We start from the raw sequence: 72,089 nt of genomic DNA on the forward strand, positions 1-72,089 counted from the left end.
TAGTATTTATATAATACAATACACCTAATATTTAATTATCTATCTCAATATATCAAACCATGAATTAAAAATAATAATCTAAGAAAGATAATTAAAGGTCGAGAATCTGTAAAAAAAAAAAACAACCAGTGGCGGCGTATCTGCATGTTCTCAATTCATAATCCTCCAATAATGATCCTAAATTGTTCCTGTAATTAGCCAAATCCCACCAAAATGTTATACCTTACTGTTTCCACGTTGCAGTTTACTTGAAAAGTCAAACTTTTCACTTCATCCTCTGTTAGCATCTTATCTTTTCTATCCCTAATAATTTAATAATTGGCATTTATATAATAAATAAAATACTCAACTCAACATTAAACTTTGGGCATTACCTCAAGGAACAGGCGGCTACTCTCGTCTGCTGTGTAGGTATTTTCTGTCTTTCTTTTTTTATTAATTAAGTATTAAAAGTTATAATCCCACTAACTTATTTTAATAAATATGGAATAAGTGGTATAAGATATTAAATATATTATCATTTTAGTCCATTAATTAAATAAGTTATTTAAATTCATCCCTCAATTAAAATAACCATAGTTATCAAATAGTTCAAAATATCCATTAAAAATCTACGGAATGAGTCTTTTATGAAATAAAAAACTCTAATACTCAAAACGACCTTAAGGGTCGTTACACTAAATTAGTTATCTTTGTGAATCTGTAAATAAATTTGATGCAACAAAAAGAAATACTTAACTAAAACAAAACAAAGTTTGTTTTTTAAGGACTAGACAAAAATTGGGAAGAAAATAAATATCATACATGTTCCTTTTCCTATAACCTAATTGAACACTCAGGCACTGACCCGGTATATACATATTATTTCATTTGTTAATTTTTATTTGTCCATTATTTCAAATTGAAACATAATATTCAGGCACTGAAGTACTTCTTTTGTTCACTTTTATTTGTCAATTATTTCAAAAATAAAATTTTATTTTTATTTGTCACTTTTAAGTTCTCACATATAAAAAAAGATAATTTTATTTTTCATATATTACCTTTAGAATTAATTACTTACTCCTCTAATCATTTTCCAAGAATTAATACTAAACATCAATTTATATGAATAATGTGGTAAAATAATCATGTCAATTATTGTTTTCTTAATAAGTGTGTCAAGGTCAAATATGATAGTGGATGATCATCATTTTATAATTTTTAACTATATTTATAAGAGTCTATTACATTACAGGTGTCAATTCAATTTTCACAAAGATAAAATCAATTTCGTCAAATAACTTTTAAGTTAGTCATCCTTTGAAAAAAGAGGAAAAGGAAATTAAACGGTAATGAGTGAAGATTTTGTTAGGTAAAACATATTTAATAAAGTTATATGCTTTTGACTAGTAAGTACCCCCACCCCCCTTCTTAACAATCTTTCCTCTTTTAGAAGAGGAAATGAGTATTAATTAGGAGAATTTTCAGATATGGAAAACCTTTTAAGCATAATTACTTTATATGGATATAGTTTTCTTAATTACTTATAATGAAAAACATAAAATTTGTTATTATATAAATGCTATAGTGAATTATACAAAAGCTGTAGCGAATTATACAAATGTTATATCCACGAATTATTTGTATACCGAAATATACAAACACTGATATACATATTTATTTGTATATCTGGCAAGGAGAATCCGAGAAAGGAGGAGAGAGGCGAGTGAGATCAAGAGAGGGAGGATAGAGGCGAGCGAGAGGCGAATTGTATATGTATATTTTTGTCAAAAAATTATATATATGTAATGGTATACATATGTATTTGTATATCTAGCAAGCGAGAGTGAGAGAAAAGGAGGAGAGAGGTGATCGAGATCGAGAGAGGGAGGAGAGAGGCAAGCGAGATCAAGAGAGGGAGGAGAGAGGCGAGCGAGAGACGAATTGTATATGTATATCTATCATATTGTATATGTATATTTGTCAAAAAAATTGTATAATGATAACTGATATACATATATATTTATATATCTAGCAAGCGAGATTTGTCATACCACATAAATAGATAATATATTTGCTGCGAGCCATAATTATTTTTAAACTATACCCTAAATGCGTAATATAATAGTAAAATTTGCCATAACGCATAATTTTTCCAATTCGCGTAAATAAGTCCTGAAAATATCAACAAGCTCTTAATAAAGGAAGATTATCATACAAAAATCCCTTCGAGTTGATTAACATTTATGGCAGGTGATTCAAAATATCTACGATATTAATTATGAATCTTCAAAAACATTAATTTTTCCTTAAGTATGGTTTTAGTCAAATAAAGAAGCTGCTCTTTTTTAACCAAAAAATATATATAAAGATAGGAGTGTGTTTGGTAGAAAAATATTTTTCAATTTTTCCACGTTCGATTGATAAAAAAATTGGAATTTTTCTAAGAAATCAAGTCATTAAATATTATAAAAATGACTTTTCCTAATAAAAATAGAAAAAACACGCTAATTAAACAAATAACATTCTACATTGATTGTGTGCTGCTCGTATATTCACATATCTGCTTTAGTTAGGAAATTCGAAGCTATTATTCTACTAAATTGATAAGGTTTTTCTAGGGAATAAATTGACTAAATGACATATCAAATATTAAATATTACTGGTCTTAACAGGAGTTTCTATCTTTCCATAAATAGCAGTAGAACTATAACCCTACATAACAAAATATTAAAATTAATCATTAAGGTGGAAAAAAAAGCGAATAATGTTAATTAATTAATAAATAAATAATGCCGAAATTAAGGTAGGATATATCCATTCCATAAATATAGATTTAGTGTAAATGGTAATAAAATCCCTTAATTAGCTCTCATTCTGTTTAATTGATTGTTTCCACTATTCTCATGATTCTCTATGTTTCTTTCTATGTTTTTTTTTTGTTGCTTTCTCCACCTTTTTTTCTTCTTCTATTGTTGAGCTAATCATGAAAAGTAGCAACGTGTGCTCAATATTGATTCAATACGGAGGTCGATGGGATGCTGCAGGTTTGTTTTTTGTTGTCGTTTGTATTATTTTTTTTATATCGTATAATCTTATGTTGGTTTAATAGTATTTTCTACGATTACTGAAATTATGTTGGTTTGAAAGTAATTTGTGCGAGTATTTTATTTTTAATGATCATTTTTTAAAATTTTATTTTAGATATTAATTTTGATTATAACTGATGTGCAGGCCAGTCTCCCGCTATCAAATTACTTTTTTTTCTATATAATAGACATTCTCCTTTTGTTGATTTTGAATCATTTTTTTAGTATGATATTAGTATGAGTTGTGTTATGTATTTACAAATCTTAAAATAAAGTTCTGGATAATAAATGCTTCTTAATGAATTTGTTTTTCTAAATATAAGAACTTGATGTTTGTATTGAAATGATATTGATTATGGTTAAAAAGTTTGTGTATTAACTGATTTGTTTTAATTATTTCAATAAAGTTTTATTTATTTTTTGTCCTTATTAATTTGTTTGTGTTGGCATTATTTTGTAGCGTTATGACATTAAATTTTTTGTTCATTTTTAGGTAGATATGTTGATTACAATTTGGAAGGAGTTATATATAATTCTGACACACAATACGATGAATAAAATGGATATATTGAAAACCTTATTTCATACCATTTATAATAAATATGAACTTTATGATTGTGGTATAAAATATGAATTAAACTATGTGATTTGTGCAGTTCACATGTAAATAATTGCTTTGATTGTATGATATTGATATGAAGTATACACTTAATAATTAACTGGAAATACCTTATAATATTAATAGAAATTATGATTTTAAAATGAATTATATAAATAAATATACTTGGCATATAATATTTGTATGGATTGTGGTTTCGAAATTAACTATATTGATTTATAGTAATAATGGTATGCATTAGGATTTTAAATAAGCAGAGTTATTCAAACCAAATTTATACCTAGTGATATAGAAATTAAATTTCAAAGATTAAATCAATTTATACCCATAAAAAAAAGTCAACGATTTAAAATTGTGATATAGAATTTTAGAAAAAATAAAATAAAAAGGTATCAGAAAAAACAAAATGAGCACTAATCTGAATGAAATAGATAATTATTTATAGGATATTGATATGAATCATGATTTTATAATTGAGTGCGGTATATTGGTATGAAATGTGATTTTGAAATCACTCTCAAATATATTATAAGGGTATGAAATATGGTTATAAGGATACTGAATAAAATGGATATATCGAAAACCTTATTACATATCATTAATAACAAATATGAATTGAATGATTGTGGTATAAAACATGAATTAAACTATATGATTTGTACAACTCACATATAAATACTTATTTTGATTGTATGATATTGATATGAAATATGTATTTAACAATTAACTGGAAATATCGTATACTATTGATATGAATTGTGGTTTCAAAATGAACTATATAATTGAACTCACTTGCCATGAAATATTGGTATGCACTGTGATTTCGAAATCACTCTCATTATATTATAGGATATGAAATATGATTGCAAGGATAAGAAATAAAATGAATATATTGAAAACCTTATTTCATACCATTAATATTAAACTGAGTTGTTCTATCCAAATTTAAATCGATACAGATAAACTAAATTCCAAAGGCAAAATTAAATTTATATCCAAAAAAAAAACATAACGAATCCAAAATTTTGATGTAGAGTTTTATAAAAACAAAATAAAATGTATTCAAAAAACAAACAATCAACTAAACTATTTTCTTGATCTTTGTTTCATCCTAGGTAGCTTTTGAACATCATAAACAGGTTCTCTCATTTGACGTGCACCACCAAATCTGCTTGCAATGTAGCATGTTACCTCATTCTCATGTATTGCTCTGTCATTCTGTTTCGCTTTTGCATACTCTTAAAGAAGTGCTCCATAACAATGATAATGAAATTTTGGATCGAAGTAAAGGCTGACAATCTCAAATACATACTTCATACAATAATTGAGTAGATGTACTAAACAAATGTATAGTATATATTCGGTATTAAAAAAATAATTCAATTCAATCATCATTTGCTTACTGGTTGTATTAATTTGATAAATAAATTGATAAGATGTGATGAACTATATTTAACCAAATAAAAGTTGATTCTATATAAATCATGAGAACCCAAGCTTTATTTCTAACTTGATCGAGACAGAATAAGAAATCTAATTTAATACATAAATACAAAAATCACATACAAAAAATAAGAATATCTATTTTAACATCATTTGGGGATGGTACTGCATTGTATAAAATTAGTATAAAATCAAATTTATTTACAAAATCATAAAGTAATTCCTATTCTCATACCTATTTCATGCTCAAATCCACCATCAATTTTAATTATCGAAAATTTATTGCTTCATCAAATTTCATGATTTTTTAAGTGAAATGTTTATATACAATCCAAAAAAATATACTTAAACTCCGCAATATAAAAATTAAAAAAATATAAAAAAATCAATTTTTTCATACCTTCAAAACCGTTTTTAGTTGTTTGTTCTTGGAATGCTTCAAATCTTTCTTGGGCTATTTCGATCTTGAAGTCGTTCCCTTGATATTTTTTTTGCCTTTTTTATATTGTGAATCATGAACAAAATCAGAGTCTGAATCAACAAATGGAGAAGAATCAATAGTGTTACACTTACTCTTTTCAGAGATTTGTTTTGTGGAGAAGAATCAATCGTTAGCTACAGTTTCGTAATATGCTTGACCCCATTTTTTGGTGTTTGTGTGAGCAAATCGAATGTTGGTAGGTCGGTAACACTATGCTTGTGGTTAAATTTGGGACTCTTACGAGGGGTAACATTAGGTTTGAAATTTTTGTTCATGATTAAGAATTTTAGTTGCAGAAGAAGAAAAACAAAGACACATGAACCTGAATTGAATAAAGAATTGAATAATTAAGTTGTTATAGTAATAATTACTAATTAATAGTTTCATCATGTAATATACATTCTTAAATACATATGTGGTGTAATAATTCCTTTCCTAGGATATATGTAGTACTGGACATACATTTAAATACTTAATATACAATTCGTTATACATTTCTAGCAAGAAAATAAACATAAGTATTATTTGACTCTCTTTCAAAGTTCCAAATTTGTGATTTAATTTTGTCAAGAATGGCAAATCCAAACAGAATTTTGAGTAGGACACGTTACCTATCTTTATTAAACTGTTTTAATTTTAATATTTTTTTCTCTTCAAAATTTTCAATTAGCCTTGAAACTTTAATAATCAATAAATTAAATTTGTCACTACATTAGTTAGTTTATTTACGTCTTACTAATTGTCACTACGTTTATTATACACTTTATAGCATTTTATAGTTTCTCCTTCATATTCCCTCTATATTACTCACTATGTTATTCTTTAAAATAAAATGAAAATAAGTTGACAAAATTACAATCTATATTAAAATGTAAGCACAAGAATATATGGAGATGTAAATGCTAATATACCAAAATATTATAATTGAGATTCTAATTATGATAATATTCGTCTAATTATTATTTTAAGTTGCTTGCTCAATCCTTTGAATCAACAGGAGAGATAACACACAAGTTGCTAAATTACAAACGCAATATGGATACCAATGTTGTCAAACACAAGCTCAAAGCCCTAAACCGAGGCACAAAACATGTAAGAACGTTTTGGCCTCGGTTTATAGGCTTTGTGCTTTCTAAAGAACCTTAGATCTATTTTCCGCAAATTTTGGTAACACTGATGGAAACAAGTTTATCTATTCCATTTCTTGTATGTTTAATAAACCACTTTGTCCATGATCAGACTTCAGTTAAGTTTATGCCATTTTAATCTAAAGATGTACATATAACCTGTATAGAAACATGGTTTTGGAGTATTGCTTTACAATAGAACTAGAGATCAGCTTCTGTCGAAAATTCAGGATATAGACAATTTGACAAAGCTCGAAAACTTCTGTCAATGCTGTTGCAGCCACTCCTGAATTGCAGAACGAAGAGCATGGTTAGGAACAAGGTTCTTATGGGACAGCGTAAGGTTTGTCATGGGCGACGTATCATGCCCGCTGTCCAACCATCCTCTTAATGCCTCTGCTTCGTATGTGAAGCCATCGGCTGCTACTACAGGATCTTGCATGATTTCCTGTTGTAGTGAAACAAATAAACATCAAGAAACGATTCAAAATGCAACTCCTTGTGCTTTCTGAAAGAAAGAACAAAAAAAACATAGACTATATTGTCTTCCCCAAAAACAAACATAGACTATATTGACTTCCCTTACTTCACTGAGTTTGGATGATAACAAACTCATCGATTGGAAACCAAACACACAAACTTGGATGGGTTATAATATTGCACAATTGAGAAACGACAGTAAGGGATGCTGGTTTCTAGTCAAAAGTGGTGGTTGGGGGTTTGGGAGGGTGAGGATGCTAATTTCCCAGAACTATCTGACAACTAGAGCATCTTAACAATTTAAATCACGTATGATGACTGCTCAGTTCAAACTGTATGGGACTTATAATGATGTATTATGACTGATTGACTGCTAGTTTTGAAACAAGCAATATACTAACCTGAAATATGGGACAAATAAAATAGGATGGAATGTCACAATGCTCTTCGGAATCCATTCTAAAAGATGATGCCCCACATGAAGCTCTCATTGGTCCAAGCACCTTCCACACCTCTGAAGAAAGTTCAGGCCTGCACCTCCTGTTCTTCTCACAACAACTCATAGCTAAGTGAGCCAACTGTTTGGCTTGCACAAATGGCCAGTCTCCAGCAGTTGGATCCAGCAGATTTTTCAGATTTCCTTTATCCAGTGCATATTGGATTTCATTTTTTATCCCCAATGCAGGCCTTCCAGTCAACAGCCTAAGTAATATAATCCCAAATGAATAGACATCGGACTTTGGAGTAAGCTCTCCAGTTTCGAGGAATTCAGGGTCTATGTATGCGAATGTGCCTTTTGGATCAGTTCTGTAACAAAGTGTTGTACTATTTTCTGAAAAGTCATCTTCTGAGAGAACTCGGCAAATTCCAAAGTCACTGAGCTTGCTCACAAAATTCGCATCAAGCAAAATATTAGCTGGTTTTAGATCACCATGAATTATGCCCCGAGCAGTGCAGGAATGGAGGAAGATGAGAGCACAGCAAAGCTCTGCTGCTACACGAATTCTAGTTTGCCACGACAGTGGAGGTGTGTTATCTTTGCAGGTAATACGATCTTCTAGGCTTCCGTTGGGAAGATATTCATATACAAGAGTCCATGCTTCCGGACATGCTCCTATAAGAGTGACAATATTTGGATGCCTCAACTTGCTTAAAATATTGACCTATATCATAACAACAAACGATATCATGAATTGTCAGAAAGATATCTGGGGTAAAGAATTAAAACTTTTATGTTTCATGTGATTAAGAGAGAAGCATAGTATACAAAGCAAATATACAAAGGTAAGTAGAACAGAAAACTGACTGAAAAAACACGCTAGTATGCATCAAATTGAATTGGTGTGTTTACCACTGAGCATGGAAGATATTAGGTGTACTGACACTACTTGAGGTTTATGTGTAAGCCAAGTCTTACAAGGTAATACATTCTTGCAAAACAGACAAGATAAGCAGAATTTATACATTTCTACATTCAGAATTATCTCAAGATGGGATCACTAGAAGTTTCCCTAACAAGATAAACCTACTGGCCCAACCAACATAAAACCATTTTTAGCAGATAATCTACCATCTTAGAGGAGATTTGTGGGAGAGAACTTCTTCAGACATTCTCGTCTAGTGAGTAGGAAATGACGATGATCTAGGTGTAGCTACAATATGTTGAATACAACACCCTTAAAGATCAAAAAATTCCATCGAATTGAGTATGGCTGTATGTGTGATAACATCAACTATACCAAATAAACACAAAAGTACGCTTACTTTCCACTATACCCATTTGTGGTACCACCATCAATAGATATCACACCAAACTAAGTATTTCTGTGCTTAGTTGTTTTACCTCCCAAAACAGGGATATTAAGTAGAATATGCACAAAACAAGGTATACAATTGAGAGGGCAAACACCAAGACCCCAAAGAAATAGAAATTACACCAACAATTCAGGAGATGACACACATTTTAGCTTCTATGGAGAGATACAGAAATTAGCAAAACATAACGAATCTGACCTCCTGTTGGAACTCTGAGGGCCCTTGCAAGCTATGAGGGTGCAGCATCTTTACTGCCACTTGAGTGTGGCGAAGGAGGCCTCTATAAATGCATCCATAACCACCTTCTCCAATCTTCAAGGCTGGGTTGAAAGTCTCAGTTGCTTCTTCAATTTCATGAAAATAAAATTCAGCAAATAGTGAAGATGTAGATGTAAATGAAGACCCATCTGAGTGCTGTTCCCTCAGTGCCTCTGCTGATTTGAGTGCATCATCACGCTCCACCTGCAATTCATCTCTCTCCTTCCTGTACTTCTGCAAAAGGTCGACAGCAGAGAACATTTTCTGTTCCAACTCTTGTACCTGAGTGTCAGAATTTAAGAGTTGACTCTCCAGCGAAGAGTTCTGTGCTTGAGCTGCTTGCACATCTCTCAGAAGTTTGTTTAGTTGTGCTTTCATCTGATCAGCTTTTTCTTTGTCTTTTGCAAGTGCTTCCTCTATTTCTCTCCTCCGTCTCAACTCATCAGCATAGACTGTTTCTGATGCTTTTGCCTGAAACAAAACTATCAGAATAAGAAACTCAGATCCTCCATCAATTTCGCTTCCCTAGGAGAGCACATACTTGAAAGAACAATCTCCTTTTCAAAAAATGACAGCCTAGGTCTTACCGTCTTATATCTCAATCAAATTTAAACTTCTCATAAATCAAGCAACGGATGGAAACTAGGCACAAATGGGTAATAGTTGCAAACAACCGAGAGAACCAAATTGTAGTACCATAACATTCAGTTAAAAGATTTGAAGTAGAGTAAAAATGAATAAATTACCCTTCGTCTAGCCTCAATTGCATCCTTTTCCGCTTTCCTACGCTTGATTGATTCTTCAAAAGCTTCCCGCCTTGCGGTTTCTGCCTCTGCAACATACTGCTCAAATCTATCATAGAGTTCATCGTTCATGCTTCCAGCTAGCTCATCATTCTCCCTCTCTGCCTGTATCCCCGGAATCATCCAAAATTTAAATAGCATATTAAATCTAATTCTTCAAACAGAAACAGCCAATTTCATTAAAAAGCAAGAAATGAAGGAACTTCTCGTGATTTAGCAATTTAAAGAGACAAAAGAAATAATATGATTACTTACTATACTTGGAGCAGATGGCTGATGAGGACCAAAATTGAAATAGTGCAGTCCAGATGAATCAAATGCAGTCTCGTTCCTTTCAGTCCTTGCAAGGGAATCATCAACCATTTCAACAGATGAACTTGATGAAAAACGTGAAGCCACTGAGGAACTTATTCGCGGTATGCCATCCCAGCTATCAGCACTTCTATCTGAACTCATGAATGGAAAATTAGCCTGTAAAGTCCCACCAGAGGGAAGTCCAGAGAAGATTATCCCGTTATTGTCAGAAGCAACTCTCCTATATTCTGCAAAAGCCCCCCTGAGCTTTATTTGTTCATTGTAACCTGCTGTTACAGATCCTGATCTCACAACAATATCATTAACTGGACTTGCTGGAATTGACGATGACACACTGTCTGTATTAAGTCTCTCCGACTTACTTTCTCTGCATGACATAATGTAGTTACGGTTTAGAGTTACCCATGTTTTCTAAGTGACATAAGAGAATGAACCCCACCCTACCCCTACGGTTCACGCATCCCAATCCCAAGGAAAGTCAATCTCAGGGGAGAAACGGCAGAAACAGAAATCCGTAGCAAAAGGATATTTATAAAACAACACTGAATATTGTAACAAAGTTATCCCTAGTTGTCCACCCAAATATCATCCAAAACAAAGTTTCAAGATAGATTCAAGAATGAAAGGTCGTGTACCTTGTATAAATGAGGTTCCCTTTGCATACAAACCAGATGCAACAGAATGTGGGTGCTTGTAACCGCACATAGATGGCTTTCTTCGACCTAAGGTCAGTCATTTTCCTGAAATTTCATATAAGAGCTCAATTCCCAGCTTGGTACGTTACGCAATAAATTGACTTAGATTTATCCGTCCCCCTCCTCCCCCCAAAAAGGAAAGAGGCAATAAATTCTCAGACTTGATTTATTGTTAAGGTAAAAAAAAATTGAGTTGTCCTGCCAGAAATTTCCTTTCCTTGACTACGTGGTTTTAAGTTTCCATTTTCCTTTGGGATTTTTGTCTTTGGGTGATATGAGAGGTGCGGGTGGAGTGGACAGGGCTGATGCACCTCTTGGTTGAAACGAATTACTATAGATCCAAAAAACAAAGTAAAGAGTCCTAATACAAATATTGTGAATAGCATAGTATTGTCCGATTCATATCAGGTATGTATTTAGATGCAAAGAGGAAGACTGAATTAAAATAGTGATGGGCCAAGAAGTGAATGATAGTCCATTCAATCATCCAGTGCTCAAAAATAGGATAGGAATTGGAAAAAGATAAAAGGGGAAAACCAAAAGATCAGGGGCAAACAAATTAAATGAACTAAGACACCATAGACCATAACACTCTTGCAGAAGCGGAGGGGGGGGGGGGGCATTAAGACACCTTTGGTAATGCATGAAAACAATATTTCATTTTTCGACTTGCATTAATCATTCGAACGGTCCACTAACTCCCATGCACTAACAAACTTAACCAAACAGAGCTACAAGAAACCTTAGGTTGACTTCCAAGTACGTTTCCTTCACGGCTCACAGATATTTCTTAGATAATCCATCCATCAAATGAAGTTTATCAAAAAGAAAGAGATCAGTATTTTTAACGTGAGCGACTTAAGTGGGGTTTTTCCAAATATTCTACTCACTTCCAGAGGCGGATCCAAATTTAAATTTAATGGGTTCAACTTTTAAGATTCTTAGCATTGAACTCATTGTACTGATAAAATTATGGGTTCGTGTCCGATAGTTGTTGAGATTTTAGTAAGGTACTCTGCGTCGACCTTTCTACCTTCCAAGGTAGGGGTAAGGTCTGCATACACACTACCCTCCCCATACCACACTTGTGTCTTGTGGGATTACACTGGGTTGTTGTATCTATACTCCGCGTCAAAAGTTATGGGTTCACATGAACCCATAGTCAAAAGGCTACATTCACCACTAATGACTTCAACTTTATAATGCTAGTATTTCTGTATTTGAAGTGAAAACTAGAACTTGGAAGGATGAAACTAAGAAGTCAGCTAATCAACTAGATACACATGATGGAGAAGGGGAGGAGGTGGGAAACGGGGACCTTTCAAATCATTTCTTTATTGTTCGGTTGCTTGAATTCTTAACCCAAACAAGAGTACCAAGATATTCACTCTATTTATAGTCAGTGACATTCAAGTAACAGAAAAAGAATATCTTATTTTTACTTAGAGTAGCACTTGTTTGCCGCAGCTCCCATAACAAGCTTCCCTATACCATGCTGCGATATAAGCTCGACTATGCCCTTCTCAATCGAGTCCATTTCAAGGACAAGTTTATCAGCACGAACCTAAAACAAGAAAGACAGATTAAGGAAGTACAAAACACCAGTTCAATCAAGAGTATAATAAAGGAATATGGAAGTGGACTTCCTTAGGACAATTAACGGTGTGCAGAGTGAAGCTCTGAACTGAATATCTGTTGCTTTTATCAAATATCTGAAAAAGGAATCTGGTTTATGACTTTACTGAATACATATCCACGCATAAATTGGAGATATGGGGTAAGGGAGAACCTCCATTACTGTTGCCAGCAAGAGATTAATATTCACTACTCTTCCAGTAACGCTCTCAAGTTACAAGCAAACAAAAAGTTTTCAGCTTGAAATATTCACCAACATCAATTTTCTGAATAAGGCCTAAATGAAAATGAAGCGAATTATTGATGCAAAAGGCAAAGACTATACCCCAGCTCGTCCACAGATCAGAATATATTTTTCCAGGATCTTGTGCATGTCTTGCCTTTCCTTCTCATGGTACGCCCTGACTTGGTGCACATCCAATTGATCTATGTTAAACTTTGTACCCACTGCAAAAAACCGTTCAAGAGAAACGTACACACTTGTAAACAAAATTTGCGATGATACTAACCTTACCAAGTAACTATCCATCTACTATCTAAAGGAAGTTAGATAAGTTACAGAGAAAAATGACATCTCAAGCAGCACAGTGAAGAACAGTTTTCCTTCTATTTCTTTTGTTCGGAAAATGGGGTGCCGGTACTTAGATTCTGGGAATCATTACGGAAGCAGAAAAAACATCTTGTAGTTAAGTAAAGAATTAATCATCATTCAGGAACAATTTGTCTTAAAACTCAACACTAAACATTTTCAAAATTCCAAATTAATGAGTGAGAGAAGTTCACGAAAATTTTAATTGCAAAAGTAAGTTTTGTGTTTGTTCTATTATAATTTCTTTGAGAGGTCGCGAGGGCTTTGGGTTTGACAGAGGCATAAGTGGAAGTGCATTGACTTCCGAGAGGAATGATTATTTTGATCCATTGAGGCCAAATATCCCTTTTCCTTTTTTTCCTCGTTAAATTAGCAAGCAAACAAGAAATTAACTTCCACACTCTCTATGCAAAACCCCACTCCCCCTCTCTGCCAAAAATAAAATGAAAAAGGAAGTCTGCCAATGAGATTATTCAACACCACATCATCAGTCTTGATCCTCTTATCAGGGAAATGGAAGGGATTGATAGGCTTAATTCCAGCAACAATTGCAAAAGAAATTGTAGCATCCTCAAGTTTGAAAGCTCGACAGAATTGTAAATTACTGACCTTCACTTAGCTTAATTTGGGCATAAAAAATGTTCAAAAGTAGTTGATTAGGTAGGAATGTTCATTAAAGAATGAAAAACTGATCCATTATAAAACTCAAGAGTTGAACCAGAGAATTACAACCAACTTTCTCTAAGCATATTTAGCAGCTGATGCTAATCAAGTAGACAAGTTCAATTAATTTATGCCTGAACTATCAGTAAAATACCAATTCCTCAAAAGTCCTAACTCTTAGCATCAAACAACAGATATACCATCATTTGACTTTACAGGTCTGAACAACAACAACAACAACATACCCAATGTAGTCTCACAAAGAGGGATCAGGGTGGGTGTGGAGAGGGCAGAGTGTAGGCAGACCTTACCCCTACCTAGAGGCAAAAAGGTTGTTTCCGAAAGACCCGGCTCAAGAATTTACAGGTCTAAACTAACATCAGAAATCAGTGGAAAAGGGTTATAGAATTCTAGCTAGAATAAAGGGGTTAGAAAAAGCAAGACAGTTCAACAAATCAAACTAACTCAACAAACCACCTTTTCCACAAAACCTTAGCAATCAACGAATTAAAAAAAATCAAAACTTGATCATCAAATATTTTGGAAAAAAACAAAAAGAAACAAACAACAAAAAAAGAGCTAATTACTCATGGGTATCTTCTGAGCAGGAGTATGAACATGAAGAATGCAAATTTTCCTTCCACCCGACTTGTGCAAAGCCCATGTCAGAGTTGGTTCAGTCTCCTTCAAGTCTTTCCCGACGGCAACATACATCACATCGTCGACCACTCTCACCGGCGTTACTGGACTTCCTTCTTGCACAATTTGTTCACTCAAATTCAGACGGGACAAATCAACGTCCGGGTACCTTACCGGACTCCGTCGGACTACTGGTGATGGAGTCTCCAAAGCCATTTACAATTGTATAACAACCTAAATTGTCTGCTTATACACGCAACTAGACTTACAACACAAAACGGTTTTAACTCCCCCTCCTGAATGAAAAAACCATTGATTTCTTTGGGGTAAAACAATCAAATTCTCTGTTTATACAACACAAAAGGGTTTTGAGTTCAGTTCATGACTGAAAACCACATTGATTTCTTTGGGATAAAACAATCAAAATCTCCGTTTATACGCACAACACAAAAGGGTTTTGAATTCACCTTATAAATGAAAAAACCATTGATTTCTTTGGGGGTAAAACAATCAAAATCCCTGTTTATACACACAACTAGACGTACAACACAAAAGGGGTTTTGAATTCAAACCCCATTGATTTCTTTTGGGTATAACAGTCAAATTCTCTTTGTATACACAGTACAAGAGAAAAAAGGGGTTTGGGTTAATGTAACGAATGAAAAAGCCCTTGTTTGATTGGTCATTTGCTAAAGAAGAGGCGATGAAATTGAGGGAGAACAGCAAATGCTGGAGGAAAGTGTACAGATATTTTATGAAAAAGAGATTGTTTGTCTGAAGTAAATTAGCAGTATATGGTGTTACAATCAATTCAATAATTAATTAATCATATGAATTTTACAACTAACTTAAGAACCAACTGGGGTATTACTTGTATATTAAAAAGAAGAAGTTTGATTGTGATAAAAATAAATTTAATACTAAGTTATTATATCATCATTGAAGGAATTTCTGAGAAGCTAAAGATGAGGAGGACATTTTAATTCCATTTTGGGTCAACTTTTCTCTCTGACCTTTCTTGTGCTGTTTTTGTTCTCATATTTTCGTCTTCCTTGACATCGAAGCTTTTGCAGCTGAGGAGGCAATTCCAACTAGATATGCACTTTTTTTTTCCAACTTCTTTTTATTAATTAACATATGCGAAGTATCATAACTTATTTCTCTTACTTTTTTTTAGCTTATTTTTAAGGGATAGTTAGTGTTATATCAAAAAAAAAAAACTATTTATCATTGGTACTCCATTATTTTCATACCCCTTATTTTTAATTATTTAGCGCATTTGATTCTATAAAAGTATATAATATACTCTGATGGTATTGTCACGACCCAACTAACCGGGCCATGCGGGCACATACTCTAACACCTAGATAGAAAAATCCTTACAAAAATACATGCGGAAGTTTGATAAAAAATCATTAATAGCCAAAAAGAGTAGTGAAAACATCGTAAATAAAATTTTGACTCCAAGTTTGATTACAAGAAATACACTTTAACACCCTCAAGGATACTAATCTAAAGGGGTACAAGAGCTTCTAAAGATATAGAGTATAAATAAAAATAAGACACAGTTTCCACCATAAGGAAGGAGGAGTAGAAGCTGTTGAAGACTTATCTTCGTCTTCGCCTATGAAATATCACTGACCCTGCAACAAGACTATGTCAAGTGGCATATCAAGAGTAGTATCAGTACAAACAACACGTACTGGTAGGCATCATCGATCAACCCAATACGCATCGCATGATATAAAGAAATCAACAAGAAGAAAACATGCTCTTAAGAGATTCACCCCAAACTATATGCATAACTCTTATCATTCTCATTAACCTCATTAGAGTCGTTCAAGTCTAGCTCTCATTCATTCTAGTTGGTCCGTTGCCAACTCTGATATAAATCAAGGCTTAGCCCTCCTAACACACAAAGGAGTTTCCAACTACGGGTCACCACTAACTCTGTCTAACCAGCCTACTTCCTTTATATTTGCACACCAACACATGACCCTAGAATAATTGACACCTTACTTGGAAGAGGAAAACATTTAGGGGGACTAAGACTTACTTTCTAGTCATGATGGACCGCCATGGCGGGATCTATCCCGCTCTGGCAGTCTCACCACAACGGGATTCCTCCCTCCAGGGCGGCCTGCCCGGAGATAGAAACTCTGAATAACCTCCTAATCCCCTTTTTAACTCATGTGCCCACCGAACATCAATAATACCTGACTATTGTGTCATTAATCTCACTTCACAATGCATTGACTATTTTTTACTTGCTTACCGACAACCTCATAACTATTATGCGGACACATCTAATACCCATAACATAATCCGAATAAGCATACATAGGAACACATTATCAAATTACCATTTCATGAGCAATATACAGTTTCACAAGGTAAATCTCAACTACAACAGTCAACATAGCTACACTTGGACCTTCTGTCCTTTCATATCAACTACTACACAGGATGGGCATGTTCAATTATATTTGGGTTAGTTTCTCTATCATCAATCATATAGTCAAGATAGTTATTCCTCTTTTCTGAGTTTCATACCTAAACTATTGGAAGTGTAAGTTTAGATATGAAACCCACACTCCAATAGTTTAGGTATGAAACTCAAAAAAAGGATAATTTAAGTGTGTTTTTGACACTTATCTCTTAATATATATATATTTGAAGGTTTGGAGGTTGGTTTTTCTTACTTGGTTCTCTCTAATCTTGTTTTTTCTAACTCACACAACTATCTCTTATATAGGTATAAGAGATGATAAACTAAAGGTTTTAAGATAAGCTATGTGGCCTAACTATTGATGGCCAACAAACTGATAAGATTCTTTTAATAATGCAAGTTGGGTGCTCAGTGGGCCCCATCGTCACATGCACTATTAATTCATCTTTTTGACCTACTGACAGACGTGTGCTTGTCAATAGTTTTTCCTCTTTTGGAGGATAATGATAAAGTGACAACACTCTTTACAAGACATTTGTGGGCATACCCGCATGACACACTACTATAAATTACTTTTTACATAAAGTCTGATGGCAATTCTTCTTCCACATATTTTTTATCTTATCAGCATCTTCTTCTTGATGATCTTATCTTCTTGTCTTCGTAGTCTTATACTCCTCGTTTGGTGTTATCTTTTGGTCTAAGTATCCAAATTATGCAAGGCTATAAAATCAAAACTTATTCCCGAGTCATCATCTTCATATGGATCTTGGACATTTTGATAATTATTACTTTCATATTCACTTTCGTCTGAACTTGGAGTTCTTACTGGACTGTTAACATCTTCATCTGAATTAGGGATTAGTCTATCATTACTTGGACTTGGACTTGGACAGTCTTTGCTAATAATATGTTTATCTTGTCCGTGATTCTTGAAGAATTGTTCTAGAGTCTGTTTAATTATGGATTCTATTTTGTTATTTTTTTCTTTTTAATTACATTTTTTTTGAATTGTCTTTTTGAAAAGATTTAGGTAGTCTTATTCGTGAAAGAACAACCCTTGTCTTCACTTTTGGGCAAAGTGACAGCCATTAACGGGTTTGATGAGTCTTTATCGGCCACAGTTTGCAATTTTTGATAAAAAATAATGGAAGTTGTCTATTTTTCAGAGATGGAATAATGATATCTAGAAATACAACTTATACTCCAGTACAAACTATACAATTTCATACAAAAGAAAGATCTGAGATTAAAGACATTAAAACCCCAGATCGGTAAAAAATCCAACGCCATGTTGTGACGATTGTGGAGAAAAAGGTAATTTCTCTTTAAAAAACAACCTATATGAAGAAAACAATGATTACTTAGAAGAATCATATCTAGATGACGTAGAAAAAGATTATACACTAATAAATATAGAAACTGATTTCTATAATTTTCAAAAAAGAATAAATAAAATAGGAATGATAAAAAATCCTAAAGATCTAAATAATATAATAGCAATATTAGATGAAATTGAAATAATTGGAGAAAAACCATTAATCCTTTGGGGTTGCAATAAAATCATGTGACATTATCAACCCTGAATACACTATAAAGACAGCAACCATAGAAGCTAGCAATGAAGATAGAGAAAAATTTAGTAAACAGATTAAAGAATTGTTAAAACTAAAAGTAATAAGAAGATTCGCCTCTAAACATAGATCAACCGTATTTATGGTGAGAAACCATAGTGAACAAGTAATAGGTAAAGTTAGAATGGTAATAAATTATAAAAGGCTAAATGACAATACTAGAACAAATGCATATAAATTATCAGATAAAAGTGAATTATATATATATATATATAATCCAGTTACAACTTAATTTAACGCTGCAAGCTCAATTATAATATTGTGATTAAAAAGTCAAATTTGCTCATAAATTATGTAAATAAGTTTTTTTTTTTTACCTTTCACTATTTATTCTCTTCATTTTAATACTCATCGCTACAAGCTTGAGCCTTGATGTATATATAATATGATTTAAAATTAATCAACCTTATTAGCATGCTTTACATACATGTGAATTGTGATTGCAATTTAATCAACCTTTTCTTTGCCTACCTTTTTTTGGCTCCCTATTACTTTTGTAGCGACACCCATTATTCTGTTATATTCCATATATGATAATAATAATAATTATTTTTATTATCATTTTTGTACAAATACACGTATATCACATTGCTATAATTTGAAGCTTGTTTAACATGGTCCATGACATAAGCCATGCATTACATATTTTCTTTCTTTAATTATTACTATTATAATCTCTAATTTAAAATTCGTGATAGCTAAACAAAATTTAGGGGGAAAAAAATATCAAATGCATTCTAAAGTTGTCCGGATAAATCGAATACACACTGTAACTAATTGGATGGCCTATTACCCCTACACATATCAAAAATGAATTTCCCAAAAAATTAACATGAAAATGACAAACATGCCTTTTGAATTACAACCTTGCATTTGTTACATTCAATATTTTCCATTATAACCTTGATTTTTGTTAAAAGGCATATTCTCTATCATTATGTTTAGCCCAAAAAATAATACTCTAGTATGAAAAATAATACTCTAGTATGAAAAATAATACTCTAGTATGCAAAATAATATAATTTGAAGAGTATAGGGACTTTAATGTAAATTGGACCAAAGTAGATTGTAAGTTAATGTAATTTGTCTTAACACAACAAATAAATGAACCCATCAACACACAATGTTCTCAATATAATTAATTAAGATTATATTGTTAATTTTCTCTTGGCCAAAATAAGCCTCATTGATGACAACATAAATACATAACGAGTAAATAAATACTAATTAATTCTTAACATACAATATAATTTTCGTTTTCGAGCTAGCAAGAAAATAAGAATTCATTAACACGACTTACTACAATTTACAATTTGAAATTTATTAAAGGTGTACACAGAAAAAGAAATTGGCCAAATATTAATTTGGGCTAAAAAAATTTATCACACTTTTCCATCTGCATAGTTGTGTCAATCTGAAAATGCCTACGAAAAAAGACAACATTTAAAACAAGAAGATATCATATCTAATAATAATAAAATAGGTATTCTTATAATCCGTTCCAATACTTTAAAATACTGAGTTTTTGAAATGGTAGCTTGCTCGATCTAGTGCTTGAGTACCTTCAATGAAGGTTCGAGTTATGTAGGCGGATAAGTAAGAATATTATATCCTTCTAATAAGTTGGGGTAGGAAAAAAAAAAACCGGGAGACAGAATATGACTTTCTATATTCTATATTTTAGAAATTAATGATTTAGTTAAAATGAAATTTTTTATACATATCATTTATTCATATAACTAAAATTATAGCCTCAAATCAGGAACCAACACTTTCCTTTTTTCTTTTCAAATCAATTTGAAAAAATGACTTAGTTTAATGTCAAATATACAGTGTAAAATAAGTTGTACGTACAAAATTATACCGCAATTTCAAAGCAATTAATTCTTCCTATCGAGCAATTATTTGACTTTTATGAGCTGAGGTGGCAATAACAATATAAAGGACAATATAAGAAAATTGGCTGAAAATGTGAAGGTAAACATGAAGTTTTTTTTGTTCAAAATAACAAGTATATATCAAATTAACTAAGAAGAATATATTACAAGTTGCTATTTTATACGCAATTTAATTATAGTCAATACTTCTCTTCTTCACGCTAGCATTTGGGTTATCAATATTATAGCCACTATAATTTTATGACGATAATATTCTATACGATAATATTTCAACCTATCGAGTTCGTTGCGTTGCTATTTAAATATATGTTAAAATAATTCCTTCAATGTCGATCTCAACTCTATATTATATGCCATAAAACACATAAAAAAATGTCATAAAAGTCGATATTGTAGGACCAAGTTTGGTGATATAAAAGGAATATTCCATGAGATACTCAATTCATCATATTTTTTTCCTCTCTGATGTAGTAGAACTTATTAATTACGTGTCTCATCAATGGTACTCTAACCTTATGATATAAATTGATTTGCCGCGTTCTTGAAATTGACAGGTAAATTACTACAGTACAAAAAAAATAAAATCATACACTGGACTACAAGACGTATATCTTTTATATACATTTATAATTGAATCATAGTTAAGTGATATATTGATATATATTTTCACTTTACTTTTAATTACTATGATTAAATTTATTGATTCAATGTAAATAGCGGGAACGTTCATGCATGTATTCTTTCTCTCCACAACTATATGTATTTTTTATCGCTTAACATTTTCATTAGACATTTAACCTTATATTGGGTAGAGTTCGTTTGGTTAGTTGAGATATTTTATGAAGTTATTATATTATATTTTTCGTATGAAATAACTTATCTCACTATTTATATTAAAATAATGAAATAAAATAATTATATAGAACAAAATAAATAATATTTATTATTAAATATAAAATAAAATAATTTTATATGATATCTCAAAATTATTATTTTTATCTGATTAATACGACCCAGTGTAAGTAAGGATGTACTATAGTACCATTAACTGATAATATGGTCATGGAATTGCTCAAACATCACATCATTTTAATTTGTTTTTCATCAAAGTCAAAGCTGATCAATCACCAGGCCCATTGATACTGTATGAGAAAATTATGGAAGGAAAATTATCAACTTATTTATGTATAATATTTATAGTTTAAAAATATTATAAAAAAAGACTATATATTATTTTTATAGTAAAATATTTAATTTTAATTATAATCTTAAAGTACATGTTTTTTTCTCTCAATCGAATACACACTCTCTCCCCAAATCCACACGCTCTCTTCTAATTCAATAGTGCCTCTACATATTCCTACACACACACACTATCTCTCTCCCTTTTAATTCTCCCCTTTCTCTCTATATTCCACCTGATTCTCTCTTATTATAAATTTTTGCTCCTATTTTTTTTTTTTCAAAATGAAAAATCCTTCGAAAGATCTTTCATCAGAATCTCGTTGGAACAAGTAACTATGTATTTTATTTTTATTTTTTTGCTATTTATATTATAAATACTCTTTGGCAGAAATGCAAGGTAAGGCTGCGTACAACAGACCCTTGTGATCGGGCCCTTCCCCGAATTCTGTACATAGTGGGAGCTTAAGTGCACCGGGCTGCCCTTTTTTATATTATAAATACCTTCTTTGTATCCAAAATTTATTTGTATCGCAGATTTACTTGTATTCTAAAATTATTTGAATCCAAGATTTATTTGTATTATAAATATATTTTTTTAGTTCAGTCTCAATTTGTATTTTATTCTTATTTTGTATTTCATTCTTAGTTAAACTACATAAGTGTATTTACCACCAAAAATCATCAAAGTTGTATCCAAATTCAATTACATAAAAATTCTTTTTTTTTTATAGTCCAAACTTAATTCACCATTAAAGTATCAAAATTGTATCCAAATTCAAATTTATATAATGTACAAATTTGTATTCAAATCCTTGAACATTTTTTATTCAATTGAAATGATATACCAAAATTGTGTCCACAGCTTTTCGACATATAAATCTCACAATTATGTATTACAAATTGAAATAATAAATGTTGAGCATCACAAATTCAACTATGATTTGGAATTTAAACTAGACTATATTTGGATGGGAATAGGGGGTCATTTACTTGAACAATTTTGGTTTGTATAATAACTGCGATGTCTCCAAAGGAGTTTTATTTTGTAAGAGTATGATGAAAGAATGATTATGAACTGCTCCAAATTTCCTTACAAGATGTATCAACGTTTTTGAAAAACAAACAAAGAAAGTTGATGAGTTTTTGAATTTCAGGAAGACGAGAGCTAATGAAGAGTAAAGAGTCCTGAAAATAATAGGAATAATGAGGGAGTAAATTAAGGGAGTTTACCAAATATAATCCTTAATTTATTACATTCAATTAGGCTGTATATATTGTATGCATCATGAAAAAAATACAGAATAGAGGTATAGCAAATAAAAGTATAGTTGTGTTTTGTAAATATTAAAAATGTAGCTATAGAGTCCTATTTAAAGCTTAGAATTTGCTATTTGTAAAAATTTCTCATAAAATAATCATATAAGACGAAATAAATAATATTCATTATCAAATACAAAATAAAATAATCTTATATGATATCACAAAATTATTATTCTTTTATCTGATTATTCAAACGTAAGGATGTACTATAGTGCCATTAACTGATAATATGGTCATGGAATTTGCTCAAACATCACATCATATTTGTTTGTTTTTCAATCAAAGTCAAAGCTGATCAATCACCAGTCCCATTAATACTGTATATTAGTTAGTACATGATAGTGTATACTGTATAACTTTGAATATGCAGACCCAACTCCTAATTACCAAATAATGCTTTATAATTACAAGCAATTAAAGTATGCATGTTTTTAAAATTTCAGGGTCAGTAGTTATGATCAAGTGACAAGTTCATTTTATTTTGCATAAGGCCTTCAAATATATATTTTTCCAGTATTTAAAAAGATATTTGACAGTGTTAATATTTTACATATATGTTTAAATTAACATATATTGGTGTGACTTGTTATTCACAATTGCTCCAAACTATATGGCTTCATTTAGTTCATTTTCTGATTTTGAGTTAGTTTTTGCGGATGAATTATATATTTTAAATAGGTTAATAATATTTTTAGTCTTTTAAATTTAATTAGTAAAATAGGATTGTATTACATGTGAGTGTGATATTTGAGTAAACATATTTAACCTTCAATTTATTAAAATGTACAATTTCAATCAATTTGTTAGTTAATATTCACAAATACGCTATAGTTAGTTCCATCTATGTGTTATTTCAAGTTTGTATTATTGTTACTCCACATTTGAAGGTAATATAGTTATAAGAATATTGTAGTTTTTGCTTTTGATATATAGCATCGTCAATTGTTTGCTATGTTTCGATTGTCGCCTTATTTTGTTATTCTTGTTCCCTTCTACATTGCTTTCTCCTTCTTTGTACTTGAGTTTGTTGCACTTGAGCCAAAGATCTTTTGAAAACAGTCTCTCTACCTTCACGAGATAGTTATAAATTTTATGTACACTCTGCCCCACATCCAACTCGTGGAAATTCACTGGGTATGTTGTTGTATAGTTCTAAGAATAATCCAAAAATATATTACATAAAGGGACTAAAACATAGATTTTAACTAATCAAAAATTGAATATGTTGAGTCATACATCACTAGGACTGAAATCAGAATTTATCAATAACCGAGTGACCAAAAGTACGAGTTCCCTCTTTTAAATGGCTTTTAAATTGTCTGGACTTAACGGGCCTAATAATCAGATGAATAACTGGGCCACGATTCTGGGCCCAAACTTATCAGTAGAGGTCCACCGCAACCCAGAAATCACAGGATAGGCCCATTTGTACCATTTTCCACAAAATATTTGAAATCTTCCCTATATATAAACCCCACCACTCTCCCGCTGGATTATCAACGCAGATCACACTTTCAACTTCAAGTTCCAACTGTTCGACGGAGCAAAATCACAGAAAAAGTAACTTCAAAGCTCTCTGGTAATCCAAATGTATATACATATTTGATTATATCTTCATCGGTTAGGGTTCCGTAATTGTCCAAATTGAAGTTTTAATTTCTCGAAGATTTCAATTTTTATAGTATCTGCAAATGAAGTTGAAGATGAATAAAGCATCGGATCTCAGCTCCATATCTGTTCTTCCTCCTCATGCAAGGTTGAAATCTATCTTAATTTAATGATTTCATCTATTTGCATTGTATAGCATGAAATTGCCTACCTCTCTGTGTTTCTGCGCTTTCTTCACATGCACTACAAATTACAATTTGATTATATGGATGGAACGAGGTAGAGAGAGTATTACTGTAAAGTTGCGCGCATCTCTCTGTTTGCGTTTTCTTCTAATATACATTGACTATATAGCCATGTTTTGTGTGCTGTGCTATACACACATATGCATATGTATACATGTTACATGTATGTTTTTATGAATAAGAGAGAGAGAGAGAGAGAGAGGTAGAAATTTTGCCGTAATATTGAGTTTTTTTGTGTGTGATGATATGAGAAGAACGCTAAGTGCGGAGCCCCTCTGTGTTTTGGCCTACTTCTCCGTGTTTGTGCGATTTTCCTCATACATTACAGATATTTTTGATGTTTTCGTGTCCGATATACACAAACACACACAAATATATACATATACCTGTCTATGCATGCATGAAGAGAGATAGAGAGATTTTAAAACATTATTGAATCTATTTTGATTATATGAGAAGGAGGCCAAGTGTGGTACCAAGTGCAGCGGAGTCTTCGCTCTACGGGAAAAGCCAAGTGTCACAGGTTCGGTCACAGCAGCAATCGCAACAATCCTTCTCACAGGGATTTTCATCTCAGCAAGCGATCTACTCTCAGCTATCACAGAGCTCTCTGGATGATTTTGTCCCTAATGAGCAAGTAATTCCTCTATCTCGCTCCTATCTCTTAGTTATTCGAAGAGAAGGTCTTAACGAAATGTCATTTTGGTATACTATGACTTCTAAATTAACAATTATATACAAAGGAACTGATTCATTTGGTGAGGAAATGATAATGATCGACTTCTAAAACTCATTTTTGTTAGCAACTTCTGAAGAATGCTTTAGATTGTCTAAAATGTATTTTGATGCTTAGCAAGACTTGAATCTGTTATACCGTAGATAATTGTTGCCTATGTTCCTTTTGAGTGTAATTTTGTTTTAGTATGCTTTATGCTGCTTGAAATAGATGATTAGCTTCTGACTATGATTTACTTTGTTAAATGTTGTGTCAATACACGACACTCACTTTATATGATGTATTTGATTTACATATTATATTAGTGATGGTTGAAAAAATATTGAAGTTTAAGTACATTTGAACAGCTTTGAAAGTTCTGAAAGTTGCATAAAAGATGAATGATGCCAATATTTTGCAAGGTCCTTAAATGGAAAGAGTGTCAAACAAATTGGGATGGAGGGAAAAGTAGATATTATTTACCATCTTTACTGTATTGGACAGTGAATCATAAATTCTATTGCCGTGTCTGTCAGAATGTTTCTTATTGCTATATGATATAACAGGAGATTGTCAGAGTGCACTTCGAAGTGGTTGTCGGCAGCTAGGTCGTAGATCTTCTCGGTGTTCATATACAATTAGTTAACTGATGGACTCTTGACTTTCAAATTGATCATATGACTTCTTGTTTTCAACTCTGCCCAGTGCTAGGACACAGAGTTCCATAAAACTTTCCACTTTATACATTGGAACTTTTTCTCATCTCATAGGAAACAATATGTGTTATGGGAATTTTACATCTTAAAGCATACAAATGCTGTAACTGTTAATAATTTTAATGCAGAGATTGGGTTCTCAAGAAAGAGAAAATTCAGCAAAAAGGATGAGCTGTTTGCCTCATATCAACTACACACGAGAAGAGACTCAAATGCAGTTATCAAAACCCTCGACCAATTATTTGCGCAAATGGTCAGTTTCTGAAAACAAATGTAAGCCATAATCCGCCACCAGAAAATACATGCTCTCAACTTCTGTTTAAGAGTTATGGAAAATGTACTCCAGTTCGGCACTAATTTGTGTCTGGAATCATTGGACTAAACATGTTTATGAATTCTACTTTTTCTGGACAGACCAGATTGAAGAACTTGAACACAAAATTGGAATGGTAGAGACTTCATTAAGCAGGCAAGGAATGATCTTAGATTCTATTCAGAGTGATATTATGCAAGTTAACCGGGGAACAAAAGAGATATTGATGGAGAGTGAGTATTCACTGCCGTTTTAATTTACATGATGTTGCTAAATAAGTAGGAACTCCAAAGAGACCATATCATCAGTTGACGAGTGTGGAATTTCATCTTGAGAAGCCTGCTGGTCCAATTAAAAATTTTACTTGCAAATATTTCCGGTGGATGTAAAAATAATGGCCAACAAAATCTAACTTATTTGTTTTTCTTCTGAATTTTCTTTCAGTGGAAAGCTTACGACCGAAGTTAGTTTCTCATGATGAACTGTTGCAATTGATGGTAACTATAGCTTAGCTGCTCTGCGTACATCCAGAAATTAAGTGCCTGTTTGTTTAATCACATTTCCTAATCCATGTGACATACAATATCCAGAACAAGGAGAGGGAAGATCTGAAAGCTAGCCTGGAGGGGACCTTCAAATCCATGTTTGAAGAGCTTAGGGAGAACAAAGATCAAGAGAACATCAGAGATCTTTCATCACTGCTTAGAGCTATGCCCAACAAACTCGAGATGTGCATTTTGCAACTTCAAACTGATTTGAGCAAGACCTTGGCTAAAGAGATTCAGGCATGTTGCACACTGAAACTTTTTAAATTCATATTTAGGCTACCCTCTGTGTTTGGGTTAATGCTGCTTCATCTATATTCCTATTGCTTGCAGATAATTGCCCTCCGCCCAGATTGTCATGGACAAAAACATGAAACCGCTCCAGTCGATCCACCAAAAGTACGTTTTCAAAAACTTTTTTCTCCAAATTCCATATGATTTTTATGAGTATTGAGTGTAATGAAGAACGCAATCAGAAATCTTAGTGCATTTGAACATTTGTAGGGCATCAATGATTGTAGCCCTCCCCGTGAAGTGAAGTTTCTAAAGAAGTAAGTTCTCAAACTTCCTTCTCATCGCCATCACTGCAGCCTTAGTTTTGAAATCTTTAAGTAGCAATTATTAATCAGTAGCTCTCCAGTATGCAAAGTTCATAATCACTTGATGGATTCTCTTATTATTTGCATCATTTGTGTGCAATATGCATAAGCGGTAGTCATTTCACAATGCCTCTTGACATGTGTGTATTGACACTTGAGAACACTTGCGGCTAGGATACATTCTCTGTCATCAGGAACTACTTAGGTGGCAAATAGATGTGAAGATTCACGGCATAGTGTCTTTTGATCCATATCATAACCAGAAAGTGAGTATCCCATTTCTCACATTAGCTATAAGAAGGAAGAAAGGGAAAGCAAAGGAAAGCACTCCCCTTATTCCTCGAAAGCTAGCCTTCATGATAAACCGAATGAAATAAGAAAAATTCTAAGAACTTTGCTATAGCTTCAATAGAAATCTTAAAGATCTTTTGTTTACAAAGTTTTGCTGATTTTTCTAACATTGAGCGACTTAATTCTTAATTGCGGTGCAATTGCAAGTCACCAAACATTTCTTTTCATTTCTCTGGTTCAACTATGAATCTCAGAGATCAGAAAATAACTATGCCGCCGAAGATTGAAATGGGAAGCTGGACTACAGTAAAAAATAACCAAACTTGTATGAAGCGGAAAATTCCAATGAGAAGTCACAGACAGAATGAAGCATTTCAACAGGTAACTCTCTCATTGTCCTTATGCAAATAAATGTTTGTTGAGTTATGAGCAACAGTTGCTTCCTTTGTATGAAATGGGAAGATGGACTACAGTAAAAAACTAACCAAACTTGTATGAAGCAGAAAATTCCCATCAGAAGTCACAAACAGAATGAAGCATTTCAACAGGTAACTCCCTCATTGTCCTTAATTGTTGAGTTATGAACAACAGTTGCTTCCTTTGTGGCATGAAACATCCAAAAAAGAAAAAAATGGGGTTTTTGATGTTGCATTTATGATATGTCATAGTCCACCATCTCTGAGGCCTTCACATTGAAGTAACAAAAACTACTTTGTTCAGCACACCACATTTTTTGATAACTTGAAACTGCATCACCCTTATTCTCAGAGCTGACAACTGGCTACCCATTTCAGGGAAGGGAATGTAGAGCTACCATTGAATCTGATGAGGATATTGATGCAGACTTTTCCTGCCTGCTTGAAGAAAATGGAGCAGGTAATTTGCACTTCTTACCCTGCATCATTCATTTTTGAGGATTTCACGATGAGCAAAGTGATTTCTACATCCTGTAATTGATCAATGTGCTTACTAACCCATGTATGTTGAACTTGTTTAATGGATTCAAGATATATTTAGATGTATATGAAATTATATCCTATATCTCATGAGTTACCTCTGACAAGAATGACCTTTCCATACTCCTAGTCAAGCAGAACGCCTAAGATTTATATTATGAAATCAAATACATAAGTTATTTGGTCAGAACATGTTTAAAAGCCTGAAGCATCTTTGTTACACTTCATACTATTAAGTTTTTCTCAAACCAAAGAGAAACTGATAGCCCTCTCTTCCCTTTGTCAGTTGGAGTACGGTAGGGAATTTGAACCCGCTCAGTTTTAGTGTCCCGAGGAATCTTTTTCTAAACTCTGAAATAGTCATATTTCGAGTCTGTCCTAAAATTAGAAATTTTGAGCATCATAACTGCAGCAACAAGTGTTCTTTTAAGCAGACTGAAACAATCATTCATATTTTTTTGTCATTTGCTAAGATTTGAGTGCTTAAACTGTCTTTCCCTTAAAAGGCACGGGGATTTGTATACTAGATGATGCAAAGGAAGAGAGTGCACGCATATTAAGGAAAGCAAGGAGGCGAAAGAGAAAGCATTTTCACACTATCATTATAGATTGAAGGTACACAGTGAATTTATAGTCCGCTGAATCAAGGTCCTGTGATTTGATAAGCAGTAAAAAATGTATTATTGATTCTTCTGTCTTTCCTTAGTTGATATAGGACATGTTTGCAATTCAACTTTTCATTATTATTAGAAAATCCATGACTGATCATGACGTAGCAACCAAAATCTGTATTGTTGCTGCAATACTCAGTCTTAGTTGATTGTGTACTGAGATGTCAACGGACTCAGCATATAAGAATATGTAATGCACTGGGATTACGTAAGAAAAATCATTACGAACGTTTTAAATTTTGAATTGCATAAAGTTGACTGGTTAGGTCATTGCATCTTCTGTATTTGCTGTTTTATTAGCTAATGAGACTATGAGAGTAAATATTATGCTAGTAAATTTTCAGCGTGTGATACTATACCATGATAGAAGTATATAATATGGAAAACAAAATTCTTTGGTGAATGATAACTTAGAAACAACACCAAGTAGAGAATGAAAGCATATCAAGCAGGGGGGGGGGGGGGGAAGGGGTAGAAGGTCGAAGAGGTTTTACTTATTCCTGGTCTTGGATGGTCCGTGTTTTTATTTATTTTTGGTTACTTCCTGTACTACTCTTTTGTCAAGATCCTGAAGCCTAAATAAGAGAACCATTCGCCCCTGGCGAATCTATTCACATTAGAGCATAAATATTGTTGGGAAAAAATGGCTTATAGTCTGTTTGAATTTGATTTATTTTTAAGCAGTTTTGAAAAATTACTTATAAGTTAAAAAAAAAAGTAGTTGCACAAAATAATTTTAAGTTGGTCAGTCAAACACTTAAAAAAAATAAAAAATAGCTTATAAGTCAATTCAAACGACCTCTTAGTACTCAGTAGAAGCAGGCCCTAGCCACATCGCATTGTACTTGTGTTTTTTTAAAATTTATTTATTTATTTTTGTTTTTATATGTGATAATTAAGAAGCATGCTCAATAGTCAATACAAATCCTCTAATGCGTGGGTTGGCGGGTTGCGTCTCCTTTTTGAATACCATCCAAAAGTCCAAACAAGGCTATCGCAGGAAATTTCCCTTCCTTCAGTCACCTGGCTGCTATGCCTCCATACATGGCTGTGGAACTCCTTAAGTTCAAAACCGTCACTTTGCAAGTTGAACTATTTTTTCAGGACCCACATTTTAATTGAGACAAATGAAGCTTTCAGCATCACTAATTGTAGTTATATACTAAAATAACAATTAGCTAGTATAATAATATAGTGAGGTTACTTCTTACTCCTTAATTTTGTTCATTTATATGACATAATTTGGATAAGTACAGAATTTAAGAAACAAATGTTGATTTTTAAAACGAGTTCTAAAAGGCAAAAACTTTTCTCTGTGTCACCAACAGTAACTACGGTATGGTTAGGGCTTTAAAAGATCCTTTAAAATTTAAACAATTCATAATATTTGTATGATTATAAAAACTTCTCAGGTAAACTGAAAAGCGTAAAGTTAATTATATTTAAAATTGTGTTATTCTTCTCTAAGCATTCTATTAACATTAGGAGTATATTGTTATTAATTCATTTAATTTTACTTTCTCAAATCTCATTTATCTAACTTATGATGTGACTTAGGCAAACGGCGGACTTTTAAGTTAAGATTATTTCCCTTTTTGAATAAAATTACCTTATTCATGAAAGGCTTAGGCTTTGAAAGTCTTTATGTTGACTGTTCAATCATCTTTATGTAGTCATGGTTCCTGCTTACTTTTCATTTTTCCCAATCTAATTTGTTTTTACTTGAATAATTGTTGGTTGAAATACTGTTTTTTTCCAATTGCTCACTACTGAACATCCGTCTTCTCATTGCTGTCTTATGATAAACGACTAGGATTTGCTAGTCTTTTACATCTGTTACACATTAAAACCAAACGAATTGATCTTTTAAAAAAGAAAACAATGGTTTCATTGTGGCCTGCAGAAAGGAAAGTAGAAGGGATGACAATTTCTGATGATATCAGAACGCACTATATAAACTTGTCGAAACAATTCACGGCAAAAACTTTTCATTTTCCAAGATGCATGCTTAAATATTTTTTACATTGTTACACAAACTTATTTAAGGACCAGTAAAAACTTGAATAATTGAGAGAGGAAAAGTAGAAGAAATGAGATATTTTGATGGTAGTAGAACTCAATATGGACCTCCATGCCATCCAGTTTTAGTAATAACATAGGAAGAAAAAGTAAGAAAAGAATCACCTTTACAAAAGAAAGGTTTAGGTCCAGAAGGATTGATCCTTTAATTTCACTTTTCTAAAGAATTGAATGCTTTTGATCTGTTCTATTGCATTATGCACTTGGGCATACACACAAATTTGCACATGCTTTGCTCCCCATGTGTAACTTTTTTTAGCTTGGTGAAATGATCAGTTTGTCTAAACTAGTCACATTTTAATCTTCATTTTTCTTATCTAAAAGCCTAACCTTTTTGACAATTACATTGATTTTACCCCTTTTTATTAGATCTGTAAAACTCATTTTTAGGTCTAAGAAAGTGTGAAGAAAAGAATAAAACTTTGCTGGCTTTGGGATATATATATGGCCATTATATGTGGGGTTGGTGGTGACGAATAACAGGGTTCCTGTGTTTGTCATATTTTGGCTTCAAAATGGTGAGTTACGCAATGTCTCATTTCAAGTTTCGTCCCTTTCGTCCAAGCATCATAAATAGAGTTATTTGATATTTCTTCTTACTTCGAAAAATTATATTATATATACACAAGGTTAATATTTATTATGTAGATCTTGAATCTTTTTAGTTGTTTCGGGCACTTTTTTAAAAATTTTATTTTAAATTCTCTCAATGAAAATCATGGCTCCGTCATTACCTGTATTAGTAGGAGGTAATAGTTATTTTGTGAAATTAGTCGAGGTGTGCGTTGATCACAATTATAAAAAAAAAAAAAAAAGGGCAGCCCGGTGCACTAAAGCTCCCGCTATGCGCGGGGTCCGGGGAAGGACCTGACCACAAGGGTCCATTGTACGCAGCCTTGCCTTGCATTTTTGCCAGAGGCTGTTTCCAAGGCTTGAACCTGTGACCTCCTGGTCACATGGCAGCAACTTTACCAGTTACTCCAAGGCTCCCCTTCATCACAATTATAAAAAAGAAATAGAAAAAATTATTCCATCTCGTTTCAAACATTGATAGTTTTAGTTAACTAAATTTATCTCAAAATATTTGACATTTTAAATATAATAAATTATTTACTTGTTTTTTTAAAAATATTTTTTTTGTGTTAATTAAGTGAGGTAGTTTAGACACATACTTCCAAGGTTACTAAATATCTTTTCTATCGAGTGTACACGAATATTAAAAGACAAATTTTGTGCCGAAGGTAGCGTATTTAGCCATGTAAAGATTAAATTCTTGAACTACTTTATCTGTGGACTCCATGTTTTGGATGCGCTTGATTTATTTTTTCTTTCAAAAAATGCTATAGTCGTGTATTTATTAATCCAAATAGATACTGAAATCATTAATCAATGAAAAATACAAGCGAATGATTGATGTTCGGTATACATGGATCTCAATTAATTTTGCATGATATCTATCATTTCTCATCAGCAATCGATATCAAATAATTTTTTCCATCAAAATTAGAATATATTAAGATAAATATTCATGAATCATGATTTTTAGTTTACTTTATTGACGGTTGATGAATGGTTGATTATGTTATAAGAATTTGATTCTGATATTTTCTTTAATTCCATCGAATCACAACCACCCTGTCCTACTAAGCACACACTTGGTGATGAACTTGTATTTTTTTAATATCATTTAACAAGTTGATTTGACGATATTATCATTAAATCATATATATACATATTGTTGATTGTTTAATTATGCTCCTTCGTCTTGTGTCCTTCTCATATGTCACTTTGATCACTACCTTAGCCTTGAATTCTTTGCTAAGGAATATGTATTGTAAGCTAATTTATTTTAAAATATAAACATACCTGACAGTAAAAGATTTTTTTAAAATTTAAACAGACCCATTGATCTAATTTTGATAGTAAAAATCAAATTCCGAGTCAAAAAAAATAATACAAATTCATCTGTGATATGTATTTAATGAAACTAATCGAAATACATGTAAATTAGTTCAAACATGATAATTTTTAATTAAAAGAACGACATGAGGGCACACTTAATTTGTGGGTGGCAGTTGTTAGGCAAAGTTGATTTATTTAGAAAGAAATCATCATTACATTGCATCTTTATACTTCCAACTCATAATATCTAATAAACTATTTTGATCAAGATTACAATTTAAATTCTAGGCACATGTTCCCTCTTTTAGTTTTCATTAAAGTTAAGACGTCTAAATTTAAATATATATTTAAATATTAATATATACATTAAAATTAAAGTATCTAAACTTGAATAAACATCTGAAATTGTTGTTGAATTGGATTTATTTTAAATATTGATTTTTAAGAACTTTACTCTCTTGTAACTAAACGATTCAATTAAAATTAATCAGTCACTTAATTATGCTACTATATTTTATTTTATCCCTCTTTATTCAGATATTTTTTTCCTTGGATGTCTGACATTTGATTTGGAGCTCGATAAATTCAAATTTAAGATACTTCATTTTAATATTAAATATATAATTCATCCTTCAATGTTCTAAATCTCATACTTATTCACATATATTAAGCTATCAAAAATAGGGATAATCCTTCCGATCTTTAAATAAAATAAAAATAATGACAAATACTGGTATGTTGTAATTTGTAAATAGTTTGGAATTACTTGTGTTGTCCATGGCATGGAAACAACCCCACCTCAAAATTATTTTAAGAAAAAGTCCCAAATACGATGATATCATCAGATAATGCCAATACCTTAAGAAAATAGACTAAATGAGAATATCCGACAAAATTTAAAAGAAATGAAGAATTCCAAAAAATATTTCTTTTGGAAGAATTAGCCATCCACCCACCCACCTACCTACAAGTCAAGACAAGTTAATTAATACTTAATTGGTTTAATTTTGTCATAATGTTATTTATGATAGTTCCCCACAACATAAACTATGATCTCTTTTCTTGGAAAACCATATAATAAAAAAAATATTGGTTGGGAAATAACAGTACCAACCAATTCTTGATAACTTCATTTGAACAGCTTCCCAACGAAGAATCTGATGCAGAATTATATTAAATATTTTTTTCCTTCTCACAATAAAATAATTAGGCTACATAATTAAATTATTATAATAAGGTAATATATATATATATGATGTTGCAGATTTGACAATGCACTCTCTTTGATTTCTGTATTAAGTTAACTATGTCACCTAATCTGGTAAGCCACGGGACAATTTAGCCATCAATTAGTGTTTATCTATTTTGATTGCGTTTATTTATTATGCAAATTCAAAACGTAATAAGTAAAATTAAACGAGAGGCGCCTTATTTGTTATGAGATATCATATATAAGAAATTCAACGAATGAATAGATTAAAATCAACTTAAAATAAAAATTTATGACCAATAAATTCCTATGCAAGTCATTTTTAAAATATCAAACTCTTTAAAATTGCTACTCCAAAAATTATAAAAAGAAGAACTTATTTAACTGATTTTTTTTCTGGCTAATAGATAAAGTATTACAGTGTCGTTGACCTATGGCTTGTATTTTAATGTAATTTAGTATTGGAAGATTAATAAAGAAGGAATATATTAAACAAATTTGAACCTAGATTAATACCAATCTTGAACTAAACCATTTAACCAATTGAAAGTGGCTTGTTAGATGCCGATTTGTTAAACTTAATGAAGTGGCACCAAATTAATCATTTGTTTTAACAAAACAATTATTTGGTTGGATATGAATTAAAGTGAATGTCTCAGAGTACGTAGTTCAAACTTGAAAGTCATAGTGACACGTTTTTGTATTAATTAACAAGTTATATATGGATTAACATAAACTCTCTCAATCTCAATTTATATGAAGAAATTTAAAGTACATGGATCTAAATATTTAATTTATACTATAAACTCTGATATATCTCCAATTTTTTAAAAATAAAATTCACATATTTGTAAATTGCACAAAAAAGTACTGCGCACTGTAACTCAAAATAACTAGTACTCATTCAAAATATTAGTACCATTAAACTCATACTTTGAAAAGTATTTCCTCCATTTTAAAATAAGTGTTATTTTAGAAATTTAAAAATAAAATTAGTACGTATGTTTTTTTATTTATATCTGTATATCCCATCTTCTTAGTAGTGTTTGATTTTCGAGAGACATTATTAAGAAATAATTTATTTGACATTATTATATAGAGATAGTTTAATAAATTATATATTATATATATTAATTTTTTAATAAACATATTTTTTCATTATTAAAATGACACTCATTTTAAAACCAAAAAAATAGCACCAAAATGCTCCAACATGTGTGCTTGTTACTTGTAGATGAAAAAGTTGGTGTGGAATGATTGAATTGGAGAAAAGGTACGTGAATAAGAATGAGTGGCTTTTGTTGTGGTCCTTTATGTTTTCTTTTTAGTTTTTAGTTTCGTGTCTAATATTTATATTGGAGTTTGATTAAATTTGAATTCGTATTGAAAAATCTCACATTAGGAAGTAATTACTTTCTAATAAATGCGACTCTATATCCAGGGATACTCAAAATCGTAATCTCTAATTAAGGATAAAAAAAATACTTATCACCCCACCATAATCTTTGTTGGTTGTTGTGGTTCTTTCAATGTGTGCATGACCACCGTCACTATTTGCATATTAATTATGTTGAGTCTCTTCTAGGCCAAGCAACACACATAATCTCATTCTTATCTTGGAATATATGGCAGGCAATGCAAAATATTATTCACCCCCCCCCCCCCTCCTTAAGTGTGGTAAAAATTTATTCAGATCTGATATTTATATTAAACCAACGTATTTGATCTATAACTGAGAAAATGATAATTTTTGATTTAGCATTTCCAATGAAATCAGTTTAAAACATTATAGGTGCTGATATATTTCTAACCAAATGTCCGTTGAAAATTACCATTTTAGTCATATAAATTAAGTAAAAATGTATATTAGTCATCATAGTTTGGTGATAAGATATACTGAAGACGCAATACATACTATCATTTATTTAATGTTAATATCAAGTGCGGATAAATTTTTATCCTCCACACACACCCCTATGCTCCTCCAATTGCACCTTTTTAATGTGTCAAATGAAAAAGATGGATTAATAGTAGGATCTAAAAAAAGTTTACTAAACGCAAGAATTGCGATTCAATCTATAGAAATTTATTTCACTTATTAAAAGCTAGATCATATATGTATTCAATTGTCGTTCAAATAATTTGATTTTTTTGTTACAATTTGGGTCAAAAATAATTTTTTTTTCTCCAATCTCATTTTAGTCCAAAATTTGATTAAGAATCAAATGTCTGTAATTCTTCAGCTCAAATTTAAAGGATAAGTAAACATGGACTAATATATATTAACCCCTTTGTGCTCCTTTTAGCATCAATACTGTATATGCATAAATTAATAATCTCAAAATTAACTGTATTTAAGTATGATCATGAATTAGCAAGACTTAAGTTAATGAATACCTTTATTACGTTCATATTCGGGCTTAATTAATTAATTCCACTTTATATATTTCTATTTAATAAATTTAACTTAAAGTTTAAATAGATTAACAAGCAAGTATTGTAAATTTCTTAGCTATATAGAGATGTGACAATTAAGTCAAAAACATTGGCCCTACAACTACAACTTTGCTAATTGATACTCCATTTATTGTATGTAAAATTAACCTAAGATGTCCACATATGTTGGACTTTTTGTCCATGGTCCCTCTTTGATGTCCGACAAGGACTTATTAGCTAATTTCGAGTTTAAATTACTAATCCACAGCTTAATTAAGACAAGAAAACCATATTCATTTTTTCCTTAACATATACTTAGGAGGGAAATTAACTAAAATTAGTAGTTGTGATGTGGATGTTATTGATAATATGAATACGTAAATTAATTGAAATATATTCTTTTCTTTTTTCAATGGTTTCTCTAACTTTAACTGTTGTGATAAAATGAATAGATTTTCGTCGTTAATCAAAAGTGGAATTCGATCTCTTAACCTACCTTATCGATGCGAATTTGAACTAATCGAGAATCTTAATACGAAGATCAAACACATAAACATAAAAACCCAAAAAATGTAATTTAGAATGCATCAATGTGTGACCTAAACGAAAGGCATACAATTTTCATTAATTAGAATGCCCATTTTTATTTTCCAATATTTTGATAGGGATAATGTACTCAAAATACGAAAAAATTTCCGCGAACACTCAACTTCAAGAATTTTCCTTGCATATTACCCTTTGTTTATAGTGATTTGTTTGTTTACATTTCCAGCTAATATTCTAGTGCACGAATCTTACACTTTTAAAACCTACAATTGCAATTCTATTGACAAAGAGAAAGCTGTTCGACTAGTAAACACCTCTCACTTTCAATTTGAAGGTTGTAAATTCAAGTCACAAAAGATCCAAAAAAGCAAGAGTTCCGAGGAAAAGATTAAACAAACCTAATTTTTTTTTTTGCAATTTTACTACGATAATAGTTTTTTTTTTGTTTTCCATCCAGTGTTCGGAGCCCGTGAAGCCCCGATTAAATTCAAATCGCGCATCGCAGGATTCATTCGAGGTAGCACTTCCAACAAAAAAAAATTCATAGCTCAAACTCGAAACCTGTAGTTAAGGGTGAACAGTCTCACCAATGCACCACAACCATATTGGTACTTAATGAGTTGTCATACGATTTTATACGTTAAGAAATTTCAAATCAAAATATAATAGCAACGAAGTATTAGTTAAGCCTCTAGATTCAAATCTCAATATCCTATTATTTTTAATAATCAGCATGAGGGGAACAATCATAATTATTACCACCAATATAAGTTATGAACTTCTAATTAATTTATCCAAAATTGTACAAAGCAAATATCCAGTGCAAAAATAATAATAATAGTGAATTAGGAAAAGGATAGTGGTGGGGGTGGGGATTAGATATAAGTTGTTTGTCTCATATGGGCCTTCAAGATTAGACAATACAATTTACATCACCATTGAAATTGGAAGTAGGGAAAATAATAGGGGTTCAACTGTTCTATTTAATGTTTTGTGGGGGCACTTTTGCAATATTCAATCCTTACACGGTTACACGTAGACATATGTTAATTCTTAATTAGTAATATGATGGGATTCGATTATTTTTTTTCTCTTGTGATTTGTGAGTTTATCACACAAAAATTTCAATTAATCCCGCTAAGAAAAATTTGAATATGTATGCTTACAAAATTATAATTTATCTGTTTCAATTTATGTGACACAATTTAAATTTCGAAAGTTAATTAAGTTTTTTTTGTTCAATTTTTTTTATATGTCTTTTATATTTCTTACTACTTTTCAACTCAAATTAATGAAATTGACTGTATGAACTTCAAATAGATGTGTTTCATGAAAAATCGCTAATTGATCACATTCTTTTTTTCTAATTTATAGTTTAAAAATGTGATAGATGTGTTTTAAAATGTTTTTATTTTACTTATTTACCAAAAAAAAGGTACATTCTAAACATTTAGGATTTATTTGGTACGAAGGATAAAGAATAACTAATCTCGATATTAATTTAGTATGAGATTATCTCATATTTGATTGGAATAAAATCATGGAATAACTTATCTCAAGATTAATTATTTTGAGATTGTAATATTATTGTTATAACATATTAAGGATGAAATAATAATCCTAAAATACTTAATCTCATGATAATTAATTAACGAGCCCTTAGAATATGTTCATTACCTCCACTTAAGTGAGGTAAATCAGTTTGAATTCCAAGTTACTCATTCAACGTAATTATCATTATCATCATGGCCATCTCATAAATCAACTTAATATAACTACTTTTTCTTCACTTTTCCTAACAAAATGATAAGAAAAGTTGAAAATTAAATACTACTCTATTCTTAATTATCTTTGTTCAATGAAGATTTCTTTTCCTAATTACGTTTCCTGCCTCCCTTCTTTTTAATGCAAAGTGAAATCATTAAATTCTTTTTATTAGTTTCTTTAAAAAAAATATCAATCAATACATTTCTACCAACTTGTTATATAGGTCTTTTATGAATTTGGTAGATCCTCCCCTACTAAATTGAATGACATATATTGAGCTAGTAACAACTCTAGACAAATAAGTAATTATTAAGAGACAATATTAATTAGATTCCAAAAACTTTAATTGCTGAGGGTATTCAAGTTAAACTGTAAAATCAAATCAAGACCCCGTTTGGATGGGAGATCAAATAAAAATAAGTGACAAGAAGAGTATAAAAATGGTTGTCTAATTTTTTACTTAACCATGGTAAAGAAAATCGTAGCTTTAGTTTAGTTTAGGAAAATATATTAAATCCAAATTAATTAAAATTCGTAAAAAAATATTTAGTTAATTAATGTATAATACATACTCCCTCCGTTTTTATTTACTTGTCAAATATTTCCTAATTTGATTTTCTTTTTTACTTGTCATTTTTAACAAATCAAGGAAGAACAATTTTTTTTTCTTCCTATTATAACCTCAATTTATTAATATTGAATTAATGTCTTTGAAAAGTCTAGTGAGTAAATATATTTAAAACTATATCAATTAATAGGAGTAAAATGGTAAGCTTACTATACCAATCATTGTTTTCTTAATATGTGTGTCAAGTCAAAATTTGACAAATAAAAAAAATGGATGGCGTATTAACTAAGGATTAGGGGTTGCAAATCTTGCCAAAACCCGTTCAAGTTTGGACAAATCATGTATTAGTTCAATTCAATCGAGTTCATTAAAATTGAGTTGATATATAAGCTTAAATTGTCTCATGAGATATTTCTTTAAAATATTTTTTTACATATTTTTTATTTGATATGTTATATATAGCTATAACAAAAAGAATATTATTATGTACTATAATTTTATAAAAAAAAAAAAAAACTTACTAAAAATCTGTAGGTTAGGTGATGACACGCGTTTTAGCTTAAGTAGCTTTTGGGTAGATTAATAACCCATTTATTTATGGGAAATTTTCACATATAGCCAATCAAAAATATTTTAGTTATGTTTCATAATTATAGTTTGTTAATTACAAGTCGTAGCTATAGTTATAGCAGCGTTTATATAATTCACAATTTTTATATAACGTCTGTATATTTCACTATACAATTCATGCACAACGTTTGTACAATTTGTTATACAATTTGTAGTATTTATATATTTCGCTATACAATTCGATTTGCGCACAACGTTTGTATAAATCACGTGAATTATACAAAACTCAACTGTATAATCGCACTAATTATACAAAACTCAAACTATAATTACAGTTAGATGTTTGCCGCGAGCCATAATTAATTCAAACTATATTTATGTTAGCTACTTAACTAATATATATTTATTTATCTGCTTAATATTTTCTTTATTTATTAACTTAGCCCCAATTCAATCTAATCCGTCAATTTTACATCTCTACTAGCCATTATAAATATTTTTCGTTGATTGGCCAAATATATAGCTTCCCCTTAATTAAATTCATAATACTTGGATCAGATTTTCATTAAAAAAAAATGTCGGCTTAAAAATGAAAATGTAAATATTTGTTGCTCACATTATATTGCAGTCTTATCCTTGTAATTTTCTCATAATTCCACACATATCCCTTGTTTCAGCCTATCCCTATCATCTCCAGCTACTAGTAGTATTTTACATGAAAACAAATACAGAACAACAAGTCAATTTCTACCCAAAAAAAGACTAACTTTTTCTCTCCCTTTCTCTTTCTCAACGCCTATGAATCCAATGCTCATACGGTTTTGTCTGATTACCACTTAACTCAAAATCAAGAAAATTGAAGGGAAAAAATACCATTTTTTATACAGAGTGCTTGTGGGTGTGGGGTGTGGGGTGTGGGGTGTGGGGGGGTGTCATGGTGACAATGATGATGAAATCTATAAGTTGATGAACGTGGAGTAGAAAATCTGATTTGGGAAAAAGATGGAATTTTGAAAAAAGAAAAAGAGGAAAAATGCAAGAAGCAGAAAACTTTTCCCCTTAGTGGAAAAAGCTCCATTTGTGTTCTGGTTGATTGGTCCCACCATTAGAATCCCAGGTGTCAAGAACTCTTCTTCCTTTCTCTACATTATGCCATCATCACCTGAATTCTCCACCACCCTAATAAAAATGCCTAAATTAACCCCCCCCCTCTCTCCCCCCCCCCCCCGCCCCTCTCCACAGTAGCATCTTTCTTTACTTTCCAGTGTCAAGATTGCTTTTTTTTTTCTACCTTCTTTGGTCTTTAATGGCTACCCCACAAGCCACAGCTAATTTTCTTTGTGTAAATACGTGGGTCGGTGTTTTAGTCATCTGGGTTTCTCTCTTTTAGTCTTTTTGGTTGGTATTGGATACCCTTATAGCCCAAAGTGAAAAAAAAAAAAAAGACCCTTCTCTGGTTCATAAAATCCCCCTTGATATTGTTTTTTAAGCTATCTGATGTTATATGGAAAAAAAAAATTATTCTCTTCAAAACGTGCCAAAGGGGAAGAGTTTGTTGTTTCTGATTGTTACTTGTTTAGTTTTTTCTTAATTGCATGATTCATATGACAAGAAAGTTTCAATCTTGGTGAAGGTCCCTTAATTGATGAAAAAAGGTGACTTTTTTATATCATTGAAAAAAAGGAGTGATTTTGGGTTTTCCAAGTTTCTGCCGACAAAACAAAAAATTACAAGGATGATGATCATATCTTTGAGGTCTTTATGACTTGCTGATGCCACATTCTGTATCAAATAGTTTTCTCAATAGTTGAAGGGTCATTTTGCTGGCAAATTGTTGAAAGTTTTTGCTCTTTGTATAGAAGAAAGTATTGATCCCCTTGAAGATATCTTTGTTGTATTGGAGCCAAATTGCTTTCCATGTAGTATGTTTTTGGGGGAATTGCCTTATTGGAAGTAGTGGTAAAGATTGTTCTTGAAAAGGGGAAAAAAACATTTTTTGATTCTTTACCAACTAGGCAAGTCTACAGTTCCTTTAACTTTACTCTGTTGGGAAACTTGTGGAGTTGAAGAGGGAAATTGATTTTCTTGTAAGTACACTTTGCGCATATTTTATGTCTTCTTCTTTGTTTGCTTCTGTGGGGTTCCAAAATTTTGGTAAAAAATTTCCATTGTTTCCCTGATCAACCTTTACTGTTATGATCTTGGAAGCATCTCGGTTAGCCCTAGTGAAATTCCACATTATGTATGTTAATTGAATTTCATGATCCTTCCCCTCTGTTTGTTACAAACTTTCTAGTGCTTTCACCTTAAGAGATCTCAGTCCATTGGAAATAATTATTTGATGTTTCTAGCTAGGGTCCTTTAGTGGCTCTTTAGCTGCATTCATTTGCTTGGGAGTTTATGGTGTTTTAATTTTCTTTCTTGGATTCAGAAGCTTAGGGAGTTTCCGATTATATGTTCTTAATCTAAGTTCTTTTTTCTTCTTGATAGGCTATTGTAGTATCAATAGAGTGCACTGAAGTTAATAAGTTAACGAATATGGCAAAGAAATCACATCGTCATGCTCTGAGATATGAGAAGGATCGAGCGGGTTGCATTTGGGGTTTGATTAGCATCTTTGACTTCCGTCATGGCCGAGCCACTAGAAAATTACTCTCAGATAGAACGCGAGGAAGCAAACCAGCTCTTGGTAAGAAATCTAGTTGTTCTTTACTCTTTAGAGATGAATCCATCTCTGTTCTTTGCTAGCAGCTTTCTACTTTCCCGATATCAATTCTCCAATCCACTCTCCGTGTCCAACAAAATCACATTATTTTGTCTTCAACAGGTTCTGCTTCTTCAAGCTCTATGCAGGAATTACCAAATCCCAGTGATAATAGACTGACTATTGAGGTATGTTATCAGGATATTGAAATATGGTTCTTTTGGAACAAAAAGCTTTAAAGAGAAAAAAACACGAGATGCTTAAGCATTTCGGCTGATGTGTATCATATGTTGGCATGATAAAATGTATGACATTTATGAATTTAGGATGATGAAGAAAGTGAGGTAGCTGTACCTGATCCTAGAACAAGTGTAAAGGAGCTCATGGAAGAAGAAATGGTCAATGAGCAAAGCCTGGAAGATCAGTGCAATGGTTCTGAATTAGACGCAGAAGATTTTGATTCACAAAAATCATGGCGTTCAAGAAAGAACAGCAGGCGAACACGCAGAGCTTTCCCCAGACCGAGTAATACACACTCTCATGATTTGGATGATGCAGGAAATTTGAGGTCTGAAGCAACTTGTCATCAAGATTCTGGAGGGACGGCCTTCGATGATCTGGACATTGTAATGGAAGAACTCCGCCAGATTCATCAGAAAAATCGTAAATTTGTGAAGCTCCGCCAAGGTCATAACAAGCAGTCAGATCAGACTCACCCAGTTGTTGAAGAAAAGGTAAATGCTGCGATTGAGGTGTTTATCAATCAGAGATCAAAAAACAATAAACAATTGGGAGAAGATAACAAGACCCTCCAATCAAAAGAGTTCATGGATGCTCTGCAGACACTAAGTTCAAATAAGGACTTAATCATGAAACTCCTACAAGATCCAAACTCAAAGCTGGTAAAGCAAATTGGAAGTTTGGAGGATGCTCAGTTTGAGGAAAACCAGAGACCTAACTTGATTTCAGAATCCAATATGTCAGAGGAAAACCATGTTCATGCAAAAACAGATGATGTCATACACCACAAACAACGTAAATTTTTCAGGAGGAGGAGCAAGTCTCAAGAAATTTACCCTCCAATGGGAAATGAGACACCCCGATCTTCAAGTAAAATTGTTATTTTGAAGCCTGGACCAGCAGGCTTGCAATCACCCAGTGCTCAAATCAATGTTAACACTCCAGCTCACTCGCAATGCACAGAGAAGCATACTATGCTGAATGAAAGAAACACATCCCAGTTCTCATTTACAGAAATTAAAAGAAAACTCAAGCATGCAATGGGAAAGGATCGTCATGGGATCTCTCCTGAAGGAACCATCCGCCGATTTCCCCCTGAGCAGCTGAAGCGAAGTAACAGTGACAGAGGGATCTTTGGAGAAAATTTAGGATGGAGTTCTCCTAATAGAGACCATTTTTATACTGAAAAATTTGCTAAATCTCCTCTGGGAATGAAGAGTGGGGATAAGATAGTCAAGTCAAAAGGTGTTGAAGCAGTCAATGTGACTGAGGCATCTGACTTTCCCAGGCCAGGAATCTCTAACATCTACATTGAGGCAAAGAAGCACCTTGTGGAGATGCTGGACAATGAAGATGAGTCAATAGAGGTGAGTAGTGTACAGTTGTCTAAATCCTTGGGGAGGATACTTTCATTTCCGGAGTACAATAGTTCACCTGGCTGCAGCCCGAGAAAAAACAGCAAGGATGGCATGCTACCTTCCCAAACGAGGGAGCCTCTTACTGACCCTATACAGGAAGAGAATGATGACAGACTTCAGTATGTACGAGAAGACCATGTTACGGGTCCAGGTCCATCCAGCCAAGATATAGAGATAGAATCTAGCTGTTCTGACGAGTATCCTAATGAGTGCAGCACCAAATCTGCCAGCACAAATCTAGAGGTTCCATGTGAAAATGGGAACACACTGGATGAAAATGCGGCTTCAACTGATCATACAAGTACTGAAGGTATTCTTCTCTTGATCATTTCTTGAATCTAGGGAACATTTCATTTGCAATTCACTGTTCGCCCATTTCAAAATATATTATCCTGTAAACGGTATCTAAATTATGGCAGGAGATCTAACTGAAGAAGCAATCAAAACCAGATGCCAAGAAGAAGGTGAAATCTTGAGTGTTCCAATTGACAGAGAAATCCAAGTTGATGGTGATGCTACCAATGCAGTGGATGATGGAAACTCTTCTCATGGATTTGAATTGTCATTTGACTGCTTAAAAGAAGTAAGTAGTTCTTGCTAGTACTTCTGTTGCCTACTTTTTGGTATTTCTAGTGTGCATGCAAATGCATTGCTCATTGTATTAACTGAAAGTGTAACAATATTTTTTTGTTCAATTTTAATGAAGTTAGTTATATCATATTCAAATAAGTTACTGGAAGAAAATGATTAATGAGAGCTTTCTTATTATACAGTTTTGTTTCCTTCAACCTCCTACTCTTCTAGTAAATTTCTCATCATTTTACAAAAATGATAGGGTTGTTACATCTAATTGTATTTATGATGTTGAACCTTTTTTTAAAACTTTCCGGTCAATATCCGCAGCATATTTCTTTATATGTTAACAATTTCTGGTCACAAATAAGATTCTAAAAAGAGAGGAAACTCTCATGTTGTACTCTATCTGTGATTTCTTACAGTAATTCCTTCCTATATATAGGTCAACAATTTTTATTTTGGTTGGTTACCTTGCAATATAATTAGTTTGTCTTAAGGTAAGATCTATGTCTTATGGTGGTATTCACTATTTAAAAGACTACAACAGTGTTATGCTAAAACAAAATTGACTTATTAAATTCCCACTAATATGAGATGTGAACTAAAGCACTATTACGGTTTTAATGCTAAATTAGTGGGACTTTAATAAGTAGCAAAAATAACATAAAGGAAGTTCGTGCAAAATCCCCTCGCCCTTGAAAAATGTTGAAGAAAGAATGTACCCTTTTCTAAGGTGCTACAATATCTAAATTTTGAGCTTCTTTATTTCAGCATCCATCTGGGAAGGATCAAACTACTCTATCTTCCCCAGTAGCCTCACCTGCAGATTCTTCAAGCCTCAGGAAAGTTGAAGATCCTGACAGTGCAGTTGATAGAAAAGAGCGACCTAGTCCCATATCAGTACTCGAGCCATTATTCTCAGAGGATGATGTCAGTCCTGCAAGCACCATCTGCCGACCAGGTTAAACATGTTTTACCAATAATTGCTTAAACAAAGATCTATCATTTTTTTATATGCTCACCAACCTGAAATATAGTTCTTCAATTGTATACAATAGATCCAGAAATTCAACCACGGAAAATCCATTTTGAAGAACCAGTGTCTTCCATCAGTGAACAAGATTGTCCAACTGTTTGTTTCGAAAATGAAGAATCCGCTTTTGAATATGTAGAAGCTGTTCTTCTTGGCTCAGGATTAAGTTGGGATGAGTTTCTCTTAAGGTGGCTTTCTTCTGACCAGATTCTTGACCCGTCATTATTTGACGAGGTAGAGTTATTTTCAAGTCGTTCTTGTCATGATCAAAAGCTCCTTTTTGATTGTGCAAATGAAGTTCTTAAGGCAGTATGTGAGCGCTATTTTGGCTGCAGCCATAGAGTGTCACTGGGTAAACATAACATTCGACCTGTTCCAAAAGGAATGGACCTGATAAATGAAGTATGGGAGGGAGTGGAATGGTATCTTCTTCAATATTCAGCTCCACATTCTTTGGACCAGCTTGTCAAAAAAGACATGGAAAGATCAGGGACATGGATGAATCTCCGAGTGGATCTTGGACATATCGGTGTTGAGATGGGGGAGATTATTCTGGAAGAGTTGGTAGATGACACAATTTTGAGCATTTCTGGTGGTACTTTGGAGTGTGCAGAAGATGTTCTCTTACCAATCACAAGTGAAACTGAGAGTAGCGTGGACCAGTAATCAGACCTGTCTCTGTAGAAACTAAGAGAAGGCTTCCATAGACTCTAGATAACGAAGTAGACCATGCTGCTCTTGTGAATCAAAAATGAATCTTGATATCTCAACTAATCATTTCACCTCTCATCTAGCTTCTTGCCTAGAGTGCTTCATATACACTTTCTTCTCCTAGCAACACTACTTACTTTTATGACAATAGCATAACAGACTTCCATGCAAAGCTATAAGCCAATAAAGTATGATGTGTGGCACCGGGGATCAGAGAACTTCCTCATTGATTCAATTGCTTTTTAAGAAATCAGAAGGTGCTAGTTCCTCCTGGGGAAAACCTCATGACATGTAGAACGTGTTTTGTGTGATTTGTTAATGTGTGTCTTACCTACATATATTTAGATCTTTTTCTTTTTCTTTTCGCGTGGCAGATTGGTTGTTGAGGCTACGGGGGTTTGACACAGGCCATCCTTTTTTGGTCTCTCTTTTTTTTTTTCTTAGATAGACTTTTCTCCTGTAAGTACAAAGTGATTGTAACTGAAAATTACGTCAAAGTACAAAAGAAAGAAATAATATGTTGACATGGTTGTTTGAATCACTCTATGATAGCTCATGTATCTCTTAAGCTATTGTTTTCAATTTAGGTAAGTCATATCTTGGTATTTTGAACAAAATTTGCAAAAAGCTTCTGATCGTAGAAGGGTGAAGGAGCTCTCGACTTGCCCACATAATTTTAGTGCCCCTTGAGGGTGCTAATTGCCACTTTGATAGTGCTTCTATTGTCAAAGTCTTTTAAAATCGAAAATAAATGAAATTAACTATGACATTGCTTAAGTTTATGGTAAAGTATCACTTGAAATGAGTATTAATTTCATTACCGGCATGAGTGGGTAAAACAAATGTTCCCTGAGTGGCATCCTCCTATTCCAACATTCACAAGCAAGTACTGCAACTAGAAGATAAAAGCAAGTTTGGATTGACTTACAAGTTCTTTATAAACTGTTTTCAATTTTTTTTAGTGTTTGACTAACCAACTTAAAGTCATTTTGTGCTTAAAATAAACCTCAATAAATAATTGAATTTGTTTGAATAAACTTATTTTAAGCAGCTTATAAATTGAAAACAAATAAGTTAAGCTTCACCTACTTATTTTTTAAAACTTATAAGCAGTTTTTAAACAGGCTCTAAAGCAGTAACTAGAATAATCATCACTAGGCCTGTTTTTATGCTCATCAGAATAAACTATGAAGGAAGATTCAAAATACCAAATATGATGTGTCCTCTGCATGTTTGATCATAGTTACAGAAAATATACCTTTTAACAATTGCCTCAATCAAGAGTGAGAACAAAGATGAGAGGATGAACATGTTCTCTTAAAGCATTTGTAATCAAAGGCACAGGCCGAATGAGGGGACTCGGGGGAGAACATTGTTAAGAAATAAACATGACTGGCAAAGTTTGTTACTCCTTACTTTTAAACTTCATAAAATTCTTTTTTCTTTCATTTTCAAACATTTCTAAGCTGGAGACTGAGACTTCTAACAGGGCCCTGCAAAACGGCGTTAAGAAATAAACATCCTGAAGCATTCATTGCTAGATGATGCGAAGTCACTTCTTCTTTTTTGCTTGCAGAGTCGAGAGCAAAGCTGCAGGCCTCTTCTTTGTAAAAGCTTTTGTTTTGCTGTCTGCTTCCTCTTCATCACTTTCTTCATCAACTTTCCCATCTTTGGCAGAAATTGTTGATGCTTCAGAGCTCTTCAATTTTCTTCTTTTCTCAGCATCCAATTTAGCACGTAGTCTTCTTTCAACGGGGTCATTTGAGAGTACAGTTTGTGATTGACGTGGAACTGCAGCACCAATTCCAAGCCTACGAGGACCTAAGAAATTAACCAAAGGAATTTCAACAAAATCAGTCTTGTTGAAGAAGATTTTTACCTAGGGGGTCGACTCTCTAGAACAACCTCGTTTGGTTTAGCATTATCTGGAGAGTGGCCCATAGTGTTAACCCATTGCTCAGCCTGCAAACGAATCAACATATTAAAAATAACAGTTTATATTCACTAGTTATGCATAACAGTAACAATCAGTCAAGGTACCTAGACAACTCAAGGATGTAGCTCTAGTATTTACCTACGGAAAATCAAGATATCTCGGAAAAGTACCCAAGTACAAGGATATGAATACCAATCATAAGCAAAGAAAAATGATGAGAAAATTTACTACTACTGATTTAAAGAGGAAAAGATCTGACATAGTGGAGTACCAAGTTAGCTCGAGTGTATGAAAGTATCAATGGTCAGTCAAAGAAATATAAGGGAAAAATTATGCCCAGCTCCCAGTTTTTTTGTTTTTTGGCTATACTAACACCCCCACCCCCACCCCACCCACCCTTTTGTTTAACGTTCCATTACTTCAGCACCCGATAGAAGTTATTGCATCTCCTGCTTTAGATCAGGTATAATTCAGGACCTTAGGGATGCTACAGAACAAAACTTGCTATGTTTAGTGCCCATGCATCTTACATTTGAAAGAGTTACCCTCCAAGAAGTTAAAACCGGACATATGGCCCAATCGTAGACAATTAAACACGTCTAACTTCCATCTAGATAGTCCAAGAAAGGAACTCTCACCAATTTGAATGCCCTGTTCAATACAACTAATTGAGGACGTGAAGTTTTCTTTGATGGCTCTTCCAAACTCGTCGTCATTTTAAACTACCTAATAATCAAATCAATCACAACTGCACCATATTAGAACAATTACTTTAAAACAGAGTAGTTAACAGGAAGACGAGAAGGAAACTATACCAGGTAAGATTCAACAGGAATGCCCTAAAAGTTACTCCGCGATGGGTTCTAGACCACAACCAAGAGAGGCTTTTTTTTTGCCCTGTAAAATATGCTGACATGCTCAGTGCGATCAATAATACTCAGAGCAAATTGGTCATCACCAAAACAAGTCGCGTACATCAAATGCAGAACGGCTGGCCCTTCCCTCTCCCCCCCCCCCCCCCACAAAATCTTCTCTTTCTTTTCTATGGTTTATAAAAGCAAAAAAAAAAGGGGGGGGGAACACTTTTCAGAGACCAATTAGCAGCTGTGCGGACACAAAGTTTGTCAGATATGGACACAAAGACACAACTTTTGAAGCAGAGGATGCCTAAAAATAAGGGAAACCTCACCACCCACTCTTTCTTTTTGAATTTATTAACAGCTTTTCAAATGGACTTTAAGGCATCAACATGTTTATGCGATATGGTTAAACATAACATATCAAATTAGACACATAGAAACACATAGCACTCATGTACAATAAATAACTAATAAGACATTGATATGTAGGAGAGAGCCAGCAGCAAGATATAGAAGAAGAAAAGGCTGATTCTGCAATATCTTAATCTCATTTTTTCTATTGGATCTTCAGAATCGACATGTTTTTCTGCAATATATCACATAATAAAAACCATTCACATAGCAAAGAGTAGCATGCATGTCTACAATAAAATTAAATAGCAGCACAGCAGCCAGAAGCAAGCCAGGGAAGGAGGCAAGGCTAATCAAACAGACAGCAGAGAATTAATGAAGAAAAGAGAACCTGAAAAACAGAAGAACAGAGAACTGAAGAAGCAAGCAGTGAACAGAAGCTGAGATCTCATGAGTGATGCAGGTTCTCTACTTCTTGTTCAAATTGGTCTTCAGATAGAGATTCTAGGATTTCAAGGATTTTTTCATCAAACTTTTCTTTTGTTGCTTTAAGCCCCTAATTTTCTTCTAAAAGTTTAACTTGGCCTAATAAGTGTCCATTCGTTGTCCACAAAATAGAGAAAGATAAGAATACATGTTCAGAGCATGTCTGATGCATGAACCTTGCCCACAACACTGCCCTAAGTCTGCTGTTCATGCTTCATAGGCGAACAAAGCACAATGTTTCCCTCGCATACCCAATTGCCCCAGGTCTGATATTACTGGAGCTGTCATAAATAATCTAGAGTACTTGTTGGTTGGAAGCACAGTGGTTAAATGCATTTTCATAGAGCTTCCATTTTTGCACATAACTATCGATGCAACCTAGTCCACTGCAGAAAGAAAGCATATGACCTGATGCTAATATCCTATGCCTAATCCTACATTTGACTCTATTTTATTTTTGAAACCCAATATATGGCACAACTCTGAAGCATTGTTTCTTTGTTAGATTGAAACCTATTTTAAGCTCACAAGATGTTCTGACCATGACTCCCAACACATACTTCTTTCTGCACCAAAGTATGACTCTCTTCCATACAAATTCTTTTTTCAGTAAGTCTCCATTTGGGGTTGTCGGTAAAAGATTTTATCTCCCCCGCCCCTCACCCCTCTTCCCTTAGTACCTATCACATTGATTCTCCCTGCAATATTATCAAATAGGTGATATGATCCGAAGACAGATCTCAAGCTTAAAAGATCAAATCTTTAATGTGTATCAAACAAAAAATACATATCTAGATACAAAAATAAGAAGAAAAAAGTGAAGACTATCAGACTTGAGAGGAAAATTCACAAAGTAGAACGATCTCAATCACCTAGGAAAAGCATCACTTGTATTCCCAGTGCTTGATAAAATACTATGAAGTAATGCTAGCCATTAAATCTGTGATATTCCAGAAGCCTTAGAATACAACAACAACAACAACCTAGTGAAATCCTACAACGTGGAGTCTGGGGAAGGTAAAGTGTACGCAGACCTTACTCCTACCAAGGTAGGACGGCTGTTTCCGAAATACCCTCGGCTCAATAAAAGGATAAAAAGAGGTCAGATAAGACTAAGAAATTCAAAGTGGTATGGGAAAACAAATAACGAAAGCGACACAGATAAAATAGAGTAATCAAAGAACAGAAAGTAATAAATAGTAATATATAAGAACAGAAATTAGAGCACAAAAAATTATAGTGCGCTAATGCGCCTACTAATAAGGAAGAATAACGAGACTATGTACTAGCCCATTACACTGTTTTAGGTCCAGGTGGCCACATTCTGACGAGAACGGTATTCAAAGAATTCATCATAGTTAGACTATTTTTAACAATGGCTGGGTGTACTGCTGCAGCCCTCTCTTATGAATTTGGGACCGACTATACTTAACGAAGCTCGCATAGGGGGTTGTGGTCAGGTAACTAATCATTTAAGGAAAAAAACAAGTAAAGAAGAAGAGCTAGAGCCAATATCCTAATTTACTCAAACAAAGTTTTTAAAAAGTCTTGGATTTTTTTTCCATCTCTAACGACCAAGAATCAGGACATTGTAAGGGAATACAAGAGAAAACATCAACTGCAGTCCATATATAACAATGATAGTGCAGCAACACTAAATCTTCCTAGTAAAAGGTAACTATAGTCTGCTTCTTTTAGAATCCTAGAACTCCCCGCATACAAAATAAAACACCCCCTCAAGAACTTTGATAATAATTTGCTTCTTTAGCTATCCCTAAAGCACAATTTTTCTGACACCTTTCTCATAAAAAAGAAAAAAAAATTGCTTATGAAACAATTCACAAATTGGTAAGAGGGGTTTGCCTTTTACAACTGTGGGGTTTGAATACAACATACCCAATGAAATCTCACTAAGTGGCGTCTGGAGGGGGCAAAGCGTACGCACACATTATCCTTAAACCTTTTACAAACAGAAATGACTGCAACCACAAATTGCAGACATGCCTCAATATAAGTTAGACCAGAAACAGGAATATTCACAAAAGCGACTCCAGAAATCGGAGAAAATTACATTCTGCAGAACATGAATTGATAAATCTAGCGACAGAAACAAGTGGTTCACTAACTTGTTCCTTTGCAACTGGGAATGACATGCATGCTTCCCTGTTAGTTAACAAACACAACCATATGAGTTATATACACTAGACAGAGTACAATAGACAACGCCCGCAGTATACCTGGTAGCCTGTTACACAAAATACTGATCTCTATTCTATTGATGGTTCAATTCTGCATATATTTTTTAAATAGATTATGTAATCAACCACTCAATTAATCAACTATGCCTCAATCCCGCATTTTTTGGGGTTGCCCATAACAATCCTCTTTATCAATTAGTGTATGAAATCTTTCTTTTCTTTTTCATAATCACCCTGGTGTCCGGCTAATTTGCGCGTACCTAGACTAATTTCATCGGATGCGTGATACCTCCCACCAATAGAGGTACCGGAAAACTCTGTCCTAGGGCAGATGGAACAAAACACCAGTGATTTTACCTCCACTGGAATTTTAACCCACGACGAATAGGCCCAAGGGCGGCTCAACCCTAAAGTCACTTTAGGCCCCAAAAAATAAGGGCCTCCAAAGAACCAAAAATCCCCCAAATTCAGTTCGCTCAAATACAAAAACATACCGAAGATGCGCAAAAGAGAAATAAATTCGACCGATTAAACGAAGAACCAAAAGAACTGAGCAGACAAAAGATGAAGGAGATACATACATACGTTAAAATGTTAATATTAGTTGTGAAGCACCACCAATACCACACTTGGAAGAAACCCTAAGTAGAATATAAAAAAAATTATGTATTTATTGTTATAGGTTGTTGCAGGTGGTACCGGAATTGGGACAACCTGACCGGTCTCTATCCGAATGGACCATGAAAATGGTGGTTCCATCCGGAATCGGATGGGTACTGATACTAATTGGTAATTCCTATAATAACCGTTTCGGTTCGGTATATGCCATGACATAACTGAAAATGACTAGATCGGTATTCCGGAATTTAACGTTTTTTTAATTAGTTAAATTAAAGTAATTAATGATTAAAAAATATCTAAAATACATTATTAATTTAATATTTCTTCTAAAATACATTTTTAAAAATTTTGAAGTTTAAATTTCAACTTTTAAACTTTGAAAATTTAAAAATTGAAATTTAAACTTTGAAAAATTTAAAATTTAAAAGTTTAAAATTCAAATTTCGGACTTTTAAAGTTTAAATTTTTAAAGTTCAAATTTCAAATTTGAAAATAGAAGTTTTAAACTTTTAAACTTTGAAATATTTGAAAATTAAAATCATGAAAAATATTTGAATTAAATTGAAGACAATAATTAAAAAAAATAAGGCGAATAGCCTATTATTTATTTATAAAAAAGTAATTAATACAATTTATATTATAATTTACAAATATTAGAAGAGTACCCAATCGTTGCAGCCACCTTCTATGAAGGGTTCTGTTTTAATTAAGCCTCGAATTATCTAATATTTGTACTCTCCAAAATACTCACATCTTAATTCTTCTAACATTTCTCTAGTTACTTGTTCCGGAAGTGGTTGTATAGCTTGTTCCTCCAATGCATCCATTCTGTTTTCACTTGAATCTATCAAAATATTATCAATATCATATTCAAATTGGGCATTTATCCAAAATTTCTACGCTCCGCATTAATTCATTCCCTAAATAATACTGATATCTCTAAGCTATCAGATGCTAAAGAATGCCTATGCTCTTCTATTTGAAATATGATTGCACTAAAAGCTCTCTCTGAAGCTACTAAAGATGCCTGAATAGCAAACAAATTTCGAACAACCCGTTGAAACTTTGAAAATGCCTTGCCGTGGTTCCTACATCAATTCAAAAGGTCGGGTTTGCCTTCTGCATCCTTAATGCTTTTCGTTCCCTGATTAAGAAATTCATCAAAATTATTTTTTTGTTAGAAGTAAGTCCTAGATAACTTTCTAACATATCATCAATATTATCTTCAGAATATTTACACTTAGATGTTTAGGGTTCTTCTTGACGTACTACTTCATTTAAAATAGTAGAATTATACAAGTCATATAATTTTCTACCTTCATTTTTAATACTATATAACCGTGGATAAACTAGGTTCTTCATCATCATTAATACCTAAATTTAAATAAATTTTTTCAACCATTAGTGATGCACCAACTTCTTTGTACGTTGAATTTAATAAACAAGCAGTTAAATAAATTTGAGGAACAGGAAAAAAATATAATAAAAAATTGTAAATATTATTATGCATATATTTTTGAATTTATTTTATTGATATAATTATAATAAAAAATTGTAAACAGTTAAATTTACAGTTACTTTTTATTTCTTAATTTGTCTAATTCACTTCAATTTGAATCAACCATGTTTTAATATTGACTTTGTACGATTGTCTTCAATTCTTTGAGATGTTTCATTAAACATTTCAAACTCAAACTAATTAGGTTATCAAATAATAAAATTTAAATGTCTTAACTTTGAATATCTTCTATAGGTAACAATCACTATAATATTGGTTATTGTAATTTAAAGTATTACGAAATATTATATAAGAAAAAAATGATACTCTAATTGACATATTTAATGAATGGAAGTCTTAATTTTATTTTAAAATACTTTTAGAATAATTTTGATAATTCATGTAACATTTCATTCTATTAAAAAAATTCAAAATTATAATCAATAAGAGAGATTTAAACATTTGTGTTGTTATGTATCATACACTAATTTATATATATATATATATATATATATATATTCTTGTCTTACTGTCAATTAAAAAAATTAATCATTAAATTATAATATATTACAAAAAAATTTTAGAATTTATGAGAATAAAATATAATAAAGGAATTAAAGAAGCTTAGCTCACGTTTCTAAATTTTGGCTTTAGGTCACTCATTCTATTGAGTCGCCCTTCCCTAGGCCACACCCTAGGGATTTTTAAGGAAAACTTACATAAATATATAATATTAAGAAAATATTTACCATCTATAGCAATAAAAAAAAATTACTGAATATTTATAATACAGTTTTAATACATATTGCAGAGAACTATTTATAAAACATATATAATACAAGTTTTATAGATGGATAATACATTTATCACATATTTTAATAGACTTATAATACATTATGTTAGTTTCTTACTACACAAACATAATATATATTTTAAAACACTTATAATACATTTATACTGTATGCATAATTCACTTTTAATACAAGTGTAGATTTATCATAGTATTGCTATATATTGCTATAAATGATAATAAATAAAAAATATCGCTAAAATCAGTAATTATTTTTTTAAAAGCACTCAATCAAGTAATTTTTCCGATTTTTAATCTCTATGTAATCTACAAGTGGGTAATTAAAACAAAAGCTTCACGTTGAACTAAATGAAACCATGTAGCAAGTGATAAATTGAAACCATAAGTTTAAGTTGTAAAGCCATAGTAGTAGTAACAGATGAGAATGAAAAGGAACTTACGGAATATAGAGAAAGTCAAGGATGTGAAAAGTTCTTCCGATTGTTTGAGAAAGTTTGAAGCTGAATTATGTCGAGAAAATTGAGGTGTAGGTGACAAATAAGTCTCTAATTAAAAAGAGGTGACAAATTGATAAGTTCTAGTCCAAAATTTTTATAATTAGGTTAAATGAGGGTAAAATATAATTTTTAAAATTGATTAATCTTTTTTAAAATATAATAAAGTCTCAATCTCTTTTTTCAAATATATTCAAATTCCTTGACGACTTTTCAACTTCTTCCACTTCCTCTCCTCGCATCTCCGCACTCTCTCAAATCTCTACCAAAAATTATGTTCTTTCTTAATCTCTATTTCTTTCTAATTTTTCTTCTCCTTTCATCTCTATCAACCTTGTCGCCGTTATTGTCTTCACTTGTCACTGTTAGGGTTTCGATTTTTAAAGGTAAAATTCTCTTCTTTCTCTTTATTGTTAGGGTTTTTTGTTTATAAAGTGAAAATGGTTATTTAGGTTTAAATATAAGAAGATGAAGAGCCTGAATTTCAAATATTTTTTTTGTTATTGTTGTGATTTTACATATTTTTGTTGTTGTTTGGTGGGTTGCTTGGTTGTTGTACTTAAAAAATGTTCTTGTTGCAGCAACTTAAGAACGTATGTGATTAAATCACACAGTTGCAGAGATTTCTATAACAAGTCTATGAACAACTGAATTTCTTTAAAGCGATTGCTAAATAGTGCAGCAACTGCTGAAACAACAATTGAAGTTTCACAAAACAATTGCTAAAGTTGTTGCTTCTCAACTTCAGCAGTTACTTCAGTAACTCAACAAAAATCTCAACCATCTTTAAATTGTGAAAATGGTGATTTAGGTTTAAATAGAAGAATAAGAGCCTCAATTTTACATATTTTGTTGTTGCATGTCCTAATAAATAGTGTATTTGTTGTTATGTTGTGGATTTCACATATTTTTGTTATTGTTTGGTGAGTTGTTTGGTTGTTGTACTTAAAAAATATGTTGTTGTTGCAGCAACTTACAAACTTGTGTGATTAAATGACACAATTATTGAGGTTGTTCTAACAAGTCTATGAACAACTAAATTTTTTTAAGCAACTGTTGAACTAGTGCAGCAACTGTTGAAGCAACAATTCAAGTTTCACACAACAATTGCTGAAGTTGCTGCTTCTCAACTTCAGCAATTGCTTCAGTAACTCAACAAAAATTTCAATCATCTTTAAATTGTGAAAATGATGATTTAGATTTAAATAGAAGAATAAGAGCCTGAATTTCACATATTTTATTATTGCATGCCCTAATAAATAGTGTATTTGTTGTTATTGTTATGGATTTCACATGTTTTTTTAATATATATAGATTATGTATCTATGGTTAGTGCTTACACCTAGTGAGATGGAGATGGAATTTCTCACTGATTTTGTGCCTTTGGAGTTGATCGAGGATGAAAAAATTAAAAAAGTTGAGAAATACTTAGATGGTTTTGTAGCCATCAAAAGTGATATTGAGGTTGTTGAGGAGAATTTTGATCTTTCAGTGGCCTTTGTTACATATAATGATGATGGTGGTGGTGATTGAAGCAGAAAAAGGGTATTTACTCCGCATTTTGATATTAGTCGTGGTAATGGTGTCGGTGTAGGAAGAGGGTTTTCCCCTTTTTCTCCTAGTGCTTTTTGGTGTTGGTGGGGAAGGAGGATTTTCTCCTATTGGTGAGATTATTCAAGTTACGCCAACAACTCCATTCACGATAGATGAATCTTCTAGAGGCGATATCAGTGCTTTTAAAGTGCCTCTTTGTGCTTGTCAATGTGAAATATGTGCCGACAAAATGAATTTAATGACTCAAAACATTCGGTCTTTAGATGAGTCCATTAAAAGTCTTATAGCCAATAGGGGTGTTAGACCATCAAAAAAGATTTCAAGTTCCTATACACTGATTATCAATAAAAAGAAAAAGCAAATTTCGAATGCACTAGAAAGTGCCAAAGGAAAGAGAGCTGCCAGAGACCTACAACAATGCTAATAATTGAGCGGCAATCGGTGGATATCTACAAGCATGTAAAAAGTGAATCATACAAAAAAATAAAAAATATCTTGAAGGTTAAAGATTCTCAAAAAAAATCTTACACAATGCATGAATTTAATTTTAAGGACTTCAACATGATGACCAACGTGCAGAAGTGGTGGGAGGATCGGGTAAGTTTTAATATCTTTAATTTATTTTGCTAAAATAGTTCTAGTAGATGCACCCCTTGCTGCAATGATTTTGTGTGTTGTTGCAACAATTGCTTGTTTTGTCTCAACAATTGTTATATTTGTTGTAGCAATTTATGTATCTCTCTTAAGTTATTTTTTTTATTATTGTAGCATGTAGATGAAATATTATTCCTAATTCGTCAAAGGCATGTTGAATATTCTCACCGCTATGATACCAAAGACATAATCCTTGATCTTGATTTTTTTTTATTACTTTAAAAGTGTCTATGAGCAATTTGTCGAAAAGAGTTCTCAAACGGGTACTGTCTTTTTGAAGAAACGTATTGATCGGTTTAGCTTTGATGAGTTCTGTTTGAATTATAGTAGAGGAGGTAAATGATTTTCTGGCAGTGTTTCAGAAACAGTCGTACTATCTTGATAGGAGTAAGGTCTACATACACTTTACCCTCTCCAAACCCCACGTTGTGGGATTTCACTGGATTGTTGTTGTTGTTGTTCCGTGGCATGGTGCCAAGAGAATTCTCACTATCTTGAACCTAGGAAAAAAAAGATTTTTCCGCACTTGAAATTCATATCGACGAAGAAAAAATTAATGTGTATGATTGCAACAGAGTTGGTTTTTTGGATGAGAAATTTCTGACACACATTCTGTTGATGACAAAATTATTACCTAGGTTTTTGAAACAAAGAAAAATCTTCGATAGCTTGCCCGACAAACTGTTGAACATAGAATGAAATTTTGAGAGATTGACGAATGCCCCCAAAATGATTCATCAGCAGCGTGCAGTTCATATGCACTTGTATATATTGAACACCTAATCACCAACACTCCTATGACCTTTATGAATGACAATTCGATTAACAGGATGCGGTATAGGTGGATAGAGGGCATCATTGAAGGGGAACTGAAGCCATAGTGCTTATGTTACCAATGTTTGTTAGTTTATGAATGATTCTTAGACACATTATTTTTTAAGGTATTTTGTATATTCATTTTTTAAAGACAATTTATGATTCTTAGTAATTTTATTAGGTATTTGTAAAAGTAAATTTGTTTGATCTGCTGTAAATTTTACTATATGTATTATTTGTTGAAAAATTGTTAATTTGCTTCAGCAACTGTTGTATTTGCTGAGAAAAATCTCAACAAGTAGGCAATCTGCTTCTGCAATTGCTTAACTTGCTGAATAAAATCTCAGGAAGTATGTAGTTTGCTTTAGCAACTGTTGTACTTGCTAAGAAAAATCTCAGAAAATAGGCAGTTTGCTTCAGTAATTGCTTCAATTGCTGAATAATTTCTTAGCAAGTAGGAAGTCTTCTACAGTAACTGCTCTACTTGTTGGAGATTTTTGTATCAATTAACTAATTTGCTTAAGCAACTACATAAGCAATTAGGCTATCTATTTCAGCAACTGTTGTAATTGCTACAAAAATTCTTAGCAAGTAGGTGGTCTCATTCAGCAGCTACTGCAGTTGCTAAAATAATTATTAGCAAGTTATTGAGTAATTTAATTATTAATTAATTATATCAATTATATTAAATAATAAATTGAGTGGTTTTTATATATTATAATACTTATACTTGATTTTAGTGGTGATCTTATACAATTACATAGTGATTTATTCACAATAGGCGATAAATTAAGTAATTACGTGCATAGTCAATCTTAATTGAGTAATTTGATTATTAATTGATTATATAAATCATATTAAATAATAAATAGAGTGATTTCTATATATTATAATACTTAGACTTGATTTTACTGGGAGATCTTATACAATTACATAGTAATTTATTCATAACAAACGATAAATCGAATAATTACATGCATAATCAATCATAATTGGGTAATTTAATTGTTAATTGATTGTATCAATCTTATAAAATGATAAATAACGTGTTTTTTATATATTATAATACTTAGACTTGATTTTAGTACTAATCTTATATAATTATATAATAATTTAATTATAACATGCGATAAATCGAGTAATTACACGCGTAGTCAATCATATCTGAGTAATTTGATTGTTAGTTGATTATATCAATAATATTAAATGATAAATAAAGTTGTTTATATATATTATAATACTTAGATTTGATTTTAGTGGCGATCTTATATAATTTACATTGTAATTTATTCATAACAGGCGATAAATTGAGTAATTACATGCGTAGTCAATCATAATTAAGTAATTTGATTATTAATTGATTATATCAATCATATTAAATGATAAATAAAGTGATATTTTATATGTTATAATACTTAAACTTGATTTTAGTGGCAATCTTACACAATTACAAAGTAATTTATTCATAGAATGAAAGCAAATATCCTAATTGCTGCAGCAAATTCAGTAACTTGCTAAGAAAAATCTCAGCAAGTACAGCTGTTGCTGAAGAAGACGTCCTACTTGCTGAGATTTTATTCATCAAGTGAAGTAATTGTTGAAGCAAACTGTCTATTTGCTAAGATTTTTCTCAACTCGTACCGTAGTTGCCGAAGCAAACTTCCAACTTACTGAGATTTCATTCAGAAAGTGAAGCAATTGCTGAAGCAGACTGCCTACTTGTTGAGAAAATACACAACAAGTACTGTAGTTGCCAAAGCATTTGTTAAGAAGATTGTTCAACACCAACATTACATATAAATTTTAAAAATTTCACTAACAACAAAAGCAGTTTCGATATCAAATTTATTCCTATGGAGCATTTTGCTCCGAGCTTATTGTTCTTTTATGCCCAACCCTTTTGCGTATGAAATATTTTTTTCCGTCTCTTCTTGGCCCTTCTTCCCACCTTGCCTGGATCAACATGTGGAGGAAGTATTTCCCTCTATAAAAATTTCATACGAATTTTCCAAGTATCTTCTGGTGTCACGGGTTTAATTTCCTCCAAGTATGCAAAAAGGTATGTCTCCACCTTGTAATATGGAGATGAATACTAATAAATGCGCCTTCCACAATCATCACCATATTGACTTTGAAGCGTTTTCATAGCATGTGAACACAATATTTTGTCAAAATCAAAAACTCTACAGATGTATGATTTGCATTGCAAATCAACTGTTGCAACTGCATTGTGATCGGTGACAATGTACTCATTGTTGACAGTTTGATGAACTAATAGCTTGTTCTCCAAATTACCATTTTTTATAATTTTCCGTTCAATCTTAGGAACAAAAATGGTTGATGTGTTGATGAATATGTTACGCCTCTCATAAAATTTTCTCCGTATCTTTGATTTATATCATCAAAAAAGCAGTAATAGAATATTCTCTTTCATCAAGAAATATTGCGTTAATCGACTCAATAATGTTTGATGTCATAATTTTGTACCTATAAAAATAACAATCAAAATTGTTAATAAAATTAAAATTACTGAAATATATTTATACAAAGCAGCAATTGCTACATTTGTTTCACAATTGTTGCACTTGTTCATGCATCTGATGTAGCAGTTGCTAGAGCATATGTAGCAATTACTGCAATTATTATTCAATAACCAGTGATTTACACAGTTTCAGTAGTTTACCTATTTTTTGGAAAAAATGATCTGCTCCATCTTTGAAAACAAACATGTTCCAAATATCTTTTTAATACTTGGATGTCTGTCAAAAATTATGCACAATTTTGGATATCATCCACAAAGCTGCTCATTTGCTTGAAAAAGTATCAGTAGGAGGCATCACACCCACTGTCCCCTACATGAAATGCCATCTGAAAATATAATTTTTTGTATCTTGTGCTACGATAGACAATAACACTCATCCGTACTTACTATTCAAGAATGTCCCATCCACAGCAATGACTTTTTGAATATGTTGAAAACCACGAATCGAAGCTCCATAGGGAATAAAAAATATTTAAACCTATCATTTTCATCGAGCTTCAAATCTGTCTTACTTTTCAGAATTAACATTGTAAGTATATAACGGTAAGCGTCAAGCACTGCATAACCATGCTCATATGTCCCCCTTACCAAAGCCTTTGCAATCTCAGTTTCCCTCCAAATCTTTCAATAACTAACCTAGCAACCCAATTCAGTACGGATTGAATTCTGAATATCCTTTGTAGAAGGTCCTTTACCTTTGGGAAATCTATCATTGAAGTATTCACCAACGACTTTTCAGCGGCACGTGGGTTATGACTCGTGAGATTTTGCGAACCATAGTATGCATTTTTTCATACTTTCTGATATAAAATCATCAAAACTTTCAAACTTTATAGCTCTCATCCACCACTTGCATTCGAGATGTACACATTTGATACAATACACGGTACGCTAGTTGATCACCTTTTTTATTCTAAAATCTTTTTTCACACACGAAATTTTTAACGTAGTATCTAGCTCTTGCTTATTCTTGAATGACATACTGATGTAAAAATCAGTTTCATCAGATTGAGTATGATTAGATGACTGTTTAATTTTTGGAGTATTATGGTCAAATTCAAGAGCAGAAGTAGAAATATGAATAGAAAGGAGTATGTTCATCGATACTTTCTTTTTCTAGAAAATCATTTTACATTTCTTGATCTTGACGGTACTCAATCAATGTTTCACTCACATATACCCTTAAAACGGGTCTACCTTCATATTCCCAATAAGTACGCAAATTAGATTGATTTTTTATCGTAAAAGGAGCTACATTTTGATTTTCACCACTATAATGCATATAACTGATAACAAGATCTTTCAAGTCACAATTCAGATCACAGCAGGAAATAATTTTGTTTGCATAATCATCATACGTGATATCTCTATCCACAATCATCGCCATCGTCTCTATCATTTCTTTATTTTTTCAATGCCAAATATAACGATTGTTGGACTCAACCTATTCACTATTTCAATCTATTCCAACATATATTTTATTCTCCACTGATGGAGTTAAATATTGGTACCTATATTATGATTCAAAAAATGGTCATAATTTTCTTCTGATTCTGTCTACAATTTATTCAACAACTGTTGAAAAATTTCAGCAATTGTTGTATTTGTTTAGTAATTAATGCAGCCATTGTTGCATTAATTGTTGTAGCGCTTGAAATATCTAAAACAGCAGTTGCTGAACATGTTTCAGTTTGCAGTGTTTGTTTCAGTAATTGATGCAGCAATTGCTGAAATATATTCAGCATCTGCTGTAGAACCTACAACAACAATTGATGAATGTGTTTTAACAATTGATAAAAAAAATAGAAGCAACAATTAGTGAAACAATTATTGTAACATATACAATAGTTATATTTGTTTCATTATTTGCTATATTCGACTCGACTGATGATGAAGCAGTTGCTGAAACATTGCAACAGTTGCTGAAAAAAATTCAATAGTGACCAAAAGAATCCAAATAAGCAATAGACACAAACCAACAATATTTACTTACTAAAATTGTCGAAAATCACCTCTCAAGCAATGCCCAATGCCACACCAACGTAATTTAATTCCAAATTGATTTTATTTTTTAAAAAATCCAAATTAAAAAAGAAAAAGAAAAAAAGAGGTGCTTTCTCTCTCTCTCTCTCTCTCTCTCTATATATATATATATATATATATATATATATATATCTCCTTTTAGGCATAGTAATACCAACACAGCGAGAAAGAAGAAGAAGAGGAGGAGGAGGAGAAGTAGGACGAAGCGGAGGAGAAAAAACGCGCAAATGAAGAGCTGTACTTTTTTTAGGTTAGGGTTTTATGAGAATGGGTCAAAGTGTAAAAAAAAAAGATTGAGCACTTGGGTCAAAGCTTATTAATTACTAACCATAAAATTGTCACCAACTCTCAATTTTTAAAACTCTTGCCACTCTTTTTAAATTTTAACACATTTTTGTCATCCTTAATTAAATGTCCCAATTATGTCTCACCCATTACTTATATTTTTATATAGAGATAAATGTTAAAAATAGGTCTAAACTATCCGCCTTTTGAGTTTCATATCTAAATTATTGGGAGTGAGAGTTTGTGTTTCTCAAACTAATAAGATATAGTTTAGGTATGAAACTCACATTTTTAATAGTTTAGGTATGAAACTTAAAAAAAAAAATAAGTGTGTTTTTGACATTTATTTCTTTTATTTGAACAAAAAAAAGCAAAAATAAGAAAGAATAACTGTCTGGCTGGCTTAACTTATTTTTAGCAATTTATTTTTTTGGCTTATAAGTTGTTTTTATCTTATAAGTTGTTTAGATAAGTTAAGCCAAACAGATCCATTTATATTTTTGGGGCTTATTTTAAGCACAAAATGGCTTTAAGTTGGCTAGTCAAACAATCAAAAAATCTGAAAATAACTTATAAGCAACTTATAAGTCAATCCAAACAGGCTCTAACCACAAATACAAAAGAAGAAGTTTTACTTTGCACTCCCGCGTTCTAATTTATATGATGTTATTTGATTTAGAACAAATTTTTTTAACAAAGAATTGACACAAAATTTAAGAAAGAAATATTTTAAATTTTTCAGTTTAAAATAAATCAAAGATATTTGTTGGCTATAAATCATTTCATTAAAAATAAAATAAATATTTTAAAATTATGTCACTTTAATTAATATTAAATATAAAAATATGTCAATTTTTTAAAACTTATTAAAAAGGAAAGTATGTCATACGAATTAACACAAATAAAATAGGCATAATATATAAATATGACATTTAACTTGGCCTCATTTTACATTTATACCCACTAATTTTGGATGTGCACAAGTAGAAACTTAAACTTGTATAGAATTGAGCAAGTAGACACACATTTTCTACGTGGCACAATACACGTAGGACGCCACGCAGGACATAAATTTGTCATGTAAGATGCCATGTAGAATGAATGCGTCTATCTGTTAAAGTTAATGAGCGAGACTCTGTCCAAATCTGCCACTCCTTAGGCGAGGCCGACCAATGCACTTTCGTTACGCCGATCTTACAAAAAGTGGGTATCAGGTTTAAAAAATGGATGAAATTGCAAAAAATACTCGTGGGAAGTCAACAAAATTATTTATAAGAGTTTCAAAAGAAACCAAAAAATGGGTTATCAAAAGTATTGGATTTCTCAAAAAAATAGGTCACTTAGACATTGAAAAATTGGATTATGAAATTGCGAAACATAATGAATAGTTAAGGTGCCTACTTGTGCTTCAGTAAAATTAAAGAGTATAGTTATCAGCTAAAGTCAAATTAAAAATCATATTTATGTATTATGCCAATAAAATATATTCTAACAATGTGTTAGAAGTGTTCAACTTTGCAAACTTAAAAGGCTATGAGTGTGTTCTATTTTCTCACATTCGGAACCCACTTATTTGTTTTAAAGAAAAATATTTTTTTTAACCGAACAGACCCTATGTGTGCTCAAAATATAAAATTAAAGACAAAAATAGATGTATCCTTAAATTTTAAAGATCACTTGAGTTTGAAACATATGTATTGATTTAAGGTCGTGTATCGATCGGTTCAATTTGATTTTGAAATTTTTCTACTTGACTTATCGGTTATCAATTTATAGAATGCTAAATCATTATAGAGTTGTTAAGATATTAATTTATCATTTTGGGTTCAGTTATCAATTTAATTGTTAAGATTTCACAAAATTTTTTTATTGAAAATCACCTTAAAATAGGTGACAAGTCAAATAAACCATACACACGAGTTGACAAATTATATCTTGCTCAATACAAATACTAGCACCTAGTAGAATAATTGAAAGTTTGTTACAATCAGAAATGAAAGTATGAAATTAAATCTTTAAGTCAAGAACTCTATATACGGAATTGTATAAATAGTATTTATTAATTTATTATCGGGTTATCAGTTAATTAAGAATCGGTAACCCAATACATAAAAATAAATAAGTTAAAATCATTATTGAAATATCTAAACCAATAAATCATTAACGATAAACCATTAATTCTTTTTCAATTCGGATTGTTGATTTCAATTTGATTTTGAACAATACTATATTCATTATTAATAGTTCCAAAGGAAATAGCTCATTATTTAAGTGATCTTAATTCGAAATTTAATCTAAATATTTTGAATTCTAATATCTTTTCGAATGTATTTTTTCTTTAAACGTCTCAATGGTCTGATTGCAAATAAATAAAAAATTCACGATAAAATGATTGAAATATTTTTTAACAGAATACTATTCATAAATCTAAAGAAAAAAATGACAGAAAAGACCGTCAACATTCTAGTGCACAAAATTTGTAATGCATCATCATCTTTCTGCATTTAATATTAATCGAAAAATTATTGTTATTACTCGTTAGTGAACATGAGAACTTGATAATATATGTTTTGAATATAATTTTTTAACACATTAAATTGGATATGACTTCGATAAATATTTTCTTTTTAAGAAATTGAGTATTTATTTAGATGGATAATTTGGGATATGTTGATCTTTTAACAATAATAATACAACTAAAATAATCATCACAAAATATTACTATATACAACATGTTTTGTGGTGTTTACCTTACATGTATAAATTTATGAATATTTTTGAACTAATGCAATAAACTGTCATGAATTTATATTAACTAGTTTCTTCTGCACATGCATTACACGTGAATGACTAACAATGTAGTACATTATTTTCCGATATTTTTGTAAAAATAGTATCAATATTATTTAACTAAAAATTTGAATAAATGATTATAAATGAAACAATAAAGTATAAATTCTACTAATGAGGGTAATCTATCTTATGCTTACTAATTTTGTGCATACTGAAATTTGGTAAATCAATATCTGAAAACATATCATATACAATCAGTACTCTCTCACGTTACATGAAAAGCTTACCATAATCACCAATATCATTGTTCCAAGCTCTAGTTTGGTGCACATCCAAATGATCTATGTTAAATTTTTTACTTACTGTGAAAATCATCCAAGAGAAAATCGACCCATTTTTAAATAGTATAATTACGATAAGAATGAGCTAAGGGCATCTCCCACCTTAACACCAAATTTGGTGCTACCATCAAATTTGGTGTAAATCAACTTCAACCTACTGCATCAAATTTTACACAAAAAAAAATATCTTTTTCCCTCTCTTTATTAGTATATTATTATTTTTTATTTCATTTATTATTTCTTATTTCATAAAACAAAATTTTTTCTAAAAAACATTCACTATATATAATTTTCATATTGTTTCAAATTATAGTCGTTTAATACAAAATTATTTTATATCATAATTTTTTAAATAATATAAATTGCTAACAAATATTATATATTATACATAATAATGGATAACACAAATAAAAGTGAAGGCTGAGATACATTGGAACAATGATCCAAATAATCTAATCTAAATACAATACAGCTATGATCGGGCAATAGCGTAGATATGCGGTCCGGGAACACTTTGGGGGTGAACACCCATTCGAACAAGTAGAAAACATTACACAATTGAAAATTTTAGTTTAAATTTTACATGAATATTCAACTTTCAAGATCACTACGGTGCTCCCATAAATGCTCTATTAATGCATTACATAGTTCAAAATGAGCTTCTTTGTCTTTATTTTTTTTATGTCGAGATTTATATTTTTGCATATTTAATTTTTGTCAAAGTTAATTGTACTTATATCCAATTCAAATTTATAGTAGAATTAACATAAATTTAATTTTAAAAAAAGATCAATTAAAGGAAAATAATATATAAAAATATTATGTAAAACTAATAACATATTTTAATTAAAACATACCAATTTATATAATATTTAATTAAAAGTATTGTATAATAAAATAATAATAAAGGACAATTGGTGTGATGAATAGTATAGAACCGAATTTAGTGCAAAATTTGGCATGGATTAGAAATGATCTAAGCATCATTCTACTGTTTAAAACAAGATAGATAAGTAATGAAGAAAATCAAAAGACATCCCACACAGATACTTATATTCTGAGAACTACTACACAACATAAAAATATCTCTTAATTAAGTGAAGATTAATTAATTGTCATGCGTGAAAATTTATTCTTAAAAAGCAACACTTATTCAGTAGCATTTATATCAAGAATAAATGAGCGAGAAAAGGCAAAAAAATTATTGTCTTTGTGAAAAGCAAATTCGCTGTGTATACACACATTTACACACAATATAAAATATTTATTTCTAATTTACCTCTCATAAATGAAAAATCCATTGAAATCGAACAATCAAACTTTCTTTGTACATAAACAACTACACGTAGGACATCAAAGGGCTTTGGGTTACAACTATTTTTTGAATTTACCTCTCATAAACCCATCCTTTTTTTTTTTGTGGAACACTACGGGAGTTGGATTTGGTAATTAGTTGTAGATGAATACAAATGTTAGAGAGAAAGTATAAGGACTTGTGATTATAACGCAGTCTTACTTTGTATTTCTGCCAGAGGCAGTTTTCAAGGCTTGAACCTGTGACCTCCTGGTCACATGGCAGCAACTTTACCAGTTACTCCAAGGCTTCCCTTCTATACTGAAAAGAGTACTTAAAAAGAAATCGAACGGAAGAGAAGCAACTCTTCACAAGAAAATGTTTTCAAACATTTCAATCTGTTAACATAAAAGAAACTCTTCGCTAGAGATTGTTAGGTACAGTTTTTCTTTGAAAACATAAGTTTGAAGCGTTGGGTCTCTTCGTTGGTGTCAATTTTACCTAAAATAAGAAATTTAGATTAATTAAAAGGGTATTTTGATAATTTAACTTTTAACTTTCAGGATTCATGCTTTTAAAGTAATATAAATATAGATATAGATATTTAGGGGTTATGAAAGAATAAGGCATAAACGTTATTTAAAATATAGAATTAAAAAGCTTTTAAAAAAAGTGAATTTTATTGGCAAAATTATTAGATAAATGATACACTTATTAAAAAAAAATAGAGAGAAGAAAATGAATCCAATTCTTGACCTAAAAAAGGTGCTTAGTTAACAAATATGATATTCATGCTACGAGAAAATTTATTCAATTCAATTATTTTCCATCATATATTGAAAAAGCATGCAAAGAAAATTATATAAATTTGAAGATGGCAATTGAAAAAGAAAAGAGAGAAAATAATTAGGAAATTGAACAAAGAAAATAATCTTAAAGTAAGCATATTAAAAATTATATAAAGTTAAAAATATCATCATAAACAATTTCATGTTAAGGTATGAATAAATAATACTTGAACAATCATATCCTCAAGCTAATGTTGGGATATTATATAGAATTTAACTTTTGAGAAAAAAAATGGGCGAAAATTATTTTCGCCTCCAACTTTGTTTTTAAAATCAAATTCTCCGCTCAACTTTGAACAATAATCAAACTCCCTCCTTTATCCTAATTAAATTTTTAAAATGCCTATTATACCCTTTCATTATCATTTTTTTTACATCTTTAGAAATTATGATACTTTCATTTTTTTATTTAATGTAATAATTTTTTCATAAAATCATAAACATTTTTTTTGGACAAAAAGTGAAAAATACTAATTAAGTGTATAAGTTAATGATGTACTTTAATAAAGTAAATTAGCATAATGATAAAATTAATTTTATTAATAATAATCAAAAGTCTAATATTTATTTATATACAAGTGAAAATAGCAGAGAATAATAACTATATAAATATATTTCAATGTAGGAAATATAAATAATTAATTTAATTAAGGATAAATTATTAAAAATTGTATTATTTAAATTTTAAATTATTTTAGATTATAATTTATGTAACACTCCATCAATATCAATCAAAACTTGTTTATTTATGTAGAAGAAAATACCCACCGCCATTTATATTACTTGACTCTCATTCTAAAAATAGTTGTTTTAATTTACTTATCCAATTTATAAAATTAAAGAAATTTTTAATATCTTTTTATTTCTACCCTTAGTACTAAATATCTGCATAAAATAGTAATAGTCAAATTTAAGGTTTTAAAATATTATTAATAATGTTAGTTTAGTAAAATACACCTCTAATTAAATTTTTTAAGGAATGTCATATATATCAAGAAGACTCAAGTAATTTGAAACGCATGTAGTAAAAGAGTGGAGAAAAGAAAAAATACATGTATGCATATATATACACATACTTAATGCATTTTGTATTGAAATAACGATCATAAGAATAATATTAAATTTTATGATAAATTTTTAAAAATATTATTCTACATATAATGTTAAAGAACTTAAAGAAAAAGTTATAAATATCTATGTTAAAGAATAAATTATATATAATATAAAGAAATATTAAATAGATGTGATATAACAAATGAACAATGTGAGTTTGATTATTGTTCAAAGTTGAGGGGAGAGTTTGATTTTAAAAGCAATCCGAAAAAAATATTAAGATATAAATTTTTACACTTTTTGCGGTTATACTAAAAGATCCGTAATTATTTTAAAAATGAAAGGCTCGACAACAAAAAATTTTTTAACAAAATTACAAGCAACGACTAAGACATGATCTAACATGTATCGAGTGAAAAACTTCATTTTCGATCCTACGAAAATTCTTATGAAAGCCTCTCATTTTGCTTCTCTTTAGTGGAACTTTGAAGATTCAAACATTTCAATTTTAAAATCTATTAGATAATAATATCTTGACTTGATTTCCTAAATTAAGTATCCTTACTACAATCAACCAAACGAAAAATTAAATAAAATAGGGTTATAGAGAAAAGGGAAAGTAGGTGCAGTAGAATAGAGAAAAATATCAAAACATGACCTAAACCATGGCTTCCGCATCAATATTATTTGTATGCTCTAACATATATGAAAATATATACATATCAAAAGAATTCTATCAATAAACTATAACAATGAGAATAATCTCTGCTTTACAATCAATTTATATAAAATAGCAAAAAAAATTCTTTTTTTATACATTATCAAATTAGATATTTGATGGTTACAGAAATAAAAAGTATGTGAGTTATTTAGATTATAAAAAATATAGATCATGAATATAAAAAATGCGTGAGTTATGGAGATAAAATTTTCACCAAATATTTTAAAAGAGATGTCACTTTACCTTTTCATGATTTAACTTTATAATATGTACAAAGAGATATAAATTTTGCTTTAGTCTACTATTTACCTTTTTAGTGTTATAAATAACATTGGAGAGTTTCTACTTCATGA

At 31.5% G+C, this 72,089-nt stretch overlaps 4 protein-coding genes across 13 annotated transcripts; 2 read left to right on the forward strand and 2 right to left on the reverse strand.

Moving 5' to 3' along the window:
* Nucleotides 1–6,771: 6,771 nt before the first annotated feature.
* On the reverse strand, nucleotides 6,772–15,530 carry LOC129886564 (U-box domain-containing protein 33). Of its 3 annotated transcripts, none has more exons than XM_055961292.1 (9): nucleotides 14,582–15,530; nucleotides 13,068–13,189; nucleotides 12,562–12,671; nucleotides 11,048–11,152; nucleotides 10,353–10,779; nucleotides 10,041–10,202; nucleotides 9,235–9,765; nucleotides 7,623–8,384; nucleotides 6,772–7,189 (listed from the first exon to the last, which is right to left on the reverse strand). In XM_055961292.1, exons 1-9 carry the CDS (start codon nucleotides 14,847–14,849, stop codon nucleotides 7,007–7,009), a joined length of 2,670 nt encoding a protein of 889 aa, XP_055817267.1. In that variant the 5' UTR covers nucleotides 14,850–15,530; the 3' UTR covers nucleotides 6,772–7,006. The 3 variants fall into 3 exon arrangements, with proteins under 3 accessions (XP_055817267.1, XP_055817266.1, XP_055817269.1); XM_055961291.1 differs by having other exon boundaries at nucleotides 12,550–12,671; nucleotides 14,582–15,529; XM_055961294.1 differs by lacking the exons at nucleotides 12,562–12,671; nucleotides 14,582–15,530 and having other exon boundaries at nucleotides 13,068–13,155.
* A 9,095-nt stretch (nucleotides 15,531–24,625) lies between these two features.
* LOC129884741 (putative recombination initiation defects 3) lies at nucleotides 24,626–29,998 on the forward strand. Its single transcript, XM_055959025.1, has 13 exons — nucleotides 24,626–24,697; nucleotides 24,801–24,874; nucleotides 25,431–25,608; nucleotides 26,531–26,675; nucleotides 26,817–26,948; nucleotides 27,160–27,212; nucleotides 27,306–27,500; nucleotides 27,594–27,659; nucleotides 27,765–27,811; nucleotides 28,405–28,531; nucleotides 28,654–28,698; nucleotides 28,945–29,026; nucleotides 29,613–29,998. Exons 2-13 carry the CDS (start codon nucleotides 24,810–24,812, stop codon nucleotides 29,717–29,719), a joined length of 1,242 nt encoding a protein of 413 aa, XP_055815000.1. The 5' UTR covers nucleotides 24,626–24,697; nucleotides 24,801–24,809; the 3' UTR covers nucleotides 29,720–29,998.
* An 11,773-nt stretch (nucleotides 29,999–41,771) lies between these two features.
* On the forward strand, nucleotides 41,772–48,078 carry LOC129886565 (uncharacterized). 7 transcript variants are annotated; one of them, XM_055961296.1, is made up of 7 exons: nucleotides 41,772–41,972; nucleotides 43,346–43,544; nucleotides 43,680–43,747; nucleotides 43,886–45,527; nucleotides 45,637–45,800; nucleotides 46,565–46,754; nucleotides 46,831–48,078. In XM_055961296.1, exons 2-7 carry the CDS (start codon nucleotides 43,394–43,396, stop codon nucleotides 47,490–47,492), a joined length of 2,877 nt encoding a protein of 958 aa, XP_055817271.1. In that variant the 5' UTR covers nucleotides 41,772–41,972; nucleotides 43,346–43,393; the 3' UTR covers nucleotides 47,493–48,078. The 7 variants fall into 7 exon arrangements, with proteins under 7 accessions (XP_055817271.1, XP_055817270.1, XP_055817274.1 ...); XM_055961295.1 differs by lacking the exon at nucleotides 41,772–41,972 and adding an exon at nucleotides 42,109–42,942; XM_055961299.1 differs by lacking the exon at nucleotides 41,772–41,972 and adding an exon at nucleotides 42,109–42,942 and having other exon boundaries at nucleotides 43,683–43,747.
* A 664-nt stretch (nucleotides 48,079–48,742) lies between these two features.
* On the reverse strand, nucleotides 48,743–54,123 carry LOC129886566 (uncharacterized). Of its 2 annotated transcripts, none has more exons than XM_055961303.1 (5): nucleotides 53,954–54,123; nucleotides 50,289–50,370; nucleotides 50,112–50,199; nucleotides 49,417–49,499; nucleotides 48,743–49,348 (listed from the first exon to the last, which is right to left on the reverse strand). In XM_055961303.1, the coding sequence occupies exons 3-5, from the start codon at nucleotides 50,187–50,189 to the stop codon at nucleotides 49,090–49,092; spliced, it is 420 nt and encodes a 139-aa protein (XP_055817278.1). In that variant the 5' UTR covers nucleotides 50,190–50,199; nucleotides 50,289–50,370; nucleotides 53,954–54,123; the 3' UTR covers nucleotides 48,743–49,089. The 2 variants fall into 2 exon arrangements, with proteins under 2 accessions (XP_055817278.1, XP_055817277.1); XM_055961302.1 differs by having other exon boundaries at nucleotides 53,950–54,123.
* Nucleotides 54,124–72,089: the final 17,966 nt, after the last annotated feature.

Source organism: Solanum dulcamara, chromosome 4, assembly GCF_947179165.1.
Source record: "Solanum dulcamara chromosome 4, daSolDulc1.2, whole genome shotgun sequence".
Classification (NCBI taxonomy): Eukaryota; Viridiplantae; Streptophyta; class Magnoliopsida; order Solanales; family Solanaceae; genus Solanum; species Solanum dulcamara.

Bases quoted from the DNA above. Each gene is read 5' to 3' on its own strand.
- LOC129886566 (XM_055961303.1), bottom strand. From the start codon at position 50,189: ATGACGACGAGTTTGGAAGAGCCATCAAAGAAAACTTCACGTCCTCAA. The intron at 49,500-50,111 runs GTGAGAGTTCCT...ATTCGTTTGCAG, and splicing joins TGAACAGGGCATTCAAATTG to GCTGAGCAATGGGTTAACAC. The intron at 49,349-49,416 runs GTAAAAATCTTC...AGGTCCTCGTAG, and splicing joins CTAGAGAGTCGACCCCCTAG to GCTTGGAATTGGTGCTGCAG.
- LOC129884741 (XM_055959025.1), top strand. From the start codon at position 24,810: ATGAAGTTGAAGATGAATAAAGCATCGGATCTCAGCTCCATATCTGTT. The intron at 26,676-26,816 runs GTAAGCCATAAT...TTTTCTGGACAG, and splicing joins GTCAGTTTCTGAAAACAAAT to ACCAGATTGAAGAACTTGAA. The intron at 27,812-28,404 runs GTAAGTTCTCAA...TATGAATCTCAG, and splicing joins GAAGTGAAGTTTCTAAAGAA to AGATCAGAAAATAACTATGC.
- LOC129886564 (XM_055961291.1), bottom strand. From the start codon at position 14,849: ATGGCTTTGGAGACTCCATCACCAGTAGTCCGACGGAGTCCGGTAAGG. The intron at 12,672-13,067 runs GTATAGTCTTTG...TTCTTGTTTTAG, and splicing joins TGATCTGTGGACGAGCTGGG to GTTCGTGCTGATAAACTTGT. The intron at 7,190-7,622 runs GTTAGTATATTG...TCACTACAACAG, and splicing joins TTATTTGTCCCATATTTCAG to GAAATCATGCAAGATCCTGT.
- LOC129886565 (XM_055961296.1), top strand. From the start codon at position 43,394: ATGGCAAAGAAATCACATCGTCATGCTCTGAGATATGAGAAGGATCGA. The intron at 45,801-46,564 runs GTAAGTAGTTCT...TCTTTATTTCAG, and splicing joins CATTTGACTGCTTAAAAGAA to CATCCATCTGGGAAGGATCA. The intron at 46,755-46,830 runs GTTAAACATGTT...CCTGAAATATAG, and splicing joins AAGCACCATCTGCCGACCAG to TTCTTCAATTGTATACAATA.